This window comes from Euphorbia lathyris, chromosome 4, assembly GCF_963576675.1.
Source record: "Euphorbia lathyris chromosome 4, ddEupLath1.1, whole genome shotgun sequence".
NCBI lineage: Eukaryota > Viridiplantae > Streptophyta > Magnoliopsida > Malpighiales > Euphorbiaceae > Euphorbia > Euphorbia lathyris.
Window position 1 is genome coordinate 70522518 of NC_088913.1, and position 72089 is coordinate 70594606.

At 37.7% G+C, this 72089-nt stretch overlaps 1 protein-coding gene and 1 pseudogene across 1 annotated transcript; one reads left to right on the top strand and one right to left on the bottom strand.

Annotated features, from left to right (window-relative positions):
- The first annotated feature begins 33337 nt into the window (after positions 1 to 33337).
- Positions 33338 to 34131, top strand: LOC136227232 (probable membrane-associated kinase regulator 1; annotated as a pseudogene).
- An 18394-nt stretch (positions 34132 to 52525) lies between these two features.
- LOC136226920 (DNA replication complex GINS protein PSF2) lies at positions 52526 to 56984 on the bottom strand. The gene is made up of 8 exons (XM_066015606.1): positions 56813 to 56984; positions 56651 to 56725; positions 56444 to 56558; positions 55192 to 55288; positions 55084 to 55114; positions 54912 to 54998; positions 52883 to 53035; positions 52526 to 52800 (listed from the first exon to the last, which is right to left on the bottom strand). The coding sequence occupies exons 1-8, from the start codon at positions 56858 to 56860 to the stop codon at positions 52780 to 52782; spliced, it is 627 nt and encodes a 208-aa protein (XP_065871678.1). The 5' UTR covers positions 56861 to 56984; the 3' UTR covers positions 52526 to 52779.
- Between the last annotated feature and the right edge of the window lie 15105 nt (positions 56985 to 72089).

Sequence of the window (72089 nt, forward strand, 5' to 3'; positions counted from 1 at the left end):
CGAGGATTACCAGAGATTGAACCGTCGGATCGCCGTGATTTTTGGATAGTATTCTTCCACGTTTCCACCGAAGGGATTGTCGTTCGGAGGTCTGGAAGGTCTGTTTCGGATAGAGGCAGATTGGTAAACAGTTTACATCTCCTTTGAAGTTGTGGGCACTTCGTTTGCAACGGTAGATTGATCATCGAAAGGTATTTCTTCTTATCTCTCTTTATATGAAATAATGATTAACGGATCCTATGGTTAAAAGGAAGTAGGCTAAATTTTTTATATTTCCGCTGCTATACCTTAGCCTTAATTTCCTTCAGTGGTATCAGAGATATCGTTAAATCCGTTATTTCATATATGAAAATATAGAAGTTTTCAATAGGATTGAATAAATATTTATGGTTAGGATTAATTGACAAATAGTATTGATTGATTAATTCTAAAGATAAATAAAGTTTTGATTAATTGTTAATTAAAACTGATTATGCTTATGTTCCTAATTATTTCGGTTGATAATCATTATAACAAAATCTATTAGTTTTATAGTTAGGTTAATAAAATTAGTTTTATTAATTCTAAATGATAAAACGGAAATCTATTGTAGATTATCCTATTTCTGAAAACCGTTTTAAAATTGTTTTAGAATGTTTTCAGAAATTAATAGTTTTCTGTTTTGATTATCAAATGAATAATTCGTTTAAATGTTTGTTTTTACCAATATGTAAATCAAAGTGTTAAATGAATTAAAATCAAAATAAATGGGACGGGCATAATCAACGTTTTATATGGTTATATTAATCTAAGGATTAATATAAAGATACAAAACGATTAGAAGTAAAATTGGATGAAAGTTAATTTGACGAGTTAATGTGATTAACCTAAATATTACATAAGCCGGTTATGTAGTCAACCAATTAAATTTATTTAATTGAGTCTATGCATGTTTGGAGTTATGGACATATTTGGACCCTCTTTTAGTCTTTTGGTATTTTTGAAATAGGGCATGCGCGTCCTGCCTTTCTACTATCTATTGTAATTTCTCCTCTCATCTGATTCCCTTCAATTCAATTGAAGTTTTCTTATAGTAGTATAGAAATTAAAATGTAATTTCAAGGCGCCAAGGAGAAGACAGAGGACCTAAAGAGAAATATGTAATAGTTAGTATTTTCTTAGGTTTGGCCTTTTATTCCGTCTTTGGCTCGACGGAATAATTTAGATGATGTGTCCATAACGCCAATGTATGTGAATGTATGTATGTCTGATGTATGCTAAAGCAAATCAAGACTAAATTAGATTATGAGACTTAAATAAAATCTCTCATTAAAAAGTTAAGTAAATAAGTAAGTTATTAAAATCGGTTGCCCCTCCCTAATATTATAATTCAGCCGGCAGTACTGGGGGCCTTTGGGTTGTTGAGTAAACTCAAGCTCGGGGTCTTATGGTAACACCTGAATTATCGAAAATTATTTTTCATGAATATGGGGTAATACTTAAATTAGATTATGATAATTGGATGAGTAAACTCATGTTGTCATAAACTAATGGGCAAAACGGTTGGGATTAATATGAATAGCATATTAGTTACTAATGTGGTTAGTAACCCAATAACCTAGGAATCACATTAGAGATGTGATTGATTATATGAATCTACCTAATGAATGAGACTAGCTTGTTGAGTAAACTCAAGGTGAAATCTCAGGAGTTAGGATCCTAGCTCACTAAAGGATTTGTGAAATTCTTCGAATTAATATGGAGGGTTATTAATTTGGCAAAATAGTGGGAGCAATCTAAAATAAATTAAAAGGCCTATAATTTTAGATTGTTATACTTTAAAGCAAATGAATAACATACGTCTACTCTTTCTCACTCTCAAGTTTAATTAAACACTCTTAAAATCATGACTAACACCAATCTGCAAAATATACTTACCGATAACAAGTTGAATAGTTCAAAATTCACCGACTGGTTTCGTAACCTCAAAATCGTTTTGAAGTTCGATAAAAGTAGGGTATGTATTTGATACATCGATACCCCCTATCCCTGAGGATGATGCTCCCAATCGATGCTTATCAGAAGCACAAGGCTGATGACGATCATGCCGGATGCATCATACTTGCATTGATGACATCGGAATTACAAAGGCAACTATGCCTGTTCCATTATCATGCACCTAAAGGAATTGTTTGGGAAACAGACCAGGTGCGAACGCTATGAGATATCCAAGATGCTATATCGTAGTAGGATGCAAGAGGGCGCATCTGTCATGACACATTGTGTCAAGATGATTGGCTACATTACCAAACTTTCTAGTATTGGATTTGCGATGGATAACAAATTGAGCATAGACTTAATTCTTCAATCCCTCCCAGAGAGTTATTCACAGTTCATTATGAACTATCAGATTAATGACTTGCAAACCTCTTTTGAAGAGCTTGCAAATATGCTCAAGTCAGTTGAGCCCAATATAAAGAAAGGTAAGAAAGTCGTGCCCAACAAAACTAAGGGAAAGGAAGTGAAGAAGCCCAAAGGAGAGTGCCACTTCTGTGGTGAAGAAAGGCATTGGAAAAGAAACTGTTTGGTGTACCTAGCTACCCTCAAGAAGGGAAAAAACCGTTACTCCAACATCTGGTATGTTCTATATTTCGATAAAGAACAAACATTGCGATTTTTATAGAGATGGGATTTTCTATTTTTCAGGAATATCACAAAATGGGATTTATGTGTTAGATTTCTGTTTTCGCAATTAATACCAAAAGACATAAGCTAGATAATTCAACTTGCTTGTGGGATTGTCATATAAACAAGAGACGCATACTAAAAGCTACATTCAGATGGGCTTATAGATCCAATCGATTCCGAATCATTGGAAACATGCGAATCGTATTTAAAAGGTAAAATGACAAAGACACCCTTTAGCAATAAAGGTGAGCGTGTATCAGACACTCTAAGACTCATTCATTCAGATGTATGTGGTCCTATGTCAGTCCAAGCAAGAGGAGGATTCAGATACTTCATTAGCTTCATAGATGACCATACTCGTTATGGTTATATCTACTTGATGAGGCACAAATCAGAAGCTTTTGACAAGTTCAAAAGTTTCAAGAATGAAGTGGAAAATCAATTAGGAAAGAAAATAAAAACACTTCGATCTGATCGAGGTGGCGAATATCTTTCTGATGATTTTCTGAATTATCTAACTAGATGTGGGATATGCTTACAAGGGACACCTCCCTACACACCACAACACAATGGTGTATCCGAGAGGAGAAACCGTACCCTATTAGATATGGTACGATCCATGATGAGCATGGCCTTACTTCCAAAGACGTTCTGGGGCTATGCCTTAGAAACTGCCCTCTTCACCCTAAATCGAGTACCAACTAAATCTGCTAGTTCCACGCCATATGAATTGTTCGTTGGTAGGAAACCCGTGTTCTCTTTCATGAGAGTATGGGGTTGTTCAGCATATGTCAAACGCGTTGCGTCCGACAAATTAGATTCTAAATCTGATAAATGTTTCTTCATTGGATACCCTAAGAAAACTATGGGATATTACTTCTATCACGCCATATGAATTGTTCGTTGGTAGGAAACCCGTGTTCTCTTTCATGAGAGTATGGGGTTGTTCAGTATATGTCAAACGCGTTGCGTCCAACAAATCAGATTCTAAATCTGATAAATGTTTCTTCATTGGATACCCTAAGGAAACTATGTGATATTACTTCTATCATCCAGATGATCAGAAAGTAATCGTATCCAAACACGCAACCTTCTTAGAGAAAGAGTTTCTCGAAGAAACACAAAAGGGAAGCGTGATTGAACTCGATGAAGTTCAAGAGGAAGAAACACCGACTGAAACAATGGAGGCGGTTGAGGTACCCGAAGAAGTCCCATTAGATGAGACTCCAGTGGCACCTATTCGTAGATCATGAAGAGTTCGTGAACTCCCAGTTAGATATGGTTTTCTAGTGGGAGATGATGACGAGGTTCCCGTGTTAGACGACGAACCCGAAAACTATGAAGAGGCTCTTACTAGTCCAGATTCTAAAGCATGGCTTGAGGCCATGGATTTTGAAATGGATTCCATGTATACTAACCAAGTTTGGACTTTGGTTGATCCACCCGAAGGGATAAAACCCATTGGGTGCAGATGGATCTTCAAAAAGAAGACTGACATGGATGGAAATGTTAGCACCTACAAGGCTAGGTTGGTAGCGAAAGGATATCGTCAAAAACAAGGTGTTGATTATGACGAAACCTTCTCTCCCGTTGCTATGTCCAAATCAATCAGAATCATGCTTGCAATTGCCGCTCATTTTGATTATGAGATTTGGCAAATGGATGTGAAAACAGCTTTCCTAAACGGAAACCTGCTTGAGGATGTATACATGATGCAACCTGAAGGTTTCATATCAAAGGATGCAAATAAAGTTTGCAAACTTCAGAGATCCATTTATGGACTCAAGCAAGCATCTAGAAGCTGGAACAAGCGTTTTGACGAAACCATAAAACAATTTGGGTTCGAACAAAATTGCGAAGAAGCTTGCATTTACAAGAAAGCAAGTGGGAGCTCTATAGCATTTCTCATACTATATGTGGACGATATACTGTTAATGGGAAATGACATTGCTCTTTTACAGTCAGTGAAAATATGGTTATCCGGTAACTTCTTAATGAAAGACCTCGGTGAAGCAGCCTATATACTTAGTATAAAGATCTACAGGGATAGATCACGTAGACTGCTTGGTCTTTCACAGACTACATGCATTGAAAAGGTGCTAAATCGGTTTAGCATGCTTGAATCGAAACGAGGTAACTTACCCATGGTACATGGAGTAAAGTTAAACAATCATCAATGTCCTAAAACTGATGATGACAAACGACGCATGGCTGTAGTCCCGTACGCCAGCGCGATCGGTTCGATTATGTATGCTATGCTATGCACTAGACCCGACGTAGCGTTCGCGTTATCTGTAACGAGTCGTTATCAAGGGAATCCGGGAGACGAGCATTGGATTGCCGTCAAGAACATTCTTAAGTACTTGAGAAGAACTAAAGATATGTTTCTAGTGTACGGAGAAGGAGATCTGAAAATACAAGGATTTTCAGACGCTAGTCATCTCACAGATGAGAATGATTTTAAATCCCAATCAGGATACCTGTTTATCCTAAATGGGGGCGCGGTCAGTTGGAAAAGTTCCAAGCAGGGAACCGTAGCTTTCTCTACGATCGAGTCAGAGTACATCGCTGCTGCGGAAGCAGCAAAGGAAGCAGTTTGGATTAGAAAGTTCATTACAGAACTAGGTGTGGTGCCTGACATTGTCAATCCCATTACCCTGTACTGTGATAACAATGGAGCCATTGTGCAAGCAAAGGAACCACGGTCTCATAATGCATCCAAGCACTACCTAAAGCGATACCACATCATTAGAGAGATTGTGGCTAGAGGAGATGTGAGAATAGAAAGAGTACCTACAAAGGACAATGTTGTAGATCCGTTGACAAAGCCTTTAACCCAGAAAGTACATGATCATCATTTAACTTCTACTGGGATAAGTTTTAGAAACAATTGGCTTTAGTCCAAGTGGGAGTATGTTGGGGTTTTGTGTCCTATAGTCAATTGTTGCAGGATACAAACTTATTGTAAATGAATTGTTCTTTATATCATTTGTTTTAATGAGATATATGTTTTATAACTATATAAAGGCAATCCCTTTTAAGCACTAAATAAAGTCTAATAAAAGGAAATCCGTAAGTTTGTTTAAAGTGATTATAAAGTGTTCATACAAGCATGAAGTGAGACAAAACTTTATAATAAACTAATAAACTCAAAACCACCCCAAGTCAAGTGATATATTTAGGATTGATATGTCACAGTTGAGACTTGTATGTAACAATGTCTTCTGTCCGACAGAAAGCTGATCTCACAAGCTTCACATATATAGATATTTGGACAGTTACATAGATCCGGTGAAACGTTGTTCATTAGGATTGGGGATCCGATTTGAGATAACAGGATGGGTAGATTCATCCTTGTCAACTGTTCATCTCATTGGTATTAATAGGTATAACTAATTCTCATACTCAAAGGAATGTTAATTGGTCATCCTGAATTACTGAATGTGAGACTTTGATCCTGTGGTCCCACGATCCTTAATAAAGATGACTCTGGGGTGTGAACTGCAAAGGTTGGGTGTCACAGGAAGTAATTTCAGGGTAGTTATACATTGGATTGAGCATTTATCACTCCCGATTAATGAGAGATACATCCAAGGATCGCTTGTGGAAGACTTGACTCTAAACCCTTGCAAGGTGATAGCTTAAGAGTAGAAATACAGATTTCACTTAACCTATCTTTTTGAGTTGACTCGGCCAATAACAAGTAAAACGAACGTCTCGCTATATGTGACTTGACATTACCCATAGTCATAAGATTCAGTTCAAGGATGTAGTTGATAAAGGATCGTATTATACCGTAACTAATACGGAAGGGTTAACGACAGAATCAACCTGTCTTCTTAACGGACTCTGGGGGAATGATTACGGACTTGCCAATAACATACTCTGTACATCATTCCGTTATGCAAGGGATTAATGGCGACATAATCCTCATCCTCACTCATAGGCCGATGCACTGTCTCGTGCATCTGCCATGAGTCTATCTGCTCCTCGGTTCCTCCAAGCAAAGGCTGTGACACCACGTGTAGACGGGTGATGATGCCCGAAAGCATCTAAAATGTCAGACTGCAAAATGATAAAAAAAACGATTTCTGTCCTCGAAATTCGGAGACATAATTCGCTGAATTTCCCCAGGCAGATCCAGGGCCCGCCTGTACATAGCGTATATGGGCCTCTAGGCCCGCCTGGGCTATAGACAGGCGGGCCCTAGACCCGCCTGTCCTAGAGATGGTCTGGCCCTGGACACGCCTAGGCAAATCCAGCCATGCTTTCTGTCCCTAAATTTCGGGGACGGAAATCGTTTTTTTAAAATTTAGGAAAAACGCTTATCGGGGGAGGGGATCATTGCTCCTTTTCCTTTGCCTGAACGACTAGCCATGATTGTTGTTCGGAAGTAAAGTGAGGGAAGAAATGAGGATTGTGGAGTTTGAACTTATTTTTTGAAATATAAGGGGGAAGGGCAAAAATGTCATTTAGGGGGCGGTAATAAGTAAAAAGTGGGTGGTAAATAGTAATTCACTTTTTTTATAGGGATAGTTTCAAATAAAACCCCTATGGTTTTATGAGAGATGGATATGATTAATAGATGGAAGCCCAATTAAGCCCAGTAAGGCCCAAATACTAGGAGGGGGCCGAAATTTATATATGTTAGTAAGGAATTAATTTTATTCCATTAATCCTAATTAGATTAGGATTATGAATTAAATTAATTAAGAGATAATTTAATTAGGAGTTTTAATTAGATTAATATTCTCCTATTATTATCCAATTAGGTTATTTATTATTATCCTAATTATATTAGATATATAGTGAGATAATAATTAGGAATTCTTTTCCGAATTGGATTCCTATTAAGTAACCTATTCCTATCTAACTAGGGTTTAGATACAAGCTAATATATATACCCCTCCCCTAATGAATTTCGACCAAGCCTATAACCTCCCCCTATAGTGATTTTCGAAATTACTAATTAGAGGGAGAAAAGAATTTCCATCCCCTAGTTCGTGGACAAGAATTCATTCGGCATTCCATCGATTGATTAATCTTATTCATCCCTCTTTCTCTTTGATCTTGTGTTGGTTTATTAGAGGCAATCTATTTTGGTTGCATCTCATAAGGGTTGATTCTAACTTAATCTCACCGTGTTCACGAAAGAAGGAAAAACAATCAAAAGGGAGAAATTCGTTTTTCTTCGCCTACATCAGGTCAGTTCACTATTTCGAGGATTCCCGCAGATTGAACCGTCGGATCGCCGCGATTTTTGGACAGTAGCTTCTAGACATATTCTTCCACGTTTCCACCGAAGGGATTGTCGTTCGGAGGTCTAGAAGGTCTGTTTCAGATAGGGGCAGATTGGTAAACAGTTTACATTTCCTTTGAAGTTGTGGGCACTTCGTTTGCAACGGTAGATTGGTCATCGAAATGTATTTCTTCTTATCCATCTTTATATGAAATAACGATTAACGGATCCTATGGTTAAAAGGAAGTAGGCTAAAAAATTTATATTTCTTCTGCTATACCTTAGCCTTAATTTCCTTCAGGAGGGACCTTTCCGGGAAACACGAATAGGCTTCCAGCTTTTATTTGCAATTGCATCAACAATCAGGTGGCTTAACCGCTCAATACACATGACAAAAAGGTAAGATGAGAGCGGATCTCCCTATCGTAGCCCTCGGTTAGGCTGAAATTCCTGAGAAGCTTCCCCATTCCATAAAATTGACAACTTCGGTGAAGAGACACATGTCATAATCAAATTAACCCAGTGTTGAGGCAGTTTCAGAAGTGTTAGGGTTTCATGCAGGAAGTCCTAGTTGAGACGGTCATACGCTTTTTCTAGATAAAGCTTAAGAACCATTACACCTTTCCTACTCGTACGTCTTTTTAGTGAGTGGATAACTTCTTGCATTAGAATGACATTGTTACTGATCTGTCTCCCTGGAACAAAGCTGTTTTGACACGGTCCTATTAATTATCTAAGATGCTTCTTTAATCTCTGCGCTAAGCACTTGGTGATGGCTTTATACAAAACATTGCACAAACTGATCGGCCTAAACTGGGAAAAACTAACAGGTGCATGGATTTTAGGAATAAGAGTGATTAGCGTGTTATTCAAGTTTGCCTCAATCATTCCAGTATTCAATGCTTTCAGAACACAGGAGGAAGCCGAGGACCTAGTGACGTCCCAATATTTTTGATAGAAAATAGCTTGAAACCCATCATCTTCTGGGCTTTCAGAGGATCCATTGAAAAAATTGCCATTTTCACATCCGCCTCCATGAATTGCTGGTTCAGATTCACTAACGCCGACGCCTCCCATCTAGGAAAATTCTGCACCATTTGAAGTCGCGGCCTATCTCTCTCTTCCTCAGCATACACATCGTGATAATACTCTACTGCCATTTTTTTTAGTCAATCAGAGTCCCAAATCCACTCGCCCCTGTCGTCTTGAAGTCCATCAATCTGATTCCGCCTTCTTCTGACAAGCGTCGTCGTATGAAAAAATCAGGAATTACGATCCTCACATCTTATCCAGCGAACGACTTTTGGTGCCATAACATTTCTTCCTGGAGTAACACTACTGACAGCTCCTTTGAAAGACAACATTCCAACTGAAACATATTCCTCTCATTTACCTGACACAATCTTCTCTGTACCCCTGCTAGCCCAGCAAGTAACCTTTGCTTGTGATAAAAAATATTCCCAAACACATTTGAATTCCAATCCAATAGCTTAGCTGCCAGATCAATTAGACAACGCTTCATTCCTTGCGAGCTATCCTATAAAGCATTTAAAGCTTCCTTAAAGCATGTGTGTTCAGTCCAAGCCACTTGGAATCGAAAAAGGGCTATTAACACGAACCGGAGGTGCTTCCATGAGATCCAGCAGGATGGGTGCATGGTTAGAGTTATGTCTAGGAAGATGATGAATAATTCTATTTGCGAACGTATGTCTCCAGTTGGAATCACATAGTGCATGATCCAACCGGCACGCCACACGAGTACGTGGTGAACAGGTCCTAAACCAGGTAAATGGAGGTCCCACAAAGCCAATATATATCAATGAGCTGTCGCGAATTGATCCAGCTGGAAAACATCGAGCAACGGGATGCAAGGACACGAGCACCTCCTAGTTTCTCCTTTGCAGACTTAATGCAATTAAAATCCCCTGCTATAACCCATGGGTTTTGAATGGTTCTTTAAGGCTTGCCATGTCCTCTATAAACTCTCGCTTTGCTCCATCCTGAAGTCTTGCATAAACAGAAGTTAACTCAAATTTCACTCCCAGTCGCTTTCCTGACAAATTAGTCACACGGGAGTGAATAAACTGATCATTATGATATCGCATAAAAAATGTTTGTTTTTCTTGTTTCCTTCTTCTTCACATAAAAAATAATTACACATTAATTAATTAAGGCCTAATACATTACCATTTCCCTAAACTTGTCCAAAATAGTAGATTGGCTCCCTGAAGTTTGCAAGTGTCTCACCAGCTCCTTAAACTTACTTATTTCGTATCACCATCTCCCTAAACTTGTCCATAAAAATAGATTAGCTCCCTGAACATTGCAAGTGTCTCACAAACTCCCTAAACTTGCTTATTCTATAACAACTAAATACAAAAACCATAATACTAACTCTCTATCCTCATCCAGTCAATTTCTCAAACCTGCAATACTAACTCTTATAATAGGTTGAAAGGTAGGAGAAGCGAAAAAATTAGCTCTTGAATAGATGAAGACGTATTTTTAGAATTTAGGTTTAATAAGTTTTTGTATTTAGTTGTTATAGAATAAGCAAGTTTATATAATTGGTGAGACACTTACAAAGTTCATGGAGCTAATCTACTTTTATGGACGAGTTTAGAAAGTTGCTGATACAAAATAAGCAAGTTTATGAAGCTGGTGAGATATTTGCAAAGTTCAAGGAGCCAATCTATCATTTTGGACAAGTTCAGGGAGCTAGTAATGTATTAGATCATTAATTAATTAATTAATTAATTAATTAATTAATTAGATATCTAATGGAGTAAACGTCAACCTAGAAGGACAGCACCATGCATTATTGTGGTTTATTTAGTGTGCTTCAATTATTGGTTTGATTATCATATTTATTTGTTTTAATTACTTTTGTTTTTATGCAATCTTCCAGCTGTTCATCACCAACAACGCCAATGACATTATTTAAACTCTTTTTAATCACATCCATTAATTTTTTTTTAAAAATTACATTAATTAATTATTTGAATTTATCTTTGCAATATAGTAATTGAAATTTTGAGACTCTTTTAAATTTTGAATTTCTTTTGATGTTTGTCGAAATTATGTTCTCATTCGCCGGATTTTGCTTCAACGTATATATTAATCATTTTATATACTAATAGTAACCGTTAATTATAATTTTATCAAACACTAAATAATCAAATAGCAAACAGCAAACAACAAAAGATAAATCAAACGAGCCCTTAATATATTTATTGCTTATGCATTTCATCTAAAATTTCAACTATTCCATAGACTTTTTATTCAATAATTCTTTATTTTTATTAAATTACATTCAATAATCTTCAATCTTTATCTAATTACATTCCATAACTCAAAACTTTAATTGTTGTGGATTTTTAAAAATTCTTAATTATTTATTTATTTAGTATTTTCTTTTTTATATTTAGCGATGTAGTAGAATGCTTTTTCTTATTTTAGGCTACCTACCATAAACAACATGTGTATTATGCCTAACTGTTATATTTGGTATCATCACATGTTGCACTGCCTAAAGAACAGATAAATGAGACTACTTATGTCATGGACAATGTATGATATTAAGAGAGAGAATATCTATAATCAATTCATAATTTATAATAGACTTAATACATCATTTGCCCCTAAACTTGTGCAAAATAGTTGATTGGCCCCTTGAACTTTCAAAGTGTCTCGATAGCACTCTGAACTTGCATAAAATATTCAGTTAGTCTCATGAACTTGTGTAAAATATAATCAATTAATCATTCGGTTGTAAAAAAGTAAGTCAAATACGGAAAATATGTTATACGTGCCTTAGAATGTTATTACATACTTCACAAAATAGATTAAAACATGTTAAAAAAGAATTTCTTACTTATTTAACTATAAAACATTTCTTCTCTAATATTATAATCGCATACCCGGACTTTGGTCGTTTTACTTTTTTAAGATGTGTGCAACATATCTTCTGTATTTAACTTACTTTTTTTACAACCGATTGATTAATTGATTACATTTTATGCAAGTTCATAGTGTTAACTGAACATTTTATGCAAGTTCAGGGGCTATCGAGATACTTTAAAAGTTTAGGAGGCCAATCAAGAATTTTGGATAAGTTCAGGGAAAGGAAAAAAACAAAGGATGAATTCAATTTTCACTTTAAAGAGACATGCTATAAAAATAGACCACTTTATGAAACTTTTTATCTGGATGGGAATCAAGAAAATTCGCAGATCAATAAAAAAAATTCTTCAATACATAAAAGGCAAAACAAAGCAAAGAAGTGGATTATCTTCTAATTAAAAATCGGAAGAAAACTCCAAAACCTAAATGAAAAAAGAAAATAGTTTTTTGGCGGCTAGATTTATGTCAAATAGGTTAACCTTATAATTTCAAGTAAAACTCATTTGGTTTCATGTTTTTACAGATCGGTGCCTGTGATTTTTTTGTTACAAAAAAACCATGTTGTTGGTATTATTAGTCATTTTGGATTGACTTTGCCAAATTTAATTGATAACGACCTCAAAATGAAAATTTTCAAGAACTAAATGATATTTTAAGCAGTTGTTTAGTATCATATTTACTATAGAACTACGTTTTTTATTTTTCAAAATCATCAATTTTTTTAGTTTTATCTCTAACATTAACTTTCTCTCTCCTAAAAAAAACATCTAAAATGACCTCAAACATAAAAAGTTCAAGAATTAAAGTTCCTTAAAATATTATTTAATTTTTAAAAAAATTTATTTTAAGGTTGTTATCGGTCAAATTTGGGAAAGTCAACCCAAAATGGCTAACGATGCCAACCATAGGGTTTGTTTTTCAATAAAAAAAATTACATATACCGATTGGTAAAAACATAAAACCATAGGGGTTTTATTTGAAACTATCCCTATAAAAAAAAGTGAATTACTATTTACCACCCACATTTTACTTATTACCGCCCCCTAAATGACATTTTTGCCCTTCCCCCTTATATTTCAAAAAATAAGTTCAAACTCCACAATCCTCATTTCTTCTCTCACTTTACTTCCGAACAACAATCATGGCTAGTCGTTCAGGCAAAGGAAAAGGAGCAATGATCCCCTCCCCCGATAAGCGTTTTTCCTAAATTTTAAAAAAACGATTTCCGTCCCCGAAATTTAGGGACAGAAAGCATGGCTGGATTTGCCTAGGCGTGTCCAGGGCCAGACCATCTCTAGGACAGGCGGGTCTAGGGCCCGCCTGTCTATAGCCCAGGCGGGCCTAGAGGCCCGTATACGCTATGTACAGGCGGGCCCTGGATCTGCCTGGGGAAATTCAGCGAATTGTGTCTCCGAATTTCGAGGACAGAAATCGTTTTTTTATCATTTTGCAGTCTGACATTTTAGATGCTTTCGGGCATCATCACCCGTCTACACGTGGTGTCACAGCCTTTGCTTGGAGGAACCGAGGAGCAGATAGACTCATGGCAGATGCACGAGACAGTGCATCGGCCTATGAGTGAGGATGAGGATTATGTCGCCATGGATGATGATGAGGATTATCCCACAGTCGACAATATCCTAGTTCATCGGGCGGTGAAGGGGATAAGCGGTCGTTTTGTTCTCACTATCCCCAACTCTCTATCAGTCAAAATAACCGTTGGGTTCACACGAAACCCGATCAAATTTTTTAACATCTTCATGACCCAACGATAGCTCGACTGGGTCTCATCCTTCATAATCACATAAGCTATCTTGAAGTTGTTGTTACATGGAGTCATCCTAACAATTTCAAAAAATGGCATTCTGTACTTGTTGGTTTTGTAGGTTGAATCCATGCCAAGATACCAGTAGTATGTCCGCAATAAATCCACAGAAAATGGGTGTGCCATAAATACATGTGTTAACACACCGATTTCTGGATCAGCAAGTGAAGAATGAAGATAATTGTTCTCGACGGTAAGATGGAAAAACTGACTAATCATATCTCTACCCTCAAACCCATCTGATAACTGGTGGTGAATTCTTGATCGGTATCCTTCTCTGCGGGGGGTGCCGTTGGGATCGGCAGGGGGAAGTTCCGAAAAAATACATAAGGGAAAGACTACAAGTTTAACAAAACTAAATCTAGCAATCCTAGTCAAGCTATTTTTTTCTTGTAGTTAAGTTGGGCATCATGCTCTTTAGCTTTTCCCTTTCCCTTGAATTTCTGCTGGCTTCATGATGCTTTTCCTGATTGTTGAGTTCTTTGAGCTTGTTCTTTCTCCCCCGTTTTTCCACCATCGGCAGGAGGAGGAATGAAGGTGTCATCAATGGCAGCAGGAGTTAAGCGGCCAGAGAATGCCTTAAGACTGTGCGTGCTTTCATTGATGCCATCAAAAATAGGAACACCCTCATCCAAGACAGAACGTGGAATCCTGATAGCCGAGGCACTGAGCATACTCAAGATGTATGCTTGAGACTTTCCAACCCAGGTTATACTATCAGTTAGCATGACAAAGGCTTGATGAAACATCTTTAGCAAGGCCGAGTTAAAATACTGACGTTGAGCATTTGAGTGGCGCACATGGTTGAAAATGACTCGAGAGTACTTCAGAATTTCATTCGTCTTGAGTTGGTCAGTTTCCATCTCTTCCTTACTCAAGTTGAGTAGATGAACAGCCTCACTAATTTGCTCAATGGATCATTGGGAGGAGGAAGAGAGTTGCTCATTTGTTCTGGCTTGCTCAGTGTGAAGCTGGTTGAAGAGTTGATGAACTTCAGCAGAAGTTGCATACATTGTGTTCGCAGCTGAATGTTGATGAAGTTGACCCTGTAGAGAGTTCATGTGATTGACCATTGTCAGCTGGAGTTCGGCCAGCTTTGTTATGGATTCCTGTCTGGGCTATTAAGACTGAAGTGAAGTCATGACACTCAGAAGATCCTTAAGACCTTTGATTTCTGTGAGAAACTGAGTGACAGACGAAAGCTGAGTTGGCTCAACAGGAACTGACCCAGCGGCATCGGTATTTATTTGATGGAGGTCTTGGAGTAGAGCGTGAGCTGAGTCAATGATTCTTCGACCAGACTCAGAGGCATTCAAATAAGAGTAGGATCCATCATTATTTGGCTCAGTTGTTGGAATACGAGTAGAACCGGATTGTGGAGGTGTTTGGTTCTGCTCAATATTAGAAGTGCCAACATGATCAGCGGATGGTATTGAGTTAATATTGCCAATAGGAGTTGACTGGTTGATATTCTGCACTTGTGTTTGGGGAAAAGGATGATCGGCAGATATATCTACTTGCTCAGAGTCAAGCTGAAGCTGAATGGTTTTAGGAGGTTGAGGTGTTTCAGCACAGACCTGAGCAGGTATTTCCTTAGCTAGCTCAACATGTTGAGGAGCAGGAACTTCGAGCACTTGCTCGGGATCATCTTGGCTTAAAGGAGCAGTTGAGTCGGCATGTTCCTTAGTATTAGAAACAGAGGCTTGCTTTTCCTGTTGCTCTGGTGGAGACTCAATGGGATTTGAGAAGAACCTAAGTTGCATATCTGATAGGTCAGTGATCTGATTCCGTAGAGGTGAGTCACTCATAAGGTCAATGACAGGGGATCTGTGTGCCTTCTTCTTAAGTCTCCTTAATTTCTTAGTCTTTTGAGGAGAGGGGTCGGCAGGAATGGACTCAATAGAGTCAGTGGGTGAAGTTGCCCTTTGATCAGTGTGTTCCTTTGCTGTTGGCTCAGCTTCTTCTTCTTCAACCTGCTCAGTGTAAGTTGTTTCATGTTGTTCAACATCTGATGGCTCATGTTACTCATCATCCACTGTTTCCTCATTATCAAACTGACCATCCAGTTCATCTTCGTCTTGGTCAGTAGGGTTGTTCTCATGAACAATGCCCTGACTTCTCGCAAAATGAGAGTCTTCAGAGATAACAACTCCAAGAGGGGCTACGTTAATATGACTTAGCCTAGAAGAGAGTTTCTTCTTCTTCCTCAGGGGTGATTCAGGAGTGTCCTCTCTTTCATCTTCCTCAGGCTCAGCTTGCCTTTTGAGGTTTTCTGTAGACTTAGGTCCATCCTGACCTTGTTGAACTTGAGGCTTGGTTCCCCTGGATACAAACCGAACCTTCTTCGGTGCAGAGACAGCGTCTCTGGAGGGGCTTTGAACAACTTTCCTCTTTCTATCCTTTGGGTCAGCTTGAGCTCTCGTTTCCTTCTTTCCTTTTTGGGTCACCATCCTCTTTGTATCCTGGACAGCGGCCCCTTTTCCTTTCTTAGGGATAATCGGTTGGTCATAAACCAAGACGAACAGTGCAGTTGCAGTAATTTCTGTTCCCCAGGTGTGGATTTCCTCAACCAGACTCACCTTGTGATCTTTGAGGATTCTGGTAATAATGGAGCCTAACCTAAGGGTTCCCGTGCTTCGTTGAAAACCACCGATAATAAAGACTGGCATATTGATCGGCCGGTAGTTCAGCATGTGATAAATGAAGCATTGTTCAAAGTTCGTTGCTGAGCTGGTGCAGTTGATCTTGGGGAAGAGGAAGTTGGTCAGTATGTAGTGGGCCATCTTCTGATTCTGACCCATGGAAGTGCTGGATATCTCTCCTACATGATCAGCGGGTTTGCAGAACTCAACGGGATACTCAATTTTGTCTTGGTCACCTGATTTTCTGAGTTGAGCTCCTTCGTTTTTCAGCTTGAGCAGTGACCATGTAGTCCCGATTATCATTAGAGACTCTTAGGTTAGCGTAGAATTCCTTCACTAACTCAGGGTAGGTAGCTTCACGAACTGAGAACAGTTCGGTCCAGCCGTTCTTTGAGATCCACTCATAGAAGGGTTGCTCAGCTTCCACAAATCCCTTCGAAAACCAGCGGGAGTGGTCAACCTTATACCCCCTTACACTCTCATAGACTAGAGAGTAGGTGCGTTCCACGGGTTTCTTTGCCTTGTCCTGCTTTTGCTTCCTTTTAGAGGAGGTGGCTTGGTCAGCCTTGGTTTTCTTCCTCGGTGTTGTGACCTTTGAGTGGTCACGCTGACTAGTTTCTTGAGACTTAGTGGGAGTCTCACTATGTTCCTGCTGGGTAGGAGATTGAGGGTTTTCATCGGAGCGGTTATCGTCGTTGTAACAGCCTCCGGAGAGATTCTGAGAATCCGACATGATTTTTAGAGAAATTTGAGAAGTTTTGGGAATTTTGGAGAGAAGAGGATTTGAATACCAGAAATTTCTAAGCATAAAGAGGTAAGAGTGGGAAATCGTCCACTATTTATAGAGATGTCGAGTTGATCTGAAGCGTTGAGGTGGCTGTTTGACCTCGAGATACTCAATCGACAAAGATTCTGGTATTTATGACACATTCGACGCATGTATATTCTAATTATTGCGCTTACGTTATCCTAGGTGGCTATTTAATTTGCGTGTTTTTCATTACATTTTGCAACGAATCTTTACTCAGTGTTAAGGATTCCAAACGTTTAATGTTCTGAGTAGTTGGTTCAACGCAAGGGAATTATTTGTGTGCTTAGTAACTCAGCTTGAGATAATCACTCAGTGTGTACATCTACTTAGTATGTAATAGACATAGATTTAGCATAAATCACTCAGCATGGTAATCAACTCAGCATGCATATATCACATATTATACTTGGAATTTACTGAAGAGGATTAAACATACCAATGGCTTTTCTAAGTATGTTGAATTGCTCACATGCCAGTGGCTTTGTGAAGGTATCCGCAAGCTGCTCATTCGTTGGGACATAGGTCAGCTTGATCTCTCCCCTGAGTACATGATCTCTGATGAAGTGATGTCTTATGCTGACATGCTTCATCCTACTGTGCTGGATTGGGTTCTTTGATAGGTCAATGGCACTCTTGTCGTCATATTTGACTTCAATTGTTTTAGTCTGAACGCCATAATCTTCAAGCTGTTGCTTAATCCATAGGACTTGAGCAACACAGCTTCCAGCAGCAACGTACTCAGCTTCAGTGGTTGACAGGGCTATTGATGCCTGCTTCTTGCTGAACCAGGACACAAGACAACTTCCAAGGAAGTGGCATCCTCCTGAGGTGCTTTTTCATTCAAGTTTGTCTCGTCCATAGTCAGCATCAGTGTATCCAATGAGTGTGAAATCATGAGTATTGGGATACCACAAACCTGCATTCACTGAGCCTTGCAAATATCTAAGGATTCTTTTTACAGCTATGTAATGAGATTCCTTAGGGTTAGATTGATATCTAGCACAATAACATACTGAGAACTGAATGTTCGGCCTACTGGCAGTTAAATAGAGTAGAGAACCAATCATACCTCGGTACAATCAGCTGTCTACTGACTTACCATTTTCGTCAGCGCAGAGGACAGTGTCAGTGCCCATAGGGGTAGATATTGACTTACAATTCTCAAGTTCATACTTCTTCAATATCTCCTTAGCATACTTAGTTTGACTGATGAAGATGCCATTTTCCCCTTGTTTGATTTGAAGTCCAAGGAAGAAGTTGAGTTCTCCCATCATTGACATTTCAAACTCAGTATGCATCTGCTTACTAAATTCTTTGCACATTGACTCGTTAGTGGCACCAAAAATAATGTCATCAACATATATCTGAGCAAGTAGGGTATCTTTACCCTTTCTCTTAATGAATAAAGTTGTATCAGATTTACCTCTGACATAATTTCTAGTCAGCAGGAAACTGGTCAGCCTCTCATACCAAGCACGTGGTGCTTGCTTGAGACCATACAGAGCCTTTTTGAGTTTATAAACATGGTTTGGGAACTTGGGATCCTCAAACCCCGAAGGCTGATTAACATAGACTTCCTCGTTTATAACTCCATTAAGGAATGCACTCTTAACATCCATTTGAAATAATTTAAAGTTCATATAACTTGCATACACACATAAAATCCTTATAGCCACTAGCCTTGCCACTAGGGCAAAGGTCTCACCATAGTCAATACCTTCTTGCTGACTGTAGCCCTGAGCTACAAGTCTTGCTTTATTCTTGACCACATTCCCTTGTTCATCCAGCTTGTTGCGGAAGACCCATCTTGTTCCTATGGTCTTCTAGCTTCTTGGTTTTGGCACTAAGTCCCATACTTCATTTCTTCTGAACTGATCAAGTTCTTCTTGCATTGCGTTCATCCAAAACTCATCGTACTCAGCTTCAGCGAAGTTCTTTGGTTCCTGAACTGAGACGAATGCTACGTTGCTGAGGTATCTCCTGAGTTGATTTCTTGTCATCAGGGTGTTTTCAGCAGCATCAAGAATGGCACTTTCTGAGTGTCCTCTTGGTATTCTGATCTCTTTTGGAAGAGTGATGTCTTAAGCAGGTTGTATTTCAACAATCTCTGCATGTATAGATTGGTCAGTGAAAACAATTTGAGTTTCACTTTTACCTTTGGCCAGCCCTTGAGGTAGTGACTCAGCTGCTGTTTCTTGGTCAGCGGGTGCTGAGTATGGATCATCCTCATTCAGTTGCTTATCTTTTCCTGCAGGGTTACTTTCATCAAGCTCAACGTGTACTGACTCTTCTAGGACCCGAGTTCGTTTATTGAAAACTCTATATGCTTTGCTGTTTGTTGAGTAGCCTAAAAAGATAGCTTCATCAGCTTTTGAATCAAACTTAGCAAGGTTGTCTTTGGTATTTAAAATAAAACATTTACAACCAAAGGCACGAAAGTATCCAATGTTGGGCTTTCGTCCTTTCCAAAGTTCGTAGGGAGTCTTTATTAATATGGGTCTGACTAGAGCCCTATTAAGTATGTAGCACGCTGTGTTGACAACTCCTCCCCAAAAGTACTTTGGAAGCCTATGCTCACTCAGCATTGTCCTAGCTATTTCAACCAAGGTTCTGTTTTTCCTTTCAACAACCCCATTTTGTTGAGGCGTTCTAAGAGCAGAAAAATTATGGTCAATGTCGTTGGCTTCACAGAATTCAACAAACTGTTGGTTCTTGAATTCTCGACCATTATCACTTCGGATGTAAGCTAACTTAAGGTCTTTATCATTTTCAAGTTTTCTTACTAAAGTTGAAAACGTTTCATCTTTGCTACTCAGCAAGATGATCCAAGTGTACCGAGAAAAGTCATCTACAATGACCAAGGAAAATCTTCTACCACCCAAGCTCAACGGCTGGACTGGACCGAAGAGATCCAAGTGTAGCAACTCTAATGGACGCTTAGTTGAGACAATGTTTTTACTATGAAAAGATTGTTTGGTTTATTTTCCAGCTTGACAAGCGTTGCATATAATTGATCGTTTTCGAACTTAAGTTCTGGCAGTCCCTCAACTAATTGCTTTCTTGCTAATTTGGCCAGGAGGTCCATGCTTACATGACCAAGCCTCCTGTGCCATAGCCAGAAATTTTCTTCCTTTGACACTAAGCATACAGTTTTTGAAAATTTCTTTTCTAAATTCAGCATAAAGACATTATCAATACGAGGGTCAGTTAAAATCAACTCATTTGTTTTACCCTCAAATATTTTACATCCAGTGTCATTAAATATAACTTTTCTCCCATTATCACATAGGTGAGCTACCCTGAGTAAGTTATATTTGAGTCCGCTGACTAGGGAGACTGACTCAATAGTAGGATTACCACCAACGGTTCCTGGCCCTACTATCTTACCCTTTTTGTTGTCTCCAAAACTTATGCTTCCACCTCATTTACGCACAAATGTGATGAACTGAGTTTCATCACCAGTCATATGCCTCTAGCATGCGCTGTCAATGTACCACATCTTTGACTTCTCAGCACACCTCAGGCTTACCTGCAATATAGCTAGTTATCTTTAGGTACCCAAGTCTTTTTGGGTCCTTGTTTGTTAGGCTCAGCAGGTAAAGCATCATATTTAATCTTATGACGACACACTTAGACAGTGTGTCCATTTTTCCCACAGAAGTCACAGCTGACCTTCCGTTTAGGATATCTCACTGACTGGTCAGCACCCTAGTGCTGAGCATGCCAACACACCTTTGTGGTGTGCCTTTTCTTCCCGTAGAAGTCACACTGGACATTCCGCTGAGGATTCCATCTCTGCTGACTAGTACTTCAGTACTGAGTGTTCAGAGGAATATTTCTTTTATTCGGAACCTTGATATGGTTCTGAATAGATGTGACGTCCTTTTTCAGTTTCTTAGAATCTGATTGGACCTCAGAGACAAACTTTTGCATAATTTCTACGTTGCTATGCAAAGTTGAGTTGTCTTGGAGAAGATATCGAAGGTCAGTCAGTTTGACCTCTTCAATCTCATCACATCGCCTGCTAAGTGCTCTAACCTTCTTATTACACTTTTTGACAAGTGTGTAGAGGTCACTCAGGGCATTAATCATTTCATTTCTGAGCAAGGGTAGTGATATTACCTCAGTTGAGTGTACCTCATCGTCAGATGCAATGGAGGGGTCAGCATGCTTAGAAACACAAGGCCCAGCAAGCTCATCTGCCATGAAGTAGATCTTTGCTGACTCAGTGGCATCAGCTTCTGATGATGATGACTCATCACTATCACTCCAGGTTTCCACCATTGCATTCTTTTCGTTCTTCCTTTCCTTCCTTAAGGTAGGACAGCTTGATTTGATATGGCCAGTTTGATGACATTCAAAGCATGTAATGGGCTTTAAGCTGTCCTTCTTGTACTTGCTGTCGCTGGACTCAGCTTTGTACTTGTCAAACTTCTTGTAAGGCTTCTTAGAATATTTATCATTCTTTCTGAACATCCTTTTCATCTTTCTAGTGAACATTGCCATTTCTTCATCATCTGTTGAGCTCCCATCAGTGGAGTCATCTTTCATGACAAGAGACTTTTGCTTCTTGTCTTCATACTTCTCCTTCACCTCAAAGTTCTTCATTGAGATCTCATGGGTCAGCAGCGAGCCAATGAGTTCATCATACTTGTAGGTGGTTAAGTCTTGAGCTTCCTCAACAACAGTTTTCTTGGCTTGCCAGCTTTTAGGAAGACTCCTCAGTATCTTCTTGACTTGCTCTTCCTCAGTAAAGAACTTGCCAAGTCTCTTGAGCTCGTTGATTATGTTTGTGAATCTTGAGTTCATGTCAGAGATTCCTTCATCATCATTCATTTCAAAAAGCTCGTACAACCTTATGTGTTGGTTCACCTTGGACTCCTTAACTTTGTTGGTTCCTTCATAGGTGACCTCCAGTTTCTTCCAGATCTCCTGCGCTGACTCATAACCTGAAATTTTGTTGTACTCTGCAGCATCTAACGCACAGTGAAGCATGTTTATAGTCGATGCATGATTTTGTAGCTTTTTGAGATCATCTTCTGTCCACTTAGTCTCAGCTTTAACAACCGTTTCGCCGTCAATAGTTTCAACAGGAACAAATGGGCCTTGGACTATAGAAAGCCATGTACTCATATTTGTTGCCTGAATGAAACTTTTCATTCTGTTCTTCTAGAAGGTATAGTTAGACCCAAAGAACAGAGGAGGCCGAGTAATGGACAACCCCTCAGGTAAAATCTGAGTTGTCTGATTTCCTAGGAGGAAACGAGTGCTGTTCTCAGCCATTGTGGGGATCAGCTCAAGATAGTTATATCTTGCTCAGTGAGCTTTTAGGCTCTGATACCACTTGTTGGTCCCTTATAACGTGACAAGGTTAGTTCCAATGGGGGGGATATGAACTATTTAAAATTTTGTCCCTTAAGGCTGACTTCTTTTCTTAAGAAAAGGTTTACACAGCGGCGCTAAGTAGTTTTAAGACACAAGCTTAGTCAACTTGTGACTAAGTCTGTTTCTTTCCTTAAGTTAGGAGATAGCACTTAGAGTCTATTCCTGAACTCAGCTTCTTAGTGCACTCAACTCAGCGTGAGTTCGTTACTTAGTCAGTTTTATAGCAAGCAATATATAAAGGAGTTTAAGGGTTAGAAATATGTTACTCAGCAGACATATCCTGGTTCGGCCTCTCCGCCTACATCCAGTCCCCGGAACGCGTTCCGAGCTTTTTGAATTCTCTACTGAGCTCTTTAAAGGTCGAGCACGAAACCTTTTACAGTAGAAGATGAGTATACAAGAGTACCTTCCTCTATACCTCTACTCACTCCTATAACTACCGCTGAGTACTATAACTGAGTACTCAGCCTCTCCTTTCTATTCTTCTAGAAATGATAAAGTGTTTGTCCTAAACAACAATTGCTAAGACACTTTAGATGATTGAAATCACTCTAGAATTTTACACAATGATTGGAAATTGATGTAAGATTTTGCTTTGCTTTTCTCACAGAACTTCAAGTATGAATTTGGACAGTGTTTCGACTAATTGAAGATCTGCATCGAATGAAGCAATTGAGAGGCCTTTATATAGTGACACTTAAAGCACCGGTCATTTCGAATTTTGAAATAACCGTTGGAGGAAAATGACTTCATGTCATTGTCACTCTAGGCGTGCTCAGTGTCGTTGGCCAATGAGATTCTTGCATCTTCTGTCTACGGCAGTGCTCAGCAGCTTTTCGTCAGATAAACAGAATGTTTCGACATTTACGGCAAAGTCTTCCAGACAGCTTCCTGCGGCTTCTGAACTTTACCCAAAGTAGAAATACTTTGTCTATAAGTTGGTTCTGTTCTGTCGCTGACCTGACTGCATTGTCGCTTGAATCAGTAGCTTCCTCTTGAAGCTTTTGTTAGAAGGATTCTCGATCCTTCTTCATGCTAAGTCATCGTTTCACTTGATACGACTACGTTTTATCTTCTTGGGCCGTGAGGTCTTGATCTGTTGACTTGGGCTTTACTTCCACTTATGGGCCTTTAGACTTTTTATCTTAATGTCTTATAAATCAATAAACTCAACATTGAACAAACACATTAGTGTGAATAAATCAAAGCATTTAAATTTAATGTGTTAGAATATTTTTCATCAATTACTTAAATAATTTTGTCAAATCAAAATCATGTGGAAAGGTGTTTCAACAATAAACTTTAGAACTGTTTCTGGGATGGAGGCTTCTTCTTCAACCGCAGCTAGGAAAAAGGGGCCTCGTGCAGAGATTACTTTATCTCGTATGAGTCCCACGGATCTTGCCAATTTGACGGATCGTTATCCGTGGATAAAGAACTATGGGATCATCTTGGCGGATGCCCATCAGCGACCCTCATGCCCCCCTAGGGGATTTATTTCTGTGTATAGAAGCCATGTTGAAAGGGGCTTTCGTCTTCCTCTTCCCCAAGTGATATAAGACATCCTCGACTTCTTTGGGATCGTGGTCTGTCAGCTACATCCGAACGGCTGGTTGGACATGGCGTTAGATTGCTTCTTAGCTTCCAATCTCGGGGTAACCCTTGCTGTCCGGGTCTTCTGGTCCCTTCATAAACCTTCAAAGCGTCAAAGCGAATCTTTCATAACCTTCGTTAAGTTTAGAGGCTATTCACCTTTTAGTGATAAGATGTCAAACGTTCATCTCTGGGATGAAAAGTTCTTCTTTGTCAAAGTGAAGGAGGGCGAATCCCTGGGCTTGCCAATGAACTGGAACTACAAGCCTCAATATATGGCTGGTGACTTGCTTCTGTTGACCGATATAGAGGAAAAGGTGGCGAATCTTATAAGGAGCGTTAAGACGGATTTCTGGACATACGCCAATGCTCTAGAATTTATGATGAGCAATATTCCCTTGGCCCATCGAGTGGGGATTGAGATTACTTACGTGAAGTTTACTCAGCTTGACAAAGGTACTTTTTATTCTTCCTTGAACTTTGATTATTTTGTTGTCCCATTGTCAGTGAGCTATCTGAAGCAAGTCACGCCCTTGTAGAGAGGAGTAAGACGAAGGAGTTGGAGGCACAAAAGAGCGTGCAAGTGGCGAATCCCAGCAAGCGGGACGAGAAACGCCCCCTAGAAGGTGCCATGATCCCTCCCTGTAAGAAGACAAGAGCGACTGCTGCAGGTGGGGAGAAATTGCTGGCGAATGCCTCAAGAGCTAGGAAGCCTATAATGGATTGGTTTGGGCTTAACATGTAGGAAAATAGACAAGCCTAGGCGCAGCGGAATAATAAAATTTTATCTATTTTATCTATTTCCCTTTTCCAAGATTTGTTAATTATTATTTCATATAAAGAGGGATAGAATGAAATACCTTTTCTGAAGAACTATCTACAATTACAAACGAAGTGCCCACAACTCTTAATCCGTGTATCACGAACAACAAAAGAAACAACACAGAAAAGAAAGACGATTAGTAATCAGCCTTAATAAATAGCAATCGCAATGATTGCCTCTAATAGAATCGATACGAGATCAAAGAGATAGTAAGAAAGAATGTAAATTAGCCGAGACGGAGACGGAACGGTTCCTCCTCCTTTGTTATTGAGTTGGGCGAAATATAGGATTAGGGAGTCTATTTATAGACTTCTCAAAACTCTAATCCCAGTTGTGTTAGGTAATTAATTAATTAGAATCTTATTCGGAATAGGATTACTAATTAGATAATTAAATAAACACTTTATTATTATCTAAATAATAACTAATTATATCTAGATAATATTATTAATCAAATTAATAATTTAATTGTTGTTAGGGATAATTAATTAGAGTTTTTTTTATTAAAGGCGGGGGAAGGGACCGACTTTCAGGACATCCCAGCTATGCTGGCACCTCCAGAGCCCCGGTCCAAATGCCCGAATGAATAAATAAATAAATGAAAAATGAAAGAATACAAAGGATTCCGCCAATAAGGCGTTAAGAGAATCGATAATTGACTCTACCTATCGAGTCGGCTAATACTAGACTATTACAAAAAGATGGAATTTCACCCCACCACGTATTTGAGTGTCCGAGTCTTGCATGATTGGCCAGTGAGTCGGCGACACAGTACCCTCTCGCATAATATGAGAAACCACGAATCTCAAACCAGCAATAAGCATTTGACACTTATTCCAATCCTCTTGGAGAGTCCATGGGACCGCCTGCAACGGGTTTCGAAATAACGAGACGACATAGATGGAATCACTTTCTAACCAAACATTACGCCAACCACGAGAAGCTGCCAAATTGATTGCCGTGATTGCAGCTCGCAGCTCCTCCAAATGCACCAGCAGATCAGTAGCAGTAACAGTAAAGCCGCCCAGAACCTGACCAAATACATTTCTGAAAACCCCGCCACAGCCTGCGGACGTGCCTGAAACCGAGGCGTCGCAGTTGGCTTTTACCCAGCCCGTCGGTGGTGCTATCCAACGTATAGCCCTCATCCTCGGAGCACGCGTGTAGCGCGGGAGAATGCTCAGATTATTCAGAATTCCCAATTCCACAGTAGAGTTCTAAACATTACCAATACGGAAGTGGTCGGACCTTGAAATGTTACTCCAAAGCAGCGTTAATGCCCGATGAATATTGGGAGTGCTGTTGTTAAATATGCAATCATTACAAAGATACCAGATTACCCAGGCCAAGTGAATAATCGCACTTGTCCATAGTACCTTAATTTGAGAACTGAACTTTTGCTTCGCTGCCCACCTAATCAAATCCTTGTATGAACCATCAACATTCAAGCGTCTCCCGAACAGCGAAGATACGCTCAGCCAAAGCGCTTTGACAAACTCACATTCGACTAGAATGTGCTGCAATGTCTCCAAATTCTTTTCACAGAAGCAACACCGAGAGACAATGATGATACCCCGATTCTATATCATGTCATGAGTTGGGAGGTAGCCCCAGAACGCCCTCCAGGCACAGAACGAGTGAGCCGGCAGTATGAATTTACTCTAGATAAATCGAAAGACTGGGTCCGAGGGTTGTTCTGATCCCAGCCATCTGTAGAAAAGCTTTGATGTAAAAATCCCTTTGTCCGCCGGCTTCCACATGCACTGATCCGTTGTGCTAATCCAGCCAACCCGCTCAATTGCAGCCATAATCTCCTCCGAAAATTGATTTAAATTCTCCCAGCGATTGCCGATTAAGAAATCATCCAACTTGTGAGTCAGCTCTCATTGAGAGGCAAGCGGAATATCCAGCATATTTGCTACGGTTGGGTTTATCCATTCCGCTGTCCAGAAATTGAGATTAGACGTTTCCCCAATAAACCACTTACTATGATCCCTTAAAAGCAAGTAAGTTGCTTTCAGAGAGTGCCATATTGTCGACATTGCTACCTGAGCTTTTGGGATGCCCACCGGACAAAGGAACCGCGAGCGCCATAGGTCCAGCCAGTAAGAATTCTCTACAACCAACCCCCAAGCCAGTTTACCCAACAAAGCAGTATTAAACCTATCCAGTTCTTCGATACCAAGCCCACCAGATTGCAATGACTTCTGACAAATAGACCACGGTACTGTTACAATTTTCCGCGAGAGTATGCTCCCTCTCCAGAAAAAATTCCGCATCTGAGAAGATAGTCTTTTAAAAAATTAATTAGAGTTTCAGTCACAATAAAACCTTTAATTAATATTATCAAATAATCCTTTAGTCTAATTTTATAATCATAATCTAATTATAATTAAATCAAATTAATAATCCCTATTTTAATTAATGAATTTTGGCCCATGTATAGTGTCTCACCAATTTACACTTTCGTCCTCCGATTCCAAGTCCCATATACGACCCATTAGGTCCTTAATTGCCACTAGCCGTATATATCCTTTGAAATTAATTCATCACGATTAATTCCAACATATATATAATGGAATACCATCGCGAGCTGTTACTAGCAGAACCTATGATATTCCCCCAGAGCAATTAAGAAGTCAGGTTGATAACTGACGTTAACCTTTCTACATTAGGTACAGTATAATACAATCCTTCATCAACTATATCTTGTCGGTCAATTCCTTATAACCATGGAACGTGTCAAGGTTACATATAACGAAGAGTCTGGTTTTACTTGTACAGGTTGAATTCACTCTGAAAGATAAGTTAAGTGAAATATCCATTTCTACTCTTAACTTTATCACCTTGCAAGGATTTCAGTTAATTCACCACAAGCGGCCATTTGGATATATCTCCCACTTATCGGGAGTGACGAATGCTCAATATGACATTAACTGTCGAGACAGAAAGCTGATCTCACAAGATTTAGATATTCAGATATCTAGACAGTTACATGGATCCAGTGAAGGAGTTCATTAGGATTGGGACCCGACTTGAGATAACAGTATGGATTGATTTATCTAATATGTCAATTGTTCATCTCATTGGTATTAGTAGGTATAACTAATCCTATATTTCAAACATTTATTAATTAGTGATTCTGGATTATGGAGTCTGGTACTTTGATTCTGTGCGAGCACGGTCCAACAGGTGAGAGCCTGGGGTGTGTGAAGAAGAAGATGGCGAAAGATGTCGAGAACCATAAAGCTACTTTATTAAATACAGAGATTATAGCTGGTAGCCGACCTTACTACTATGGCGAGCGGATCATGGCCTATGTTAGACTCTCCTACCCGGAGATTGATTTTGTAGATCCAGAGTACGTGGTCCCCGAGGTTGAAGATGCTATCAGATATGATAGAGTGTCGAATGCTCGTGACTTTATCCGTGATCAAGTCCAAAACGAGCTGAAAGGATCGAACGAGGAAAGCAAGCCTGTTGTCAACCTCGATGCAGATGATTTTAGCGAGGCGTCCAAAGAGGCAGGTGACAAGGCCAATGCTGCGGAGATTGATAGCTCGGCTCCTCAGGCGGGGATTATCGATACGGAAAGTGAGGCTCTTCCCAAGGATGCATCTTTAGAGAAAGATGTTAAAGAGGATGTTGTTGTAAATGTTTAGTTTATTATAGCTAAGTACAATATATTTTTTCGATGAATCCTTTTGACCATTTAATTTTACTTTATGCTTTATATCTTTTAGCAAGTAAATTTCTAGGTTTTTTTTTGGACTTGCTTCGATTGTTTAAGGTAGGTGGCCAGCCATACCTCGAGGTGTGAGCCTTTTTGAAGGCTAAAAGCTTTTATTCCATCTGAGGAAGTTAAGCTGCCCTAGGCGATCAATTGCTTCCTATCTTTGAGGTAAATTGATCCACCAGCGGGTCTTAATACTCTCCTTTGAGAAGAATATTTGAGGGTGTAAGATCTCACGTCTGAGAAATTTTTAACCCGTCTCTAACGGTGATCAATCGTTTCCGATCTTTGAGGTAGATTGATCTGCCACTAAGATTATTGTTCTCCTATCTTTGAGGAGAAGGTAGATATGCCATGACGGTATTGCTCTACCATGAGAATGCTTTTGTTGCCTCCCCTTTTGAATCTGGAATATTTATATTTCTGCAAGAAAATACTTAAGAAAGAATTTGCAAATGAAAATTTCTCTTTATTGAATGGCGATACGCCTTATTACAGCAACTTGGTCTTTTATGTGAGCCTCATTAAAACCTTTAATAGGAAAACCCGCATGGGATAAAACCTTACTAAAGGAAAAAGAGTACTCAAGACCTTGATTACATTTTACTCTCTGGTGAAGTACTTGCGGAGGTTCTGGATATTCCACGTCCGTGGTAGTGTGTTCCCCTCCATATCTTGAATCTTGAAAGTGGCGGGTCCAATCTTAGTGACTATCTTGTATGGCCCTGTCCATGTGACTCCCAACTTTCCTTTTCCCTCCATGGATTGAATTTTTTCAGCTTTCCGGAGCACCAAATCTCCTTGATTCAGCTCCACGAGCTTGGCGTGTCTATCATGGTAGGCTGCAATTCTTTGCTTGTAGGCGGCGATTCGGACATACGCCTTCTCCCTTTTTGCCTCCAGTTGATCGAGACTTTCCTTTAACCTTTTATCGTTCTTGCCCTCCTAATAGAATAGAACTCTGTCACTTGGGATCTGAACTTCTATAGGAATGACAGCTTCTACTCCATAGGTGAGGGCGAATGCATTTCACCTGTTGCAGTTTGAGGAGTGGTTCTGTATGCCCATAGGACATTCATCAACTGATCCGCCCACTTTTTGTTGTGCTCGCCCAATCTATTTTTTATGCCTTTCACAATTGTTCGGTTGGTGACTTCGGTCATTCCGTTGGATTAGGGGTAGTATACTGAGGCGAATCTATTCTGGATGCCTTGATTTTCGCAAAAGGACCTGAACTCCCCACAGTTGAACTGCGTTCCATTATCGGTGATAATTGTGTGGGGAACTCCAAATCTTCCAATAATATTGTCCCTTACGAACTCGACCATTCGCTCTGTGCTTATGGAGGAAACAGCTTCAGCTTCGGCTTCAATTGGTCTCTGCAATTATATAGATGTTTTATTATTGGGTTGTCTCCTGGATGTTTCTTATAAGTGTCGTCATAATAGCGCACGGTTTTACTTGATACAAACTCATGTCACGCACAATTTGCTTCGATGTGTGACTGAGTCCTCTTATCTATCAGTGTCTCTCTGGATAAACCCTCAATTCATAGCTATGCATATCCTTTCTCCTCGGCATAAACCATGATCTCCCAACCCGAAAAATCTTGCAACTGTCTGGCTTTTAGCCAGAATTTACAGTCACACGATTTAGTTTTAGTTTTCCTACTTAAATCCTTTTCTAAAGGATTCATAATTCCTCTATACCATTCGCTACATGAACATCTCAGAAGCTTTTGTTATTCTCCGTGTTTATACAAAGAAATAACAATCTCGAAATAATTTTTAATTGCGATGTCTTTAGCCCAATGAATTGCTTCTATACTTGTTTGAAATAGTGTGCTCATCATGAAACATGTACTATAATCGATCCCGCCACCAATCCAAACACCAACTGGCTCCAGAAAATGAATGAAATTTATGAATATTTGTAGCAATTATACGTTTAACGGCCGAAAAACGGTCAGAAAATGGAGGAAAATCAGGTCTGAAACCTTTGCCCATAGACAGGTAGGCCACAGACCCGCCTGCCTAATAGGGAGGCGGTTCTAGGACCGCCCTCACTATTGGGAAGACGGGGGTTCTGCACCCGTCTGCCCAATGGTGAGGGCGGGTCCATGACCCGTCCAGGATATTTAATAAAAAAATTAAATTTTAAAACAAATCAGTAGTTTAAGGATAGATTGTTATCTCGTTTTCGAAATCATCGTGTTCCGGAGTTCTCAGATCCATTTTCCTTCAAATTTTTTATTTGCTCGGGAGAGAGAGAGAGGAGATTTCTAGTTTTTTTAGAAAAAAAAGTGAGGAGGACAAAAAATGGTATGTAGAGGGCGATATAAGCAAAAAAAAAAAAAATAGCAACACCTAAAAATGGAGTGAAGGTGAGTAATCAAGAGGAAGACATGGATAAGCATTGCTGGGCGCTGACTAACAATGGAGTCTATTCTTGCAAATCTGCCTTTGAAGCTTTTTCCCTTAACAGGACTGATAATCCCTCAGATATTTGGAAGACCATTTGGTCCCTTAAAATCCCCTACCGCATGAGGAGCTTCCTGTGGCTGGCGTTAAAGACAGATTACTTACTAACTCAGATAGATACAGAAGGCATTTGGCGACCTCTGGAGCTTGCGGTAGATGTAGAGGCCATGTTGAATCGTTGTGCCACGCTCTTAGGGATTGCCCTAAGAGTGAAGAGGTTTGGAAGAAAATTCTCCCTCATCATATTTTCTCTTCCTTCATGTCCCATTCTATGAACGACTGGTTCTCAGATGGTATTAGGGGAAAGTTATTGTCTTATATGGAGCATGGGGACATTTTCTTTGCCATTATCTGTCATCAAGTGTGGAAATGGAGGAACGAGGAGATTTTTGATAATAAAGTTGTGCTTTTGCCTAACTTAGCTGAGTTCTTCTTGAAGAAACTCTCCTCTATTATTGATAGTTTCAAAGGTGAGTCCCTTGCCAGATCTTCCCCGAGTAGTGATGTCCACCTCGTGAGCTGGAGCAGGCCGAGAGAGGGGGTTGTGAAGCTAAATACTGATGGTTCCTGTCTTAGTAATGGTAAGATTGCTGCCGGAGGTGTTCTTAGGGATGCGGGAGGCGTCTGGCTTTCTGGGTTTACCCAGAATTTGGGTTTGGGTTCTTCCTTCTCTGCGGAGCTCTGGGGCATTCTCTCTGGGATCCAGCTGGCGATTAGGCTGGGTGTTAAGAGGCTTTATGTGGAGTCTGATAACTTGGAGGCCATCAATATGATTTTGGGTAGTCATGCCATGGGTCTTCATAGCCGCAACCTTATTAAAGCTATTAAGAGGCTTAGCCCCTCATTTGATATCCTTGAGTTCAGCCACATTTTCCGGGAGCAGAACCGTGTTGCAGATCACTTGGCGGCGACAGGCCATGAGGGGGTGTTAGGTGTTTCTACCCTTACCGTTCCCCCTATCGCTCTTTCTCCTCTTCTTTTAGAGGATAGGATTGTGGTTAGCTTTCCTAAGCTAATCCCGGTGTAGTTGCTTGTTTTGCTTTACTTTCCTTTCCTTTTCTACCAAAAAAAAAAAAAGCATCACCCTAAAAAAATAACGACTAATTTATCAGTATTTCCCATAAAAATTGATTTTGTTTCCATAACAAAAATCAAGTTCACTTTCAATATTTATATTGTTAAAAAAAGACAAAAATCATAATTAAGCCCCTAAATTTTAGCTGTTTTAAGGATTCAGTCATTGATCATTTATTTTTCCACATTTAGCCATTGATCATTGATCTATTATGGATTAGACCCTTATTTAGCTTTTTCGTCAAGTTTGGACTGCATATATCGTTAGGACGATTCGGCTTGTTGACATGGACAAATAAAAATAAGAATTCCTTAACTAGAAGAGATAAAAAAATTAAAAACTAAAACGAAATTATACAAATTAATTTCCAGTATACTCTTGCAAACTCGATTTTCTCCTCTCCCATTTTGTGATTTTCAACATTAGAATCGCCAAATCGATCTTTTCATCTCCTAAACTCGACGGAAAAGTTAAATAAGGGAAAAATCCATAACAAATGGCTCAATGTGGAAAAATAATTGATCAGAGATTGATCCTTAAAACATGTAAAGTTCAGGACTTGATTATGCTTTTTTCCTTTAAAAAATTATAATTGTTTCGTAATAAATAGGATAAATAATTTATTAGTCCTCATCCTTTTACGTAACACATTGTATAGTCCTTTTATTTTGAAAACACATTATAATTAAGGTCTCTATCTTTTGTAAATACATTAACCTTTTGGTCATTTTGTATATTTCTTTTAAGTTTTTAACCGAGCATATCTTAGTTTTAGGACAGTCATAGTATAATACAAAATGACCATGTTACTCTGTTATTTTCGGTATGTCTGTTTATGCAAATATAACTGTTAAAAGTCTAAAAACATAGACAGAATGACCAAAGAGTTAACAGTGTGTTACGTAAAAATTAGGGACTCATAAATTATTTACTCTAATAAAGGGTAAATTCCAAAAAAAACTCATGTGGTTTGATGTTGTTCCAAAAAAACCCTTGTGGTTTGTTTTTACAAAAAAAAAGGACCGTGGTTTCGCCGTTACCCGAAAAACGGAAAATGGGTTAACAGTGTTAAAAATGCTGACGTGGCGAAGGGTAAAATTGGAAATTCCAAATTTTTTAATTTTTTTTAATTTTCTTTTATTTTCTCTTTTTCTTTCCTTTCTTTCTTCTTCTTCACCGTCTATTTCTCTCTCTCCCCGCAAATCCTCCACCGCTCTTTATCGACTGGCCGATGAGTTCTTCTACAAAGGTCAGTTGTTGCCTCTTCATCTTTCTCCTCGCATCTCTATGGTCTGTTCTCTCCTTCTAGCTTCCTCCAGCACTTCCTCCTCCTCCGATACTACCACCACCGCTTCTCGTGACTCCACCGGAAGCTCCAACGACTCCACCTCTTCCTTCGCCAGCGATTTCGTCTTGCTCGGTGATTGCGATTCTTCTAGACCGAGTTCCGTTACTGAAGATGATGAGTTCCGACGGATTAACAACTTCAATTACAATTCGAATCAGACCAAGAAGGGGAGTAAATACTTCTCGCTCTCGAGATTCTCTTCTGTGTTTAAGAAAGAGCCGAAGATTAACCGCGAAAACGATGTTGTCACCAGTTCTTCTGTGAAAAGGATGAGCGCCACTGCGAAGGAGGTTATAAGGAAGTAAATGAAGAAAGTGAAGCCGTTGTACGAGAAACTCTTGCAGAAACAACAGCAGCAAAAAATGGAAAACTTAAATCCATTGCCGACGATATTCACAAAACAAGATAGATCTGATGTAATATCTGTGAAGAACGGGAAAAGATAGCAATGGATTCGATCTCCAACTCAAGCTGTCCGTCGTCGATGCGATCATCTCCAACTCATTCCGGTGTGCTTTCTAGAAATGGATTCGTGAGTTCAAAGGTCGGCGGCGGAATGTGTTATGTAGATAACAATTCATCAATGGAGGAGTTCTTAGAAGAATAAGAACAAAAAAAAATTAAAAAATTTGGAATTTCCAATTTTTCCCTTCGCCACGTCAGCATTTTTAACACTGTTAAGTTATTTTTCGTTTTTCGGATAACGGCGAAACCACGGTCCTTTTTTTTTGTAAAAACAAATCACAAGGGTTTTTTTTGGAACAACATTAAACCACGGGGTTTTTTTTGGAATTTACCCTCTAATAAATATAAGCAAAATCTCGGTTCATTTTTCAAGGTTTATCCAATTCTAAGAGGTCTAATGATAAAAGCTCAATGGATTCAGCATGGCGGAACCGCTGCATCTAAGGGTGTTCAACGGTCGATTCAGTCTAAAACCCGAATCAAATCGAACCGAAATAACTGAATACCGAATAACACTGAAAATGAAAATCGAACCTAATATTTTGGTCTAGAATTATAGGTAAGCTCTCAACCAACAGGTAAGAGCTTCACCATATTATAATGCTTGTATTAGAAAAATCATCAACCCATAATTTAATTAAAGATTGAATCTGATAATTTAATTAAAGTATGAATGTACAGTGATATTGTTCATTATATAGGGTAACTCAATATTTAATTTTTGAATGTGGAGTTTTCATTATGTATTCATTACGTTTTTTCTAATGTTTAAACCTATAATCAGGGTTTTAAAAAAAACCTATAATCAGATATATTCTTATAATTTTCTTATTACAATATTTAATCAAATGGTTTTATATTCAATTATTAATTCAAAATTTGATTTTTTTTAAACCTAATCAAATAATTAATAGATAATAAATTTAATTAATTCGTATTTCGGTTAATTCGGTTATTTTAATATAAAAACCGAATTGACCGATATTACCGATATATTTTAATATTTAAGACAAAAACCGAACCTAATAGATCGAAAAACCGAAAAGTTCATCGGTTCGATCGGTTATTTCGGTTCGGTTTGCTTTTCGAACACCCCTAGCTGCATCGCCAATCTAGGGATAGAATGATACTTTCACATATCAAGCAGCCTATAAATGGGTAATATTTACTTTCTTTTTCTTTATTATTATGATATTCCACTCTCTTTATTATTATTGGTCACTAATTTTGACAACATATGATATCCAGGAGCTCAACCACAACAAAGTCAACAAAACAGATGATATCAAGTCAACAAACATCCGGGAAGCCAACTCAAATATTGGACCAGACCCAATATTTGGAGGAGAAAATATGTTGTTCCCAGTTTGATGTCCCTTTCCATATCCCTCTCACCTAAATTTGTGTAAAGTGACATATTGTCTTACTGGATTTGTTTGCAATGATATATTACCTCATGAACTTGTTTAAAGTGATATATATTTTAGTTTGTCCAAATCTTATCTTTATCTGCCACGTTGATTGAAGGGGTTAATCATATCATTTAATGAGATACTATGTGAAATTAGAAGGACAATCAAATTTTTGAACAAAGTTAAAAACTCTTGAAACATCTCTAACAACCTCTTAATTTGACTCTTAAGTTAAAATTTGAATAGAAAAAGTTAAAAATCAGCTCCAACTGCTTCTAAGTGGCTCCTCAAATCACTAAGAGTCCACATCCTCTCTATTAATAGAGAGCTTCTCTCCACTTCTTATAAGTGCCTCCTTAATTCACTTTTTATTAATAATTTATTATTGAGGAGTCTTTCTTCTCTTGCTATTAGTAAATATAATAATTAATAATTTTAATGATAAAATAGTAAATAATGAGTGAATGTGAGGAGTATTGTTGATGCTGATATACTCTTGAATTACTTAAAATCAATTATTTATATATATTTTTTAGAGAGTGCACTAAGAGTTTGGTGAAAGATTAGAAAATGGGTTTATGGTGATCAAGATAGAAATAAAGAAAAGAAGAATTGGAAAGAGAAAAGGGTGTTGATATGCTATATCTATCTCTTAATTAAAGAGATAAGGACAAATGCAAAATTAATGATACCCCTAAACTAAACTAAACTAAAATAAAGTTGTGGTTTGGAAAAGTTGGTCGGCCAATTAGGACCATAGAGAGAAGAATCTTATGACCTTTCTTTTCTTTTTCTTTCTTCTTGATGAACATGAACATGGGTCTCAACATGTCTATTTTTTTGGACCACTTTCCTTTTCTACTATTATACTACTAAATGGAGATGTTTACCTTTTATTACAAAATGGTTAGATGCTTTCATGTTAGGTGCCTTCTTTGCTTAACCACCTCTCCTAGTTTCTTCCTATTTCAAGAAATTCGGTAGTATTTCATTGTCCTATTCTTTATTCTCCAAAAATATAAGATAAAAAAAATTCCTTCTAAACTGTAATTGGTAATAATTTTATCTTTAACATTTACCATTTACCATTAGAACAAGCAACTCTAGTATTTGAGATTTCTTAGGTTGTTCATGTTTTCTATTCTTTTACGAATTTAAATTTAATTAACTGCGTCAAAAATAATCAAATAAAGATTAAACTATTAGAACAATTTGCATATAAAAAAACATTATACAACTATATTGTTAAGGCTAAATATGCTCTCGTTCAATGTGGCTAAATTTTTAACTTATCTATACTATTGTTAAGAGAGAAGTTGTGAAATAAAATTTGAAGGAAGTATATTGTGCTATTGTTGTTAAGATAGGTTGATACGAGAAAAAAAAAATGAGACAATGTGTTATTATTGTCTACTTTCAAATCCATTTTAATAAATTGTATTCTTATTTTCTATATATTATTACTATTAAATTCAGATAAGATGTAATAATTACTTTTGGGAATAATTTTCAACAATTGAGATTTTAATAATTATTGTATTGTAATTGAAATAAGTTTTAGATTTCATAAAAAAAAATTGAATCAAGCGAGTGCCTAGGCCGACTTCTCCTATCTCCACTATACATATATGTCATGTTATCTCCACCACATCACTTATCGAGAATAAATAAAAAACTAAACAAAAATCTCGTCAACTGCACATTTGGGTTAAAAAAAAATCTTGATATTTAGATGAAGTTTTTATTCTGACAATCAAATATGCTCCCCAAAAAACTTTCGAGAAGAAGTTGAGAGGTTTCTCATTTACAAATCTATATTTTCACACAACCGCTTCCTTCACCTTTCTCCATCGTTGTTCTCATTGTATCACTGTCATTTTTTTTGTTTCTAATCAAGTTTTCTTGGAGACGAAAGAAGGAAGATTGTCTTCTTTCTTCCTCCTTCCATCTACGTTTTAGTTTTATTTACTTATTTATATTTTCTCATTAGTTTGAAATGTATATTTTTTGTCGAAATTCTTTTTCCGTCGAATCTACATTTATAGCTATATTTTTTCCAGTTTTAGCAAGAGCGGAAAATGTTCATCTTGTCCGTAGATTTATAAATTTGCATGGAAAGAATTCAGATCCGAATGTCCAGAAAAGCCTACATGATGAAGAATGAGCGCGTTTTTTTATGAGATTCAAATTATGAGAATGATATCATTTCTATTTTATTGTATTATTAGTCCTTTATGGTTTTTGATGCTCTTTGTAGTCTTTTTTTTTGGTACTTGTATGGATGGGAGAGTTGTTCAGACCTCGGATTGCTTCCGGTATTTAGGATCTATTATCCAAACAGATGGAGAAGTATATGGAGATGTTGCTCATAGGATTAAATCTGGTTGGACGAAGTGGAAGAGTGTTACGGGTTTCCTTTGTGACCCCAACATATCTAATAGATTGAATGCAAAATTCTACCGCACGACAATAAGACTAGCATTGTTATATGGTACGGAGTGTTGGGCAGTGAAACACTGTCATATTCATAAGGTGTCGGTGGCGGAGATGTGTATGTTGAATGGATGTGTGGTCATACGAGAAAGGATCGGGTGAGTAATGAAATAATTCGAACAAAAGTAGGAGTTACAACTATTGAGAATAAAATGAGGGAAAACCGACTAAGGTGATTTGGCCATGTAAGACAAAGAGTGCTTGATGCACCGGTTAGGAGGACGGAAGTGTGGTAAAGGGATGTAGTGGTGAGGAGTAAGAGAAGACCTAAGCAAACTTGGAAGAGGGTGATCGAGAGTGATATGCGTTTATTGGGGATTGAAGAAAATATGGTAGTGGATAGGACAGAGTGGAGTGAGAGAATTTGTATCGCTGACACGACTTGATTTCACGATTTTATATGATGGTTCATGTTAACCGACTCCGAATCATTTTGGAACTAAACCTTTATTGTTGTTGTATGGATGTAAGGTTTTATTCCTTCTATATTAATGTATTTATACTGTTTGATCTAATGAAATGATAAATTTATAAAATAAAAAAATTACTATTTTATATGTTAGATTAAGTTTCTACATTTAAAAATAGACAAATTTAAAATTTTATCCCTATGTTTAAACTGCCGTTTTAAGAAAAATATATACTTGTGCCAAATGTCGCTATAAGTTAACAACACCCATATAATGTCAGAAAAAATTCTTTAAATTTAATATGGATAGACTCTATTTAAAAATTAAAGAAAATATTAATAAGCATTACCAACCAATTGACCTGTCTTGATTCAAACTTTATTATAATAATTTTGAGCAAAATACAGCCTAATACAATAAGCCATCATAGTAACCAACAAAAAGTCAGAATCAGACCAAATCTTATATTAATTAATTTCACATAAATATTGTTTTATCTCAATTTTATTCAATTCAACAACTCATCTAATTTTGGGGCAAAAGTTCACAAAATATATATATTAATTGTACAAGTTTGGGAAAAAGAACTGGATCTAATGATCATACTGCTCTGGAAAGATCATACTACTAAGTACTAGTTTGTTTCATAAAGCATAAGCATCAAATAGAATAAAATCATGAAATATCAATTAATATATCCATGAAAATCCCCATTAATATATAGTTTGTACTAATTAATTATTAAATTATACCTTTATACCAATTCATATAAAGATATTTTTCTTAATGCTAATTAATTGATTTAAAACATTAAAATTATTATTTCAAAAGATGTGTGATTATATTTTAATTTCCATGAGATATTTTGTTATGTTAAAATATTGGTGCAACAATGCAAGTTTGTATTTTTGGATAAATTTATTTAAGTCAACAATATTTAAATTTATATTTATTTGTTATTATTTTAAGAAAAAAAATAGAAAGGAGATGTGGCTTTATTGGAAAAAGTTTATCCATGTTTTTGTTATTGAGAAGCCTATCTTTTCCTTGGATTATAATAATTAGAAATAAAATATTAAAATAAATTTAAGATTGTTCGGGAAGAGTTAATTTAAGTTTCACCTGCAAAACAGTAGAATTCAATCACAATATTTATCTAATGATGCAATTAAAAGTTTTGCTAACAGAATTTGATCACATCATGTTTTCACTTTAATTACGAAGTAAGAATTAATAGATTAAAAGGTAAATTTTAAATAAAATTATTGTGGTTTTACTAATTTTCAGATAAAGAACTGTGGTTTATTTTTTGTCAAAACGAGAATTGAGGTTTTTAACTTTAGTAAAAGGACTTTTTTTATTGATACTATTAAAATCACCATTGACGACTTCAAAAATAACATATTTTAAGAACTACTAATATTCTAAACAACTTTAATTCTTTAACTTTTTTTATTTTGAGATTATTTAGATGATGTTTGATAAAAAGAGAGAAAATTAATGCTTAGAGAGAGAAAGTTCTAAAAAGATGATTTTCGAAAATAAAAAATGTAGTTACATAGAAAATATGACATTGAACAGCTTTAATTCTTAAAAATTTTCATTTTTAGGTTATTAAAGATGGTTTTAATAGCATTAATCCAAATGTGAAACCTAAATGCTCATTTTAACAAAAAGTAAACCACAATCTTTTATCTGAAAATTAGTGAAACTACGTGGGTTTTATTTGAAATTTATCCTAGATTAAATGAATCAGATTTCTAGTGCAAGGGAGAGTATGATGAGGTAATGATACAATCTTCTTGGTTAATTATATCATGTAATAGATATTAAAATTGAAATTATATTATTTTATATGTGAAGTTTAAATAGCATTTCTAAAAAAAACTTTAAGGGTATTGTGTCCCAAATTATTACTATATAATGGTGGGCTCTGTAAGAAGAATCTAATCATAGCATTGCAAAATATGAAAATAAAAGAATCTAATAATTGCAAATGAATAAATAAATCAATTACTCACAAATGATAGTAGTTTTATTTTATATGGGACTAATTTTCTATTCGATGGCCTCTCTCTGACAACAATATTCACTAATTCAAAAAAACAAAATCACATGATTTGCTCTCACATCAAATCTTTTAAAAATCAAGGGTTAAGGTACAAAAATACTCCTAACGTTTTGGATCAGGAGCAATTTTACCCCTAACATATGAAATGGTACAATTTTACCCCTGACGTTAGAAGCCAAGAGCAATTTTACCCCTAACGTTGATAAATTGGGTCAATTTGAGAAATAATTCATCAAACTGTCTTTTCGGTCATAAATCGTGTCATCTAGACTTCAAATATGTGTCATTTTATTAGTAACAAATCACAAATATATGTTGGGATGTGAAAAAAAATAAAAAATAAAAAACACTGTATTTTGTACAAATTGGATAAAAAAAATAAAAAAAAAAATCACCAAATTTATAAATATTAATCTTCAGTTCTATTATTAAATTATAAAAAACACGAAATCTTTTTTTAAAAACGAATTTATATGCAATTGGTGCAGAATAAGGAACAAAAATATTCGTGTTTTATAATAGTGGTGAAATTGACCCAAATTATCAACGTTAGGGGTAAAATTGCTCTTGGCTACCAACATAAGGGGTAAAATTGCACCATTTTAGACGTTAGGGGTAAAATTACTCCTGATCCAAAACGTTAGAGGTATTTTTGCACCTTAACCCAAAAATCAATTATGATAAATTATTTATTATCTTATTAACACAGTTGCAAATAACTTGCTAAAAAACAAGCTATATATGCCTTAAATATACAAGGTAATAAAAAGATATTTGCTATGTTATCGTTACAAACAACTTATTAAAATGCACAAAACTACTTTAGATTATCGTTAAATAATAAATAGACCGGTATGTTTAAGTTTTCTATGATAAAATTGCTCTTACATGTTAATGTTAACGTTAGAAATAAACTTTTACAATTTCACACCCTAAGATTAAAGCCTGTCAGAAAATATTGGGTAAAGAAAAATGTTGTACTAGAAAATAAAAAGAAATGGTGAGTGACTAACATTTTCAAAAGGTAAGAAGTAAAGTAGGGTAAATGTTTTATATTAACTAACCTAAAATTAAATTATTCCTTTACTGAGGAACATTGAAGAATTAGAAAAATATTTTATTGCTCCTAGCTTATGAAGCACCAATTTGGCTGTGGACACGACAAACGACATTTTTAAAAAATATGAAACACAGTGCGGCGGGACACGGCAAATTCTATATAATTAATTATATATATATATATATAAGATATAAAATATATAAAAAAAACTTGCTAAATCACAAAACAAATCAAAGAAGGAAAAGAAAGAAGCTCTAAGCGTTTATAATCGCGATACACATGTGAGAATTAGAGGTAGTTTAGTTTTTTTTTTTTTTGTCAAATTTTGTAATTGAACCATATGTTTTAAAAGATTTAAAAAAAAACCCTAAACTTTTACATATTTTCACCATTAGCCGTGTCCCCCCGAGTCCCCGCTGTGTCCCCCGAGTCCCCGCCGAGTCCCTACCATGTCACTATCGAGTCCCATCCGTGTCCCTACCGAGTCCCATCCGTGTCCCATGTCACCGTCGTGTCCCCGCCGATTCTCGGCAAGTCCGGCGAGTTCGACACGGCCACGGCGACTCCGGGGAAGAGTCTGTGCTTCATAGCTCCTAGCAAACAACCGGGCCTAAGTAGGTGTTTGGTTACTTTCTTTTTATACTCAGGTTTGTCTTTTACATTTGAAAAGTAGTAGAATCTCTGCTTTTTAGGAAAACAGTTTTTTCTAACTGTAAACAGCAAACCGTAACAACGAACAAATAGTAGGTAAAACAAACGGGTCTAAATGTGCAGTTATCTACTAACTCTAGGGAAAATCAAAACCTTATCCTTAATCTAAATTTAGGTAAGGTTATCCTAAGTGAAGGATAAGAAAGGGTTGAAGTTGCAAGGAATAAAAGAAGAGTTGAGGACCCACAGCATGTGAAAATAAGCATTAATTTAATAATAAGTGCATACTTCGTTCAGGGAACACAGCATATTCTGGCCTACCTTCCAAGGGAATATGAATATCCCATTCCACCTTTTTCATCTTTCTGTTCAAATGCATTATAATATTGATTCTCTTTGTGAAAGAAAAGAATAAGGAAGGTGTTGTATGCAATGTTCACACACTTTCTTTCTTTCTTTCTTTTAAAAGAATCGAAGGAAGACTTTAGAGGCACAATTTCAGGACAAATACACCTCAAGTGGTCGGTCGGTTGTACAAGTTCAGGAACAAGTTCAAGGGACAAAAGTATCGTTATAAGCAAGTTACTAATATATCACTTTAAACAAATTCAGATGATAAATATGTTATTTTAAGCAAGTTGAGCAGGTTAAAAAGATATTTTGTAAGTTTAGGAGAGAATCAAACTTTTAGGATAACTTCAGGGGACTCTTGATGTATTAAGCCATAATATTCATAAGTAAGAATTGAAGTTCAAGATAGGATTTCAATCTTATTTGAAAATTCTTTAACAAAAAACGAAAGTAATTTTATACTTCTCTTATAATTAAAAAAAAAAAAAAATCGAACTGAGTTTGTTCGCTAATATATTCATGAACATTATAATCGATTTTATACATGAACCGAGCTTGCTCACAAGCTTTCGGGCCGAGTTTTACTATACTCATGCTGAGATCGTTTAGGAATCGAGCCTCAAAATCGTGTTCATGCTCAAACTCGTTTATAAATCAAATCGAACACAATCGAGTTTTTATCGAATTGATCGCCGAGCTACTCATGAGCGGCTTGACTAGTTTAGAGAAGCATTTGGAAAAAAAAAAAAAATTACCACAAAGAATTTACAATAGAATATTTTTTTTCTTTTCAAAGCGAAATCAATCATCTGCACCAGAAGACATTTAAGGCAGTTAACTTGTATATTTTGAGATTTTACTATATATTATCGAATAAAACGAATTAACGCTAAATCGCTTCAAATTATCTACCTTTCTGAATGTTGCAAGCGCGTCGCTCGAGGAAAGAGAAAACGCCTTCTTCCTTTCTCCATTTCTCTTTCTTCCTCATTTACTCTTCTCTTTCATTTCCCTTTGCGCTTTCTTTGCCCAGAATTTTTCCCGGAGTTTCAGAGTCCTCGAAGCTTTTACTTTCATGTAAGTTCATCTTCTTCATTCTATTTTTTCTGAATGTTTAGGAGCTCTTCTTCCTCCTCTGAATCGACCTTTGAACTTTTTAATTTGACCTCTTCTTCTGAAATCGTAGTTAGTTGGACTACTTCTTCATCGAAAAATTCTGATTCCTCCGAAGATACAGTTAGCTCTAATTTAGCTGAGTTGCGTAACTCGGCACGAAATAATGGTCGAACTCGTTCAAGTAAAAATCTTTATGTTCCCATTACTGGTACTGCTCCGGCAATAGATTTTAGGCGATTTTCCGGGATGGTGGCTTCTTCTTTTGCCCCATCTAGGAAAAAGACACCTCGTGCGGAGTCCACTCCCTCTCGCATGAGCGCCGCGGATCTAGCGGATCTGGCGAGTCGCTTCCCATGGATAAATAACTATGAGACCCAGTTGGCGGCTGCTCATCAACGGCCCGCCTGTCCGCCAAGCGGATACCTGTCCGTATATTGTAGTCATATAGAAAGAGGGTTCCGACTTCCTCTTCCAAAGATGATTGCGGACATCCTTGCTTATTTTGACATCATTGCCAGCCAATTACATCCAAATGGCTGGTTAGATCTAGCTTTAGATTGTTACTTAGCTTCAAACTTAGGGGTAGTGTGCACCCCTCATGTCTTTCGATCTTTTCATAAACCGTCAAAGCGAAAGTCTGAGTCTTTCCTCACTTTTGCAAAGTTTGGAGCGTATTCTCCGTTTAGCGACAAGATGTCCAACGTCCATTTCTGGGACGAAAAATTCTTCTATGTAAAGATAAACGAGGGCGAGTCTCTTGGCTTTCCATCATTCTGGAATCCCAAACCCTTGCACATGGCGGGAGACATGCGTATATTGACGGATAGTGATGAGGTAGTGGCGGAGCTTATGAAGAGTGTCAGGGCGGATGCTTGGACATACGCTGACGCCTTGGACTTCATGATGAATGACATTCCCCTGATTCGCCGAGAAGGGGACAAGTTCATTTATTCGAAGTTTGCACAACTTGATCAAGGTAACTTTGTTTTTTCTTTGAACCTTGATTGCTTTATTGTTCTCTTTGTCAGGGGTTTATCTAAGGCCAATCACGCTCTTGTAGAGATGCGCAAGAAAATGAAGGATGATGAGGCTCGAAAGAAAGGGCAGGCAACGGATCCCCAAAAGGGTGCAGGGAAATGCCCAGCGGATATAATGGCCGATCCGCCGCTGAAGAAGAGGAAGCCTGCCGCTTCCGGCGGTCAAAAGTTTATGGCGGATGCCATGAAATCCGCCATACCCTTGGTGGAGAAGGAACCCATACTCCATTGTGCGAACCTTTGTGAAGGTTTGAAGTTGTTTTATTCCTTTAGAGGAAGTTAAGCTGCCTTAGGGATCGTCTTGCTACCTATATTTGAGGTGAAGCGATCCGCCTTTAGGACTTGTGAACCCTTCTTTGGGAAGGGCGCAAGAGAGTGTAAAGACCTTACGTCCAAGGAATGTTTAACCCTATCTCGAATGGTGATCATCTAAGGATGGATCCGCCCATGAGATTGTTCTCCTATCTTTGAGGAGAAAAAACAGCTATGTAATAGCAGTACTTTTTGGTGTGGGAAGCGTTGGATGCCCCCCTTCTTTTTGAGACTGGAATATTTATATTGCTGCAAGAAAATACTTAAAAAGAATATGGACAATAGAACAATTGCTTTTTATTGATAGGAGATACGCTTTATTACAACAAACGGGTGTTATATGTGAGCCTCATTAAAACCTTTAATAAGAAAAACCTCATGGGAAAAAAGCTTACTAAAAGAAAAAGAGTACTCAAGACCTTGTTTACATTCTATTTTCTGGCGAAGTATTTGCGGAGATTTTGGAGATTACATGTGCGCGGCAATGTATTTCCTTCCATGTCTTGAATTTTAAATGTGGCGAACCCAATCTTGTCCACTATTCGATACGGACCTGTCCAGGTGAGCTCTAACTTGCCCTTCCCTTCCTTAGATTGGATTTTGTCTGCCTTGCGGAGCACGAGATCTCCCACATTCAAGTCTACAAGCTTGGCATTTTTGTCATGATAAGCTGCGATCCGTTGCTTGTATGCCGCCATACGCACATATGCCTTGTCTCTCCTATCTTCCACTTGATCAAGACTTTCTTTGAATATTTGACTGTTTTCATCATCGCAATAGAATGCAACTCTGTCACTTGGGACCAGTATTTCAACTGGGATTACAGCTTCCACGCCGAGAGAGAGGGCGAATGGTGTTTCGCCTGTGACCGTTCTGGGAGTAGTGTGATACGCCCATAAGACGCTCATTAACTGATCCGCCCATTTCTTATCATGCTCCCCCAGTCTTTTCTTTATTCCTTTTACGATCGTCCGATTCGTGACTTCGGTCATACCGTTGGATTGAGGGTAATAAACGGAGGCGAATCTGTTCAGAATGCCCAATTTTTCACAGAAAGTTTTGAACTCACCACAGTTGAATTGCGTTCCATTATCAGTGATGATCGTGTGGGGAACTCTGTATCTTCCCACGATATTATCTTTGACGAACTCCACCATTCGTTCAACATTGATGGAGGAGACAGCTTCAGCCTCTACCTATTTGGTGAAATGATCTACTGCCACTACCACGTACTTCCTTTGTCTACGAGTAGGAGGAAATGGTCCAACAATGTCAATTCCCCAGACAGCAAAGGGTCGACCTTCGATGATGGGCCTCTGGAGGTGTTTGGCGGTATGAGATTCATTCGCATGAATCTGACAACTATGGCAAGATTCTACCAATTTTTGTGCATCAAGTTCCGCCGTGGGCCAATAAAATCCCGCTAACCTGGATTTCTTCAAGATGGAGGCGGATGCCTCATGGGCTGCACATGTTCCTTCGTGCAGCTCCTTAAGGACCTGTTGTCCTTCTTCTGGCAAAATGCATTTTAACCAAGGGTGGCTAAAGGATTTTCTGTAGAGGCAACCATTTATCATGGAGAAATAGGCCGCCTTCCTAACTATCCGCCGAGCTTCCTCCTTATCCGTAGGTAGAGCTCCATCTAACAGATACTGGCGGATGACAGACCTCCAATCACTTTCTACTGTCGTGAGTATAAATACCTCCTCCAAGGCGAATGCGGGAGCTGCTTTGACTTCGAATGGGCATTGTGGATCCGCCCAGTTCTCTTTGTTGGAAGCCATTTTAGCTAGATGATCCGCCTCGGTGTTTGATCCTCGAGGTACATGGATTAGTTCCCATTTAGTTTCTTTGGCTTCAAGGTGATCCAGCAATTTTTTGACCTCAGCAACGTATTTGGCCAAAACATCATCTTTTACCTCGTAATTTTTGATCATCTGGTTGACCATCAACTTGGAGTCACTATAGATCACAATCCGCTCGGGAGTGATTTCCTTTAGCAGGCGCAGTCCTAATATTAAGGCCTCATATTCCGCCGCATTGTTGGTTGCAAGGAAATCCAATTTTGCTGCGTACCGTAACTTTATATATTGGGGACCTTTGATCACGATGCCTATACCTGCTCCTTCTGCTGAGGAGGCTCCATCCGTATACATCGTCCATTCTTCGACTTGAGATTTAGGGAGATTCATTCCCTCTTCAGTGATTTCATTCACAAAGTCTGCCAAGACTTGACTCTTCAAGGCTGATCTGCTCTCGTATCGTACATCAAATTCTCCAAGGCGGATTGCCCACTCCATCAATCTCCCTGAAGTTTCTGGTTTTTGCAATACCTTCCTCATGGGTATATTTGTTCGAACTATGACAGTATGAGCCTGGAAGTAAGTCCTAAGGCGGATTGCTGTGGTGACAACGGCCAACGCCATTTTATCAAGTTTGGAATATCTGGTTTCAGCATCCTTTAATACTTTGCTCACGTAATAGATTGGATACTGTTGGCCATCCTCTTCCCTTATCATGACCGTGCAAACAGCTTTATTTGTAACCGAGACATACATGTAAAGATTCTCACCTTTCAAGGGTCGACTCATCAAGGGCGGTTCTGTGAGAAACCGTTTGATTCCCTCGAAAGCTTTTTCGCAATCCTCATTCCATTCAAACGCCCTTTGCTTATTGATCACCTCATAGAAGGGCTGGCATCTACGGGCCGAACAAAAGATAAACCTGCCCAAAGCTACGATCCGCCCGTTAAGACGTTGCACTTCCTTGATATTCTGTGGCGTTTGCATCTCCAGGACGGCCTTGATCTTGTCAGGATTTGGGCTCACTCCTTTCTGGCTAATCATGAATCCCAAGAACTTTCCATACGTTGCACCAAAGGTACATTTTTCCGGATTCAGTTTGATGTTGTGACGTCGGAGTACGCCCAGTACCTCCCTTACATCATCGGCATGCTTTTCCACAGTGGTACTCTTGATGATCATATCATCAACGGATGATGAATAAAAGTAATAACTTCTCCGTCTATGTAGATGATATGATCATCAAGAGTACCACTGTGGAAAAGCATGCCGATGATGTAATAGGTTGCACCCGCGTTCTTAAGCCCAAAGGGCATGACTTTGAAGTAATAAGTGGCTTGGTGAGTCACGAACGAGGTTTTGATTCTATCTGAAGGCTCCATTGGGATTTGGTGATAACTCGACTTTACGTCAGTGAAGGAGTACATGGCGTGTCCCGTGGTTCCATCTACTAGGATATCAATACATGGCAAAGGGTAGTTGTCTTTGGGACAAGCTTTGTTGAGATCTGTAAAGTCAATACACATGCGGTATGATCCACCCGCTTTCTTGACTAGAACCACATTCGCCAGCCATTGTGTATAAAGTACCTCTTCGATGGCATCCGCCCGTTTGAGCTTGATGATCTCTTCTTCTATCATCTTCTGCCTCTCAAGGCCATGGTTTCTCCGTTTTTGGGCTACCGGAACCGCGTCTTTGTCGATGTTGAGTTTGTGAGTGATCACATCTGGACTAATCCCGAGGAGGATCTCATCTTTCCATGCAAAGACATCTTCTGCCTTATGGAGAACCTTGGTGATTGCTTCCTTAATTTCTCCCTTGAGCCCTTTAGCCATCCGTACTTGTTTTTCATCCGCCATGAGGTACATCTCTGTTTCGCCCAAGGCCATTGTGACGAGTTCTTCCTCATCTTTAGACTGGGGGCGAATCATTAACGATGCCGAATACGTCTCCTGAGCTACCTTTTGGCTTCCTCTGATCATTACACCTCCCTTGGCCGTGGGGATATAAAGAGTTAAGTGGCGTATGGAGATAAGGGCTGCTGCTTCGGAGATAAAGGGTCGCCCAAGGATAATATTGTAAGCTAACTGGCCATCCAGGATAGAGAATTCCAGATCGCCTTTCCAAACTTGATCTTCATCTGTTAACTCACAATTTAATGTTACCTGGCCCTTTGTTTGGATGGTGTGTCCTGTCACTCCCAGGATGTCCACTATGGTGGTTTCCACTTGGATTGGGTCGACCATAAGCTTGGCAAATGCTCCTCTTGTGATGACATTGCACGAACTCCCGGTATCGATCATCACTCTTTTCATCTCCCAGCCTTCCACCATCATAGTAATGACTAAGGCATCCGCATGAGAAGAGATCTCCGGGCCGACATCCGCAAAAGGGCGATTAAGTGATGCCTTGTCAAGAGCAGTGGTTTTTGCCTTTTTCAGCACAGGTTGGTACCCAGGTCCGCCTGCTATGACATTGATGGTCCCTTTTGCTTTCTTCTTCGGATCATCTCTGGATCTATCACCATCTCCCTTCTTGCCATCATTTTGGACGAACCGGTCCAACTTTCCTCTCTCGATAAGCCTTTCTATTTCTCTGGCTAACTCCCAGCATGCGTTTGTGTCATGGCCATTTTTCCTGTGGTATTTACAATAATTTTTGGGATTTTTTCCAGTGTTAGTGTACTCCCCCCTTTTGGTTCGGGGTATGAAATACTCCGCTTGTGCTGGCTGTTCTCTATCCACATTAGTACTTCGCTTTTAGAGGCATTGAGAGGTGTGAAAGACGTGACAAATGCCGATTTGTTCTTAGAGCCCCTCCGCCGGCTTCTAAAGGAGGAATCCTGGTGCTTGTCCTTCTCTCTATCTCGATGGCGAGATTCGCCTTTGTCCTTTCTAGGAGGAGATAATGACTCTCGGCGAATGTCGTCTACCTCCATAAAGTCCTTGCATCTTTTGATTAATTCTGCCATATCGCGGGGCTTTTTCCGAATTAAATCTTCTTGCAAGCTTTTACACGTGGTGTTTTTCGCTGGAGCTTCCGCCGCCATGGAGACATCCACATCGACAATTCGAATACACAATTTGTTGAAATTGTCTACATACTCTCGAAGGGGTTCATTCGCCTTCTGCTTCAATTCGAAAAGCTTTCGTGACTTGACCACTAGAGGAATACATCCGGCGAATTTAGCACAAAACTCCCTACTCAATTGATCCCAGCTATCGATTGATCCAGGAGGTAAAGATTGGAACCAATCATAAGCGGGGCCTCCTAAAATTGTGATAAGCATCCGGCATAAGACCGCCTCACTAGCACGGTAAAGGCTGAGCAACATTCGGTACTTTCTTGCATGGGCCTCCGGGTTGTCCGCACCCATGTAAACGGATATATTAGGTATTTTAAAATGTCTCTCCGTTTCTTCAGCTTCGATCCACGTTGTAAAGGGCGAATCACGATTGGCGAATGGATTATGTCGGGCATCCTCTTCATTAATGCGGAGCACCGCATCTCTAACTCGATCATCAAAATTCTCCGGACCCGCCCTGGGGCGTCCTCTCCGTGGCGATCGACTCGGAGGTCTCCTACGGAGAGATCTACTTGGAGAAGATGAAGAGCTAGAGCCAGATGACGGATCTGATGGTGAACGTCCACCTCCACCTCCCTGTCCTCCAGGAGGAGCTTGGCCGTTATCCCATCCATGGTCTCCCGAAGGAATGTGTCTATCCTCTCCTTGGTTTGGTGGTGGCGGTGGCCTATCCGAACGTGGCGTCTCTACTGGCCTCTTGCTTTGTCTACGACCAGTAGATGGGGGTGATCTTCTCCTATGGGAGGATCTCTGTCTCCGGGGCGAAGGTGATTTCGATCGCCTACCTTTCTCTTTTCTCCGCTTTTTGTGCCTTCGACCTTCCGATCCGCCCTCAGGGAGATTCGACCGCGGGCGGCTTGGGATACCTGATCCACCCAGATTTATCCTTCGACTTCCTCCTGCTCCAACAGAAAATAATTGCCGATTAAGTGGCGGGTTATTACCGGCTACGGTAGTAGTCACCATGGAATCCGTGGGTTGAATTTGGAAGAATGAAGAATCATGGACACCTGATCCTACAGCGGCCTGTTGCCATTGAGATGACGTAGGATTTATGCGCCGAAGCTCTGGTACTATCATGAACGACCTTAGGCATCTTTCCATCTCAGGGCCAAATGCTCTTCCTATGGATCCCACACATGTTTCAACGAATGTATCCAGTGACATACTCCTTCCGTCCTGTGTCGCAGGAGTGCTCATATCAACGCGTCCAACGCTTGATTCAGGTTGACTTGAGGGTGTTTCAACCCCTAAGGAGGGGTTCTGTTCTCCATTCGTCATATCTTTCCAATGTGAACGAAAACCCTTTATTTGATTAAGGACTCCATGTTCACCGCACCAACTGATGACTAGTGGAGAATTTCCGATTGACTTCCGTCTCTATGGGGGCGTCGTTGGGTTCGACGGGGGAAAGCTCCGATACCAAAGTCAGTATGGAAGAACAAGAAAGCAAACTGAATTGACAAAGGGTAAGTGAATGTGTACTTTGATAGCCTGAGACATAGGCTATATATAATCATGAAGCTGTAACTTTCAGTAACTAGAAAGTCTCCATAATGCTCCATTAATGGCGGTTACTGGTTTCCTTTAAGTAGGCTGTTAGCTAATTGATAACTTATTAATGGTCTTTATTGCGGGATCGGCCCAGCTGTTTCAATGGCGGATTGAGTGTTTATGGAGATTCGCCTTACAGGTTCGTCCGCGGATCTCTTGCGGTGGAACCTTGGTGATCCACTCGTCGGATCTCCTTGTTCAATACGCCGCAATATTCCAGTATCAGGTGATCAACACGTGGCGTTCCTAGGCGAATATCCCGTTTGATCCTTGGGTAGTCATATCATTTTTGTCGTAATGGAATCATCATTACATCATTCAATTTTTCTTTCCAAATTTATGTAATGGGCATTACAAACAAAATAGTCATGAATCCCCATTACGATAGGCTTGTAATTTTATTACTACGAAAAAAACATGAAAAGATAAAAAATGCGAAAATGTGAAAAACCCGAAAATGAAAAAAAAATGCAAAAGATGAAAAACATGAAAACTAGGGGTGTGCATCGGTTCGGTTTAAACCGCATACCGAACCGAGCCAAGTGAATTCGGTTTTTCGGTTTGGTTTTTTTAACAATTCGATTCGGCATCGGTTTTAATTTTAAGTGTATTTTGGTATTCGGTTTCACAAAAAATCTAAAAAAATCGAACCGCATCGAATTACACATATTTTACATATATATATATATATATTTGATTATACAAATTTAATTTCTTTTATTATTGTTGAGATAATAACCCAATATAGATATATTTTGGAAATATTTCAATTTTTGTTATTTTTAATTTAATTCGGTTTGTTCAGTTTAAACCAAACCGAACTGTATATTTCGGTTCGGTTTTAATTCGGTTTTACATATTATTGGGTTCGGTGTCAGTGTGAATTATTTTGATCATTTCGGTTTTGTACCGATGCACACCCCTAATGAAAACGAGAAAAAATATGAATACACGAAAATAGTAAAACGAGACAAAACACGAAAAAATGTGCATAAACCAAAAACGAGAAAAAAATGAAAAAACATGAAAACGAGAAAAAATATGAAAAACACGAACATGGTAAAACAAGAAAAAACACGAAAAAATGTGAAATGAAAAAATGGAAAAAAAACAAAAATGAGAAAAGCAACCAAAAATGAAAAAAGAAATTGAACAAAACATGAAAATCTGAAAAATGCAAAAAAAAAAAAAACATGAAACTTGTGTATTTAACTAATATAAATATACATATTGCAATGATAATTGCATTTTATGGATTTTATTAAAATTTATCAACCAAACATGGTAATGTAATCATGATTCCATTCCACTCCATTACACATTTGATTACATTACAACTTTGATTACATTACATTGCATTACAGCATTACAGAAATACCTTCTTTAGTAGCGTGCTGAAATCATTGTTTTCAGGTTGAGATAGGAAATGGATTTACTCATCGAGGCTTCAGATTTCGCTGCAAACAAAAACGAAATTGATTTGACAATGAATATGCTGTCAATTAGATATATATGTAATATGCTTGAAGAAGAACATACTTTTGTCCTGACAGAAGGTACTTGTGGCGTTCTATCTTGTGTTCTGTCTGAATCTGGCATCACCTGTTCATTCTCATGCCTATAGAATGCCTGTAACGCTCTCCCAGCAAATGCACGAATTATATTGACTTCCATTGCAGACATATTTTTCCACTGTAGAATCAAATTTAAGAATTACTAGAAGCAGCAAAAAGTTTGTGTCCTGAAGCGAGCCTATGTTCTGTAATCTACGGAACTAGCAACGTAATGTAAAATTGAACAGGTTATATAATGCAGGAAGACAGCAATCATAATACAAGATTTATGAACAAAAAGAACACAATCATTTGCTAAACCTAGCAATAAGCGTCTCTTTATAGCTTCGTACTATCAGTATTCTTGAATCTTTGATGGATTTTGAAAGACTAATCATGCTATAAGCAAATTCACCGATCAAAGCTGAAGAGACCACAAAATTAGTGTATTTCAAATTGCTTTCACTTACAAGTTAAAAATGTGTGTTCCTCTCTCAGCTTAATTGCATCGCCAATTAAAAAAAAAAACCCTTCTAATAAAGGCCATTAAAAAAAGTGCATCCTAGATAGACCTTAAATCACTCCAACAACTGCCTTTTGATGAACAGTCCTGAAACTGAAAGCAGCTATCTATAGGAACTCATTAATTCAAGAAATCATTTCAGAAAGATCTGATTCAGAAAATATCTGAAGTTCTCAAAGCAGAAAGAAAACGGTCTTTTTCTTCTTCTGCAGCCGATAGGGCTCGTTCAAAGCGAGTCCCTGGTAAGAGGCTAAGGGACCTTTCATTGTTTGAGCTAATTCCAAGTGCTTATATTTCATACTTTATTTTATTAAAAAACATACTAAAATTAAAAATCACAATATTACTACTCAGCTGAGACCCAGTGGACTTTGTAGCTTCTTGGGTGTGGGCATGAAAGTGCACAATTAATATTTTTTCAGTAGCAGCGTTCATTTGCAAATATTGCTTATTATATATGTAAATCCCCACTAGGAGCAAAAACCAAGTTCTTTTCAGTCTGTTTCTTAGCTTCATATTAACTTTACCATATCACTAAAGGTGAGATCTAACTTTTGCTCCTAATACTCAACATGGTCTTTCTTGCTCGCTACAATTAGGGTTGTAAATGAGACGGGCATGAGCGGCTCGACGTTCAGCTCGATAAATGCTTTGACCGAGTTTAGCTTGATTTCTAAATGATTGAGCTTGAGCATGATTTTGAGGCTCGATTCGTAAATGAGAAGGCTCGGTTATAGGTCCGTGAACAAACTCATGAACAAGCTCGATTATAATGTTCATGAATAGACTCATGACCAAGCTTGGTTCAATTATTTTTTTAATAATATTTTTTCTATAAGGGGGAAATGTAAAACTGCCTAGTTTTGTGTGAAACTTCAATTTGTAGGTTTCAAAATTACATAGCTTATCAACATAATCAATGAGTTGTTCGCCAGCAAGTTCATGAACAGAATTAATAACATACTCGCGAGCAAAGCTCATGAACAAATAAACAAGATGATCGCGAGCAACTCACAATCAACCAATTTTCTTAATGAACTGAGCTCGAACAGGATGTAGAGCTTATACCAAGCTTGAGCTCGTCCAGTTTCCGCCGAGTCGAGCATGAGCTGGCTTGACTCGACTCGATTACAGCCCTAGCTGCAATTGATTTAGGTACATAACCAGTTGCTACAAATCTTGGTCAAATTACCCTTGATGATTTTTCAATTTAGTTGTTTTTCCTCACATTCTTTTAGTCAGAAACCAAACAAGAATGATGCAATCCTTCGGTGGATTGAAACAATCAATTTAAAAGGATTTGAAGGATGTGAACATGTATGAGAAGAGGTTCTTGTCAGCTTTGCGACTTGTCCATGCTTCACTAGATGAAATAACCAACCAAAATCATCCCAACAAAGCCAGATTATACAAAGAAAATTTCATGCAACTTCAGAAACTACAAAATCTAGTAGTGATCTATGTTAGTGAACTCGTGAAGATAAAAGCGTACCGTCACTGTTGATGCAGTAAACTTTTGTAGATTAGTTTCCACTTTGTGGAATCTTACATCTCTGATGTCTTCAACAAGTGACCTCACCTATATAAAATATGAAAGGGTGTTTCATTTAATGAAAATGTAATGGCTGAAATGGAAAAAAGAACAAGAAAATCTTTAAACTCACCATATAAACATCAGGGATGTCATCACGCCCGCTGCCATACACAATATTACAGTTGATAATCAATGTTTAAATTACATATAGAATATAATAAGAATGTTCAGGATTTACTGGTCAAAAAGAAGTCTTGAGATCTCCACATAATGAAAAGGCAATGGCTGAAATGCATGTGAATCTCGCTCCCCTTCCAAAACCTGGGTCAAATTTTCTAAACCACGAAGACATGATTACAAGCAATTTTTACTATCACTTCCTACCATATAAAATTAAACATGTTGAAGTCCTTAAATTTCATACTGAAAGCAAAACCAAAGTAAAGTTCAGAAACACAACAGAGTAGAAATATCCGTAATTTCCAATAATTGACAAAAAGTGCCTAATTATTGAGTATCCAATAATAAAGGGTTTCCTAACCTTAAATAGCATTTTGATGAAAAGGTGAAGCTGATTGGAAGAGACACGAAGTTAATCTATTGCAATGCAGGTTGAAAGAAGTATTTTATCATAAGCTTCAAGCAATCTTTATGATCAAGAGCCTATTCACGTGTGCCTGTCATTTGAGTCAAAATTGCTAAAAAAAAACAGGGGATTGGTGTGCCCCTGAACTTGATCAACCGATTGGCCCTTCAACTTACAAAATATTTCGGTAGTCTGAACTTGCTTAAAATGATATTATTAACATCCTAAGTCCACCTGACAGAACAAGAGAGGATTTGGACAAATTGAAGTGTATATCAATTTTAGCAAGTTAGGGGGCTAATTAATCAATGTAAGTGAATTCAGGGGTCAATAGGTCTTTTCAAACAAATTCAGGTGACTAATAGTTCGGTTTAAACAAATCCAGAAAGCTAACTAGACACTTTGTTAGTTTAGGAGGCCAATCGACTTTTTGAACCAAGTTCAGTGGCATATGATGTATTAAGCCGAAAAAACAATTAGTGTTGTCTTAGTTTTTTCAAATGACATATAATCTGAAACAAATGTTCCTTTACCCGTGACTGATAATATGAAACAGATAAACAAATAATCAAGTGCTCAACAAATATCAATTCATACAATTGAAGGACCAATAAGAAAGTCAAAGTCTAACAAGAACCAGTATGCAGCCTTCTAGACATATCCTTTGTACAGAAAGTTGTACTTTCCAGTATTCATATTTGTGATGTCTATTAGGGTGTCAAAATTGGTTATCTAGTGTTACGCAATCTATAATTCTATATGATTATATATGATACAATGATGAAAAAAACATAATTATGTCAAATGGACATTGTCAAGCAGGTTGTTTCTACAAATCATGTTGTATTATCAGAAATTGAAATCCCTAATGTCTATGCCTTCGTTTTAAAGACGAAATGCTTACCAATTGACATCCATTGAGGAGGCCTAATCGTGCACTTCCCACGCTTCTTCAAAGCCACAGCTAACCACAATGGCACTTGAGCAGCTATTTGTGGATAGAATGGTCCATAATCCCCCTGTTATCACGCACCACTTGAACATTACAAAACCAAAAAAAAAAGGTATTTACAGATGCACCCGTATGCATACAAGGGGAAAAGAGAAATACACATATAAAATTGAGAGAATCCATCCTCAGATTAGGAACGATTTCCACCAATTCATCTTCGGCAATGAACTCGACCTGAGAAACGTAAACCAATTAATTATAAAGCAACTTAATAAATGAAGTTTGAATGAAAACAAAATCATAATTTAAATCAGAGCATACCTCTTCAGGAGAAAAGAGCGACAGGGAAGAATCAGATTGGCCGGCCATTGCTACTAGTTTGAGAGGATAAAAATTTTCAGCTTTGTGATTGTAGAACCGACTATGTGATGGAGCTGAAAATTGGAAAAGAAAAGAGAGAAATTGTGAACCCTAATAAGTGGCGGGAAATTATGTTTTAGTACAGTAGAGTAATTTATCTACTAGTACTTAGCGGGAAACGGCAGGTAAGTTTGTGTTTAGGCCCATTTCGAAATTCCCTGGGTTTTGATTATAATAATAAACATTTTTATTTTGAAAAAAATTATATTCAATGGTTCAAAAAAAAAAAAAAAAATTATATTCAATGATATAGCAGATATTTTACGTTTTCCAATAATTTGACAGTTGCTAGAGGAAAATAGTGTTATTTAAAAACTGTTGAAAAAACTGCTCAAATCCTACTAAAAAAACTCCTAATCATTTTTTCTTCATTTCTCTTCTATTTTTCTATCAATCTACCTATTTTGTTAATTTACTTTGAGAAGGACGAAGAATCTTCCTTCTTTCTTCTCACATCGGGTTAGATTTCTCTAATTTTTTAATTGTTTTTTTAGTCTGTATTCGTATATTTTATCGAAAATGAGTTATTTTGTCCGTATATCAATAAATCGACGTGGTTACTCATATTTTCGATTGTTACCCTTATGGTTTAAAATTTTACAAACTAGTACTTTGAGGTTCATTCCGTTAACAAATACATACCAAATTGACTAACGGTGTTAAAAGTCAAAGGAAAAATAATTAATTTTGTCCTTATATTTATTTATTTTATAAATTAACCTCATTTATTATATAATTATCACAAACAAACTCCAAAATAAAAAAATAAAAATCAATTACACAATCTTCTTCATCTTTCTTTAATTTCTTATTTTTCTTCAACTTTCTCTCTCCTCTCCCGCTCCTCTTTTTCTCTCTCTTCTCTTTTTTAATTTCTCTCTAAGATCAATTGAATTAAATATTAGATATTAAAATCAATCCAATATTCAAAATGGGTAAGAAAATTAATAATAAACAAATTAATCGCCACTGCCACTTTAAGAAGATAGTGTTATACTACAGTCAGTGACACAAACGATATTCTCTGTTGTTCCATAATTTTATATAGTAAAAGTGGCAGTGGTGATTAATTTGTTTATTATTAATTTTCTTGTCTATTTTGAATATTGGGTTGATTTTCATGTCAATCTTTATTTCAATCTTCTTCTTCTTGTTTGTTTTCTTTTTTTTTTCTCTTGTTCAAACACTCACCTTTTTTTTTTAATATATGGTGGGTTTGACAGTTCTTGGGCCATGGGTGCTCTCCCCGCTCAAGATCTGTCTCGTCCCAATTTCTATCAAAAAAATATTGCAATTGATTTTAGAGAGAAATTAAAAAAAAAAGAGCGAAGAGAGAGAAAAAGAGGAGAGGGAGAGGAGAGAGAGAAAGAAAGAAGAAGAAAAATAAGAAATTAAAGAGAGATGGAGAAAATTATGTGATTGATTTTTATTTTTTAGTTTGAAGTTTGTTTGTGATAATTGTTGGGTATACATCCCAAGTCCCACATCGGAAAGATACAAGGGAGTTGCATAGTTTATAAAGAAGTTCACCAACTACATTAGTATGAGGCCTTTTGGGAAGTAGCCCAAAAACAAATCCGTGCGGGCTTGGCCCAAAGCGGACAATATCATACTAATGGTGGAGCTGTTGGTGAACTTGTGGGCCCAACAAATGGTATCAGAGCCGATGGTTCGGCTGGGAGAACGTGCATGAGATCTAAGGAGATGTGGGAGGCTCTCAGTGTGACCTCGCGATGGGAAATCTGTGCTTGGTGTCTTGTGTCGAAAGTCTTCCTGATATTGTGGTGGTCAGGCGGCGTGTTTCGCGGGTGGGCGGCGGTACAAGATGATTAGACAGATTATCGCTGGAGGGGAGGCTTGTGGTCCTTGGTCTGAGGGGAGGATTGTTGGGTATACATCCCAAGTCCCACATTGGAAAGATACAAGAGAGTTGCATAGTTTATAAAGAAGTTCACCAACTACATTAGTATGAGGCCTTTTGGGAAGGAGCCCAAAAACAAATCCGTGCGGGCTTGGCCCAAAGTGGAAAATATCATACTAATGGTGGAGCTGTTGGTGAACTCGTGGGCCCTACAAATGGTATCAGAGCCGATGGTTCGGCTGGGAGAACGTGCATGAGATCTAAGGAGATGTGGGAGACTCTCAGTGTGACCTCGCGATGGGAAATCTGTGCTTGGTGCCTTGTGTCGAAAGTCTTCCTGATATTGTGGTGGTCAGGCGGCGTGTTTCGCGGGTTGGCGGCGGTACAAGATGATTAGACAGATTATCGCTGAAGGGGAGGCTTGTGGTCATTGGTCTGAGGGGAGGATTGTTGGGTATACATCCCAAGTCCCACATCGGAAAGATATAAGGGAATTGCATAGTTTATAAAGAAGTTCACCAACTACATTAGTATGAGGCCTTTTGGGAAGGAGCCAAAAAACAAATCCGTGCGGGCTTGGCCCAAAGCGGACAATATCATACTAATGGTGGAGCTGTTGGTGAACTTGTGGGCCCAACAAATCACACTGAGAGCCTCCCACATCTCTTTAGATCTCATGCACGTTCTTCCAACCGAACCATCGGCTCTGATACCATTTGTAGGGCCCACGAGTTCACCAACAGCACCACCATTGGTATGATATTGTCCGCTTTGGGCCAAGCCCGCACGAATTTGTTTTTGGGCTCCTTCCCAAAAGGCCTCATACTAATGTAGTTGGTGAACTTTTTTATAAATTATGCAACTCCCTTATATCTTTCCAATGTGGGACTTGGGATGTATACCCAACAATAATTAGGTAATAAGAGAGTTAATTTATAAAATAAATAAAATGATAAAATTAACTATTTTCTCTTTCACTTTTAACACCGTTGATCAATTTGGCATGTGTTTGCTAACGGATGAAATCCAAAATACCAATTTGTAAATTTTTAAACCATAAGAGTGTCGATCGAAAACAGGTGTAACCACAATGTTTATTTTTATACTTTTCCTTTTTTATTATTATGTAATTATTTTATTTTATTTTTGAAGATTATGTCATTATTTTTTAGGGTAAATAATTATAAGATCCTTATGTTTTTACTTAACACGCTAAGTACATCATATTATTATAAGGTCCTTAATCTTATCTTAATCAATTTTTGAATCTTTTCATTTGTTTTTGTAACTAAAAGTCCAAAATTGCGCTAGTTAAATAGATAAAAAAAATTATTTTTTAGTTTCAAATTTAATCTAATTAATTTTAATAAAGTTTTTGAACTACATATACATCGAAAATAATATACTTAAAAAATATATTATTAATTTTCTTAAATTGTAATTATTTTTCCTTTATTTTTTAATATAATATCTTTAAATTAACATTAAATATTATTATAAATTTTTTAAAAATCATAATTTTTTTCTTTCATTCGTAAATTTATTAAAATTGTAAAAACTTTTTACAATGATAGTCTACTCCTATTTTAAAATATTTTCATTAATTTTTTTAGTCAATAAATTTTACATTATTAAATTAAAGTTCTATAATTATATAAAAATTAATAAATCAATTACTTTATGTTGGATTTTATATTGGAGAGATTGTGATTATGTAGGAAAAAAGAGAAAAAAATATAAAACATAAAGTAAAGGGTAATTTTGGTATTTTAAAATTTTATTTAGTATAGTTTGATCATTGACCCAAGCATAAGGATTAAAGAGTTAACAAAAATAAAAACTAGGGGATTATATAATTACTTCTAGAAACACATGGACTAAGTAGTATATTAGATAGAAACACATGGACTAATTTAAAAACACAGAGACCTTATAATTATTTATCCTATTTTTTATATATTTAGGAAATAAAGTATGATTTTATGCTCTAATTTAAAAAATGTAGACCCTCATTCATAGATTGTAAACCTTAGTAAATATATCTTAGGCTCTTAATTTATAAACTTTAATTCTTAAAATATATTAAAAATAATGATTTTATTAGTTTGACATAATTTAAAATATCATTTGACACAATTGTAAATAAGTTTTTAAAGGTGAATTTCTATATAAATTTCTCTAATTTCAATATTTGTATATGTTTTTTTTAAGAACAAAAATTTTCTTTCAAATGGAATTGAACACACGATCTTTCAATGGGAATTGTGTTATTAACTTTAGTATAAATTGTTTTTTATTCCACATATATATATATACCTAATAAATAAAATTAGGTCCCTACAATCTTGAGTCCTAAGCCAAGGCACTCCTAACTTAGACTCAGAGGCAGTCATGTTTTCAGGGATAACAGTTGCATAACCTATTTTATTATGACTCGCCGATTCACTTGTCTTCTGGATACCTCTTAAACTCTTTTCTTGTGCAAATAATAGTTTCTTAAACTCATTCATGAAATTGTTCACAGAGTTGAGATTGTACGAGGGGTGGTTTACAAGAAAAAAAAATTAAGTAAAATAAATAAATAAAAGTCAATGCAACACTCAACTATCCCATTAAATTACTCAATCAAATTCAATCCAACTCAATCAAATCAAACTCAACCCAATTAATTTATTGATTATAAATGAAATGATTAGAAGAATTTGAATAATAAAATGACCGAAAATAAAAACATTTCTTCCAAAATTCATCAACCAGTCTGCTGCTTTATTATCTTCTTTTTACTCGGATCTCCATGCTACCTCTCAACGAGCCAGTAGAAGCTACGAGATGATGGCCCCGACTCTTTCACAAAACTAACCACAACTTTATGACCTAGGCGCTTTCTAATCTACGAGATAACTTATGAAGAATAAAGAAAAGTTTCTTATATTCATGAAGTTGTTCTTGGAGTTGAAATGGCATGAGTGGTGGTTTCCAAAAATTCTCCAAGCACGAAGTAATAAGGAACATGCCTGATTCAGAAGATACACTTACATGAAAATAATCACTTGACTGCAGCAATGATCTCGCTCCCATCTCCATCATAGATTTCATATTCACAAATTCATCTAAACACCTTGTATACCTATGTTGCAACACTTTGTCATCACTACCTTTACTAACCAAACTTTGAAACTCGACATTATAATCTGCACATTTACTCTGAGTTAAATTCAGAAAAAATCCACAAAGCCCGCTAACACGATCTTTCATATTATCGGGGGTTGAGTTTGATTTCGAGTTCACAGTTTCGAAACAAAATGCGGGATCTGTGTTGTTTGCACAATACTTTTTCACATCAGCTTCTGAAAGTGTTACATTGCCAAAACATGCTGAACAAGGCCTAATGACTACTATTGCAAAACAAAATGCACTTATCAATCCATATAATGATGAGTGATTCATTTTTCTTTTTTGTTTTCAGATAATTACCAATGCAAAAGATGTCTTTTGAATATATATTCATTTTAATGATCTATTTTTAGATAACTAAATCTAAAAAAATGTGCATATTTTTATGGAAATCATGAGTATTGGGATACCATAAACCTGCATTCACTGAGCCTTGCAAATATCTAATAAGTGTGAAATCATGAGTATTGGGATACCATAAACCTGCATTCACTGAGCCTTGCAAATATCTAAGGATTCTTTTTACAGCTATGTAATGAGATTCCTTAGGGTTAGATTGATATCTAGCACAGTAACATACTGAGAACTGAATGTCCGGCCTACTAGCAGTTAAGTAGAGTAGAGAGCCAATCATACCTTTATACAATTTGCTGTCTACTGACTTACCATTTTCGTCAGTGCAGAGGACAATGTCAGTGCCCATAGGGGTGGATATTGACTTGCAATTCTCAAGTTCATACTTCTTCAATATCTCTTTAGCATACTTAGTTTGACTAATGAAGATGTCATTTTTCCTTTGTTTGATTTGAAGTCCAAGGAAGAAGTTGAGTTCTCCCATCATTGACATTTCAAACTCAGTCTGCATCTGCTTGCTAAATTCCTTGCACATTGACTCATTAGTGGCACCAAAAATAATGTCATCAACATATATCTGAGCCAGTAGGGTATCTTTACCCTTCCTCTTAATGAATAAGGTTGTATCAGCTTTACCTCTGACATAATTTCTAGTCAGAAAGAAACTGGTCAGCCTCTCATACCAAGCACGTGGTGCTTGCTTGAGACCATACAAAGCCTTTTTGAGCTTATAAACATGGTTTGGGAACTTGGGATCCTCAAACCCTGGAGGCTGATTAACATAGACTTCCTCGTTTATAACTCCATTAAGGAATGCACTCTTAACATCCATTTGAAATAATTTAAAGTTCATATAACTTGCATATGCACATAAGATTCTTATAGCCTCTAGCCTTGCCACTGGGGCGAAGGTCTCACCGTAGTCAATACCTTCTTGCTGACTGTAGCCCTGAGCTACAAGTCTTGCTTTGTTCCTGACCACGTTCCCTTGTTCATCTAGCTTGTTGCGGAAGACCCATCTTGTTCCTATGGTCTTCTGGCTTCTTGGATTTGGCACTAAGTCCCATACTTCATTTCTTCTAAATTGATCAAGTTCTTCTTGCATTGCACTCATCCAGAACTCATCGTGCTCAGCTTCAGAGAAGTTCTTTGGTTCCTGAACTGAGACGAATACTACGTTGCTGAGGTATCTCCTGAGTTGATTTCTTGTCATCATGGTGTTTTCAGCAGCATCAAGAATAGCACTCTCTGAGTGTCCTCTTGGAATTCTAATCTCTTTTGGTAGATGTTGAGCGATTTCCGCAAGTGCATGGTATACGCTTGTAGTAATAAAAGATATCGAACCCACAGGAAATGCTTTTTAACTAAAAACTTATTTAATTCAGTTTTATTCACGTCTTTAGGTTTAACTTAAGAAAATCGTTTAATTGATTGTATTGGTTCGGATAAATTAGGATTAGATAAGAATATTATATTGAACTTAGAGAACAATTCTGTCTTGAGATTTTGATTACAAGACAGATGCTTCCGTAGTTGGAATAAATAGAAGGTATAAAACTTATTTTCATTAAGCAAAGAAAGCAACTATAACTTTGGTAAGATTATGAACATGTAATAATACAAGAATTTATTCAATTAAATGGCTTTGAACCGTAGAAATCTCTCTAGATCGGAGCAGATTTCTACCTTAATCAAATTAGTACTTTATATCCGATAAGCCGCGCTAACGATCATATCATCCTTAAAAACTAATTCTTTCAAGTGTTCAACAAAGTTTCTATATAAATATGATTGTATAAAACGTTTTAATAAAAACACCAATTTATCATTTTGAAAATCATTTTGTCAGAACAATATCAAAATAACAACATGGAGAATGTATTGAATGAAATAAATATATTATTAGTGAATTGTGAATCTTCACAAGTTAACAGAGAAGAAGAAACATGGATAGCATTTAAATGAAAACTTTGAGATCCGGATTGTCAATCTTTCCCTCAAACTCCGTAGGCTTGTCAGACCTCTTTGCGCTTCAGCCGTTAGTTCTTCTCGCTGAATCTTCGGAATAGAGACCGCTAGGTCCACTACCAGAATGAAAACTTGTCTCTGATCAACCTTTGAAACTAAACTAATACTACTGTGTTTATAACTAATCTAATAACAACTTGTGTACATCAAGTTTGTTTATTCAGAAATGTAAACTAATCTGACTCATTTCTGAGTCAGAGTTTCTTCAACATAACAACTCTCTAATTTCTCTAACTATTTTCCAACATTGATTTCTGAAATGAATCACTTATTTATAGTTGGTGAAGGGTTGTAATTCATGGGTCGTGTCCACTGGTGAAGGGTCGCTTTTATCCAAACGAACAGACGCGTTTCTTGGATTTAAACATGTGAAAACTGTGCAGAATTCTTTGCTGTCTCATATGAGATTCTGAGAATCTCAGTCGCGACAGGGGGGCGCAGAAAAAGGCTGAAAACTTCGAATTTGGTGTTTGAGATTTAGCATGTCGCGACTGAGATTTTGAGAATCTTAGTCGCGACAGGGATGTTCTCCCTCGTCTCTCGGCTGCTTCTTGTCTCCTTGAGTCGGTCTTCTGATTGATACGTATTCTTGGCACGTAATTTAGGTTTTTCCTCTGTTTTAGCTCCTATTTGGATTTAACCAAATAATTAAGTACCTTGCATCAAAGAATAAATAAAGACGTAAAAGTACTCTAAATGAATATAATTAGCATGATTTCAATGTAAATTTAACGTATTTATATATGATATTTTAGGTATATTTTGGGCTTAATAGTAGAGCGATGTCTTGAGCTGGTTGTGTTTCAACAATCTCTGCAGGTATAGATTGGTCAGTGAAAACAATTTTAGTTTCGCTTTTACCTTTGGTCAGCCCTTGAGGTAGTGACTCAGCGGCTGTTTCTTGGTCAGCGGGTGCTGAGTATGGATCATCCTCAGTCATCTGCTTGTCTTTTCCTACAGGGTTAGCTTCATCGAACTCAACGTGTACTGACTCTTCTAAGACCTGAGTTCGTTTATTGAAAACTCTGTATGCTTTGCTGTTTGTTGAGTAGCCTAAAAAGATAGCTTCATCAGCTTTTGAATCAAACTTAGCAAGGTTGTCTTTAGTATTTAGAATAAAACATTTACAACCGAAGGCACGAAAGTATCCAATGTTGGGCTTTCATCCTTTCCAAAGTTCGTAGGGAAGGGAGCCTTCTTCAATATGGGTCTGACTAGAGCCCTATTAAGTATGTAGCAAGCTGTGTTGACAGCTTCTCCCCAAAATTACTTTGGAAGCCTATGCTCACTCAGCATTGTCTTGGCTATTTCAACCAAGGTTCTATTTTTCCTTTCAACAACCCCATTCTATTGAGGCGTTCTAGGAGTAGAGAAATTATGGCCAATGCCGCTGGCTTCACAGAATTCAACAAAATGTTGGTGTTTTAATTCTCCACCATTATCACTTCGGATGTGAGCTAACTTTAGGTCTTTATCATTTTCAAGTTTTCTTACTAATGTTGAAAATGTCTCAAAGGTTTCATCCTTTCTACTCAGCAAGATGACCCAAGTGTACCGAGAAAAGTCATCTACAATGACCAAGGAAAATCTCCTACCACCCAAGCTCAGCGGCTGGACTGGTCCGAAGAGATCCAAGTGTAGCAACTCAAGTGGACGCTTGGTTGAGACAATGTTTTTACTATGAAAAGATGTTTTAGTTTGTTTTCCAGCCTGACAAGCATAACATAATTGATCCTTTTCGAACTTAAGTTCTAGCAGTCCCTCAACTAATTGCTTTCTTGCTAATTTGGCCAGGAGATCCATGCTTACATGACCAAGTCTCATGTGCCATAGCCATGAATTTTCTTCCTTTGACACTAAGCATACATTTTTTGAAAATTTCTTTTCCAAATTTAGCATAAATACATTATCAATATGAGGGGCAGTTAAAATCAATTCATTTGTTTTTCCCTCGAGTATTTTACATCCAATGTTATGAAATATAACCTATCTCTCGTTATCACATAGCTGAGCTACGCTGAGTAAGTTATATTTAAGTCCACTGACTAGGGAGACTGACTCAATAGTAGGATTACCACCAACGGTTCCTGACCCTACTATCTTACCCTTTTATTGTCTCCGAAACGCACGCTTCCACCTTGTTTACGCACAAATGTGATGAACTGAGTTTCATCACCAGTCATATGCCTCGAGCATGCGCTGTCAATGTACCACATCTTTGACTTCTCAGCACATCTCAGGCTTAACTGCAATATAGCTAGTTATCTTTAGGTACCCAAGTCTTTTTGGGTCCTTGTTTGTTAGGCTCAGCAGGTATAGCATCATACTTAATCTTATGACGACACACTTGGATAGTGTGTCCATTTTTCCCACAGAAGTCGCATCTAACCTTCCATTGGGATATCTCACTGACTGGTCAGCACCCCAGTGCTGAGCATGCCAGCACACCTTTGTGGTGTGTCCCTTCTTCCCACAGAAGTCACATTGGACATTCCGCTGAGGATTCCATCTCTGCTAACTAGTACTTCGGTACTGAGTGTTCAGCATAATATTTCTTTTATTCGGAACCTTGAATTGATTCTAAATAGATGTGACATCCTTTCTCAGTTTCTTAGAATCTGATTGGACCTCAGAGACAAACTTGTGCATAGTTTCTACGTTGCTATGCAAAGTTGAGTTGTCTTGGAGAAAATATCGAAGGTCACTCAGTTTGACCTCTTCAATCTCGTCACATCGCCTGTTGAGTGCTCTAACCTTCTTATTACACTTTTTGATAATATGTAAGGGTCACTCAGGGAATTTATCATTTCATTTCTAAGCAGGGGTAGTGATATTACCTCAGTTGAGTGTGCCTCGTCGTTAGATGCAATGGAGGGTTCGGCATGCTCAGAAACACAAGGCTCAGCAAGCTCATCTGCCATGAAGCAGATCTTTGCTGACTCAGTGGCATCAGCTACTGATGATGATGACTCATCACTATCACTCCAGGTTGCCACCATTGCCTTCTTGCTGTTCTTCCTTTCTTTCTTCAAGGTAGGACAACTTGATTTGATATGGCCAGTTTGATGACATTCAAAGCATGTGATGGGCTTTGAGCTGTCCTTCTTGTACTTGTTGTCACTAGACTCAGCTTTGTACTTGTCAAACTTCTTGTAAGGCTTCTTGGAATATTTATCATTCTTTCTGAATAGTCTTTTCATTTTTCTAGTGAACATGGCCATCTCTTCATCGTTTGTTGAGTTCCCATCAGTGGAGTCAGCTTTCATGACAAGAGACTTTTGCTTCTTGTCCTCAGACTTCTCCTTCACCTCAAAATTCTTCATTGAGATCTCATGGGTCAGCAGAGATCCAATGAGTTCATCATACTTGTAGGTGGTCAAGTCTTAAGCTTCCTCAACAACAGTTTTCTTGGCTTGCCAGCTTTTGGGAAGGCTCCTCAGTATCTTCTTGACTTGCTCTTCCTCAGTAAAGATCTTGCCATGTCTTTTGAGCTCGTTGATTATGTTTGTGAATCTTGAGTTCATTTCAGAGATTCCTTCATCATCATTCATTTCAAACAGCTCGTACAACCTCATGTGCTGGTTCACATTGGACTCCTTAACTTTGTTGGTTCCTTCATAGGCGACCTCCAGTTTCTTCTAGATTTCCTGTGCTGACTCACAACCTGAAATCTTGTTGTACTCTGCAGCATCTAACGCATAGTGAAGCATGTTTATAGCTGAAGCATGATTTTGTAGCTTTTTGAGGTCATCTTCTGTCCACTTAACCTCAGCTTTGACAACCGTTTGGCCGTCAATAGTTTCAACAGGAACAAATGAGCATTGGACTATAGAAAGCCATGCACTCATATTTGTTGCCTGAATGAAATTTTTCGTTCTGTTCTTCCAAAAGGTGTAGTTAGACCCGAAGAACAGAGGAGGCCGAGTAATGGACAGTCCCTCAGAAAGAATTTGAGTTGTCTGATTTCCTAGGAGGAAACGAGTGCTGTTCTCAGCCATTGTGGGAATCAGCTCAAGATAGTTATATCTTGCTCAGTGAGCTTTTAGGCTCTGATACCACTTGTTGGTCCCGTATAACGTGATAAGGTTAGTTCCAAGGGGGGGATAGGAACTATTTAAAATTTTGTCCATTAAGGCTGACTTCTTTTCTTTTAGAAACGGTTTACAAAGCGGCGCTAAGTAGTTTTAAGACACAAGCTTAGTCAACTGGTGACTAAGTCTGCTTCTTTCCTTGAGTCAGGAGATAACACTGAAGTCTATTCCTGAACTCAGCTTCTTAGTGCACTCAACTCAGTGCTTGTTCGTTACTTAGTCAGTTTTATAGCAAGCAATATATAAAGGAGTTTAAAGGTTAGAAATATGTTACTCAGCAGACATATCCTGGTTCGGCCTCTCCGCCTACGTCCAGTCCCTGAAACTCGTTCCAAGCTTTTTGAATCCTCTACCGAGCTCTTTAAAGGTAGAGCACGAAACCTTTTACAACAGAAGCTGAGTATACAAGAGTACCTTCCTCTATTCCTCTACTCACTCCTATAACTACCGCTAAGTACTATAACCGAGTACTCAGCTTCTCCTTTCTATTCTTCTAGAAATGATAATTGTTTGTCCTAAACAACAATTGCTAAGACACTTTAGATGAATGAAATCACTCTAGACTTTTACACAATGATTGGAATTGGTGTAAGGTTTGCTTTTCTTTTCTCACAGAACTTCAAGTATGAATTTGGTCAGCGTTTCGACTTGATTGAAGATTTGCATCGAATGAAGCAATTGAGAGGCCTATTTATAGTGACACTTGAGGCACCGGTGATTTCGAATTTCGAAATAACCGTTGGAGTAAAACGGCTTCCTGTCGCTTTCACTCAGTACGTGCTCAACGTCCTCGGCCAATCATATTTGTGTATCTTCTATCTTCGCCAGTACTCAACAGCTTTTCATCAGATGAAACAGAATGTTTCCACATTTATGGCAAAGTCTTCCAGACAGCTTCCTGCGCCTTCTGAACTTTACCCAAAGTAGAAATACTTGGTCTCCAAGTTTATTCTGTTATGCCGCTGACTTGTACTTCTTGTCATTCAACTCAGCAGCTTCATCTTAAAGCAATTAGTCGAGGGCTTCTCGATCCTTCTTGTTGCTGGACTAACGCCTTACTCAGTACGACGGCGTTTTGAGTCTACTTGGGCCGTGAGGCTTTGATCTGTAGACTTGGGCTTGACTTCCTCTTTTGGGCCTTTGGGCCATTTATCTTAATGTCTTATAAATCAAATAACTCAACATTGAACAAACACATTAGTATGAATAAACCAAAGCATTTAAATTTAATGTGTTGGAATATTTTTATCATTCACATAAATAATTTTGTCAAATCAAAATCATGTGGAAAAGTGTTTCAACAAGTTTCGCTTCTGTTAAATTTGGGGATGGACCAGTTTGTTTTGGATCGCGAGGCTAAGGTTGATTGTGAGATTCTTTGCTTATGTTATAATGTCCGAGCCATTTTCATAGCAATTCTGAGGTTACTTGGCTGTTGCAATTCAACATCAATCCGAAGTTCTTCTTTCAACCCAATGGTAAAAAGATCCACTTATTAGCGAGGAAGAAGCCCTGGAGTCCGAGCCAATAATGTTTGGAATTGTCGTTGATACTCTTCGATTGATCCGGACTGCTTGAAGTTGGCTAATTCTTCCAAAGGATCATTACTCATAGCTGACCCAAATCTCACGTGAAACACTCCTTAAATCACCCCCAATTTAGTTTTTCCTCCTCCTGGTCAATTTGACCAAACCATAGTTGGGCCTCACCCAACAAATGGAATGCAGCTAGGCCCACCTTATCTTCGAATAACATGGTACCTTAGATCCTCCCATTGGTGGTTCAGGTGTGCCACCTAAACCCGAGGTTCTGCTGCTGCCAGAGATTCCATTGTTTTGTCCCTCTATATTATTGTCGCTAGATCCCTTCTCTTTTTCTCGAATTGAAACTAATAATTTTGCAATTTGTTCATTTGTTCCATAAACCAGCTTCGACGCCAAATTTTACGTGTCACCCATGACGCCAAGCTTTGATACCAAGTTGGCTATATTTCATACGTATTAACAATATATTTAATACGTATTAACAATATATTTGCCTATATTTCATCAACTATTAACTTTATATTTTATAAACAGTGCATTTATAAAATACTAACAGTGCATATAAATTTCCTTTTTAGAAACAGTACATATGAATTTATTTTTTAGAAACAGTACATATGAATTATATTTCTATTTCAAAAGAATATGCATATATATTATATGCATTGAATTAGAAAAACTTTAATATACTAACAATTAAACTAATATATTTTTCAACAAAATAATAATAAAAATATAATATATAATATAAAGACGGGCCGGGTTGGGCCGAGCTTGGGATTTTGATTTGCAAGGTTGAATGGGTCTGTGTCGTGTCGGGCCGAACATAAACTATACATGTCTAAGCCCAACTAATAAATGATGGGCTTGGTCGGGCTGGGCGGACCGGCGGGCTCTTGAACATCTCTAATTATAGTGGATGAAATTAAATTATTGTGTAGGAGTTGTTGAATTATGTTGTAGGAATTGCTACTCATATGACACAGACAGTTTTACCTGCTTGTTAGGACAATTTGTATGACATAAGTGACCATAAAAATCTGCTTGAGTGAATAGTTTTCAATTCAGAATATTCTATCTATGTAGTTTCAAATCTATGACTTCTTAATATGCATATTCAAATATATCAATCTATAGTGGTGGTGACTTGCTTTGTTAAACCCAGGCTTGGTTCTCTGCAGATGTAACATCAGAAAAACACCTAACAGTTTTGCAACGATCCGGTCTAGAGGAGGCAATGGAAAGGGATGGCAATGGGTACTCTACCCGCGGGTACCCGACACTACCCGTACCCTGTATAAAAGGGTATGAGATGGGTATGGGATCTAAACCATTACCCGTTAGGGTAATGGGACGGGTATGGGAAGACCCCCCAGAGTACCCGGTACTCGTTACCCGTCTTAAATTTTTTATATATTAAAAAATATTATTGTGTTTTGGATGTAAGATGTGAGATTTGAATATTAAACTTTTATTCTTTAACCATTAAGTGATACCACTAAACTTTTTTATTTTTATTAATTAAGGTTCAATTTGTTCAATTTTTAAATCGATGATTTATTAAATTTATACTTTGTTAAATTTGTAATATTTTTTATTTTATTTATTGATTCTTAACGGGTAAGGGAACCCGCGAATTAAATGGGAAGGGTATGGGATGCAAAAATATACCCGTTAGGGTAATAGGAAAGGTACGGGTAATTAAAAAATAAAAGGGTAAGTGTTTGGGATTGGCACTACCCGCGGGTACCCTACTCGTTGCCATCCATAGCAATGTAGTGGTGGAAGGACCGAGCGAACAACAATCCTAAAGGAAGATGATTACAACATAAACGGGTAAATTTCATCAATGATGTACAACCTTTGTATCATTTCATCAATGGTGTACACCTTTAATATGAAGCTCCCACTTTGGTGTACAGTATATAAAAATAATAGGTCAATGTCAGGTTAACGCGCCACCTCATTATTTTCAACTCTTACAAAATTAATTATCTTTTTTACCATATTCTTCTTCCTTACCAATTTTTCAATTTATCTCTCTAACTCCTCTCTCTTCATCTTCTTTCTCTTCTATTTTGGTTCAATTTTTTTTTCTTTCTCTCTCTTAAATAAATTCAAATTAT

Bases quoted from the DNA above. Each gene is read 5' to 3' on its own strand.
- LOC136226920 (XM_066015606.1), bottom strand. From the start codon at position 56,860: ATGGCCGGCCAATCTGATTCTTCCCTGTCGCTCTTTTCTCCTGAAGAG. The intron at 56,726-56,812 runs GTATGCTCTGAT...TACGTTTCTCAG, and splicing joins CGCTCTTTTCTCCTGAAGAG to GTCGAGTTCATTGCCGAAGA. The intron at 53,036-54,911 runs GTACGCTTTTAT...TTGATTCTACAG, and splicing joins TTACTGCATCAACAGTGACG to TGGAAAAATATGTCTGCAAT.